Genomic DNA, 60,948 nt, shown 5'->3' with positions numbered 1-60,948 from the left:
GGCGTGGGAGGAGCGGCGTCAGGGCGTCAGGGCGCCCGAGGGCCGCGGCGCAGGCAGGCCCCGGTGCGCAGCCCCCGCGTGAGGGCCGCCGCCTTCTCACCGGGAGACGAAGAACCGGCCCGGGGCTCAGGGCGGGGCGACGGGGGGTGGAGCCGGCTGCCCCCCGCCCCGTCTCCGCCTCTGTCGGCGTCTCTCGTGAATAAGTAAAATCTTTTAAGAAAAACAAAACTGTGGAAGCTCTGGCCCCCTGTCGCTGAGCCGGCGACTCGGATTCCCCGGCCCCTGAGGTGGCGGCCGCCGCGGCCTCAGGTTCAGGGACGGGAGGCCCCGCGGGGCAGGGCGGGCGCGCGGCGGGAGGAGGGGAGGCCGGGCCGGGCCGGGCCGCGCAGCTCGTCAGGGGCCGCGGTGCGCGGCGGAGGAGACGGGGCCGGTGAGCCTCCAGCCACTGACCTTTCTTTTCCCGTTTGTTTCGGGAGGCCGCGGTCCGCGGCGACGGCCACGGTGCCCTGGTGTCGCCGACAAGGGCCCAGGCGTCCCCGGCCGTCCCGGCATCTCAGCACGGACACCCCGCTCGTGCTCGTGCTCGCGCTCGGGGGGCTCCGGGCGGACACCCCGCCTCCAGAGTCACACACGTTCGTAAAACGTGAAGCCCCCCGGCGGCGGCTGAATTGCGGGACGCGACCTTTTACCCCGCTGCACGCGCAAAATCTTTGGAAATGACAACGTGACCAATGTGCTCTGCTCCTTGTCTGCTCCGATCCCACCTCCTCCTCCTCCTAGGACCAAAGGCAAGGGCGGCCGACCCCACAAGGGGTCCTCCGACCCACGTTGCGACGGAAAGCGGGTCCAGCCCCGGCTTCTCCGGCTTCTCCGGGCCGCTCACCTGTCCCCAAGGTGGCCGCGGAAGCGCAAGCACAGCGAGGAGGCCCTCGTACCCGCCCGACACCCGCAAAGGGCTTACCCGGCAGGGCCCGCCCACCTCCACCCGCGACCGTCAGGTGAGAACGTCCTTCCACCCGAGCGTTGACAACATGCCCTTCAGTTAGTGCAGGGCAGGAGCGGGAACAAGAGTATTTTTATTGGGACATGGTCTGACCTGCAGACACCGGCCAGCGTACCCAGCCTCAGGGAGAGTGCCCCGGAGGCACGGCTGGGATTTGCCGTGTCTCTTCAGCGCTCCAGCAGCTCGCGGCCTCCAGGTCCCCGCCATCACTTCTGCCGCGTCCTGTGCTCAACTGGAGGGTCTGTCGGGTTATCAATACACACGGGAACTTCAGAGCATCACTTGTGTTAAACTACTAATTTTTATATGAAATTAATGTCCTTACAAAAATAGGTGACACGTACTGAAAACAGTCCTGTGCCAGTATTTCCTGCATAAATAGATTTCTAATGCAAACTAGCTGGAAACTAGAGAAGATACATCTAACACGGCAGATTATAGTTTTTTTGTTTGTTTCATTCATGGCCGGTCCACCTTATTTTTAAAGGAAAAGCTTTTTTGGCTACAATTTTTACATTATTAACAACAATGAATGGATTTCTGATGTTCAGAAGTCTCTATTTGGCAAGCAGGAGGCTCCAGGGACCAGAAAACATTTTGCAATTAAGAGAGTAATTCTGTGAAACTCATCACTTCATACTATAAAAAGACGAATGAAACCAAACAGATCTGTGCTGGCCACCGCACACTGCTGGCCTAATGTGGACAATGCACACTTAGAATGTGGCTCATTCAACCCAGTAAAATACACACTAGATTTCAACAAATTAGTATAGAAGGAGAGTATAAGCCATCTTAATCAGTTTTTACACTGATTACAAGATTAAATGGTAATATTTGGGATTACTGAGTTAAAACCTGTATCATTAACATTAACACCAGCTGCTTTTTATCTTTTTAATGTGGCAGATAGAAAATTTTAAATTACATTTATGGCTCATGTTATTTTTCTATTATCCAGCACTGCTACAGAAACAGCAGACTCAATTACATGTTATCATTAATCCCAACCCAGATCATTAAATTTTTGTATAATTACAGTGTTTGAGATAACATTTAATACATTACCATAAGGTGCCTGAGCTTAGGATCAAACACACCTCTCCTCTAACAAAACCAGATAAAGCCTACGCTAATCTTTTTCATCTTCTGTATAAGGGCAACTGCGCTCAACTTTGGTTAGATCTGAGTCTGCAGACAGGCAAAGGGGTCGTTTGGTTGCTAGAAATATTCTAAAGCTGGATTGTGGTGATGACCGCACAACTCTAAGTGCATGCGAGATGTAACTGGACTGTATTCTTAGAACCAGTAAGTCGTGCAGCATATAAATTATACCTCTATAAAGCTGTTTAAAAAAGAAAAGAAAAAAGTAGCATCTAGAGCCCAGCAAATCTCAAGTGCCATCTAGAAGCTGCATAGAAATTTCAGGTAATTCAAATACTATTTTTCAGTCTATCCTAGGACTCAATATTGCAACAAAAATTTTTCCTTTTATGTGCAAGGGACCCAGTGCAACAGTGGATTATGTAATCACTAATTGGAGGTGATTGGTATAAGCTGAGAAACACAAACAGCACATTAGACAGTTTATTCATGTTAGGGGTACCCAGCTCAGGCCATCTTGTCACAAATCCCTCACCCAGTCTGGGCCCCATAATTGGATGTCTGCTAGCATTTCACCATCCTAGACAGTATGCTGGAATAGAAGAAACCTCAGATTAATTTAAAAAAAGAAACAAAACATTTAGAAACAGTAAGTACCACGTAACTCCCACTGAACAGGAGACAGATTTCAAGATATAGGCCTGAATACAAGCATAAATACACCCGCAAGGATACAGCGAGTTGTCTCAAGGTCTCGTTTTGGAAGTCAACCAGGTGGCTATTCAAAAGCAACAGAATCACTTGGAATGTTCAGATCATTCGGGAATGTTCATTTAAGGCAGCCATGGAGTCACGGGGTCTATTACAGTCCAAGCCAGTTTTATAAAATGACTCATCTAGGCAAGTGGACAAATGTATGAACGCATGTACTAAACTTCCAGACTGGGATCCCTGGGTGGCGCAGCGGTTTAGCGCCTGCCTTTGGCCCAGGGCGCGATCCTGGAGACCCAGGATCGAATCCCATGTCGGGCTCCTGCTGCATGGAGCCTGCTTCTCCCTCTGCCTATGTCTCTGCCTCTCTTTCTCTCTCTCTCTCTCTCTCTCTGTGTGACTATCATAAATAAATAAAAAAAAAAAAAAAAAAAAAGTTCCAGACTGAGTCACGTTCACACTCGTGAACGTGTATGATGCAGTCAGTAACACTTTGAGGGGAGCGATACTTTGAAATGTGAACATGGATGAAATGAGAAAGACTAAAAATCTGATTATTTTCCTACAGAATATTGGATACTTCTCAGAATTAAAAGCTATTTCTCGAGGGCTTGTCTTAAAAAAAGAAAAAACTGAAATATGAAAACACTCATTGAATTTGATTTCTGGACGATTTGCTGTTGGTGAATGTAGGACATCACCACGCCCTTTACACAAGCCATCGGGTTGGTGGCTCCAGCACATACTTGGCAGTTCTTGGTCTCATCCGTGCATAAACACTTTGGAAGACTTCCAAAATAAATGGACAGAAAGATACAAATACATTTTTAAAAGATATCCAGAAAATAATGTTATCTAGGTATCAAAACAACTGTCTGAATTATATCTATACTATCTCTATTCTTCTATTTCTGATTTTTTCAATATTTGAAGTAGTACAAGTCAACTGACAAGTTCACCTTTTATAAAATATAAAGAACTCTTCTCTTTAGATATTGGCCAACTCATAGAGCGTACCAAAAGTAAAGCACTGATATTTAATTTCCTAAGATAGTTAAAACTTTTAAAGGTTCGTAAAGCTCTAAAACAGATGACTTTACCAGTATGAAGCTTGTGCTTTCATATTCACATCGAGGCAATGTTCAGTTTCGTAAGAGTTTCGGTCAAACAAGATGCGCCGCTGTACCAAACAGTGCGCAAACAACTGTCTAAGGAAACGGAGATGCCTTCTCTTAGATAACTAAGGAATAAGATAAACTGACAAATCATCTCATGTTTCTACAGCTACACAGAAGAGAGAAAAGGATGATTTTCACAGGCCACGCCACTGAGGGAAAAAGTTGATTTGGGGGAACGGCTGTCCTACGAGTTTAGACATCTTAGGCCTTCTGTAGGGCTTTTCGTAAATCCACATAGAAGCTGATTAAAGTGCTTGCCATGGCTGTATCGACCGCAGACTGCGGGATCATCCCACGCAGATCCGTCTGAATATAGCCCGTCAAGAGACTCTGCTGGGGATTGTCTTTACGTGGAACGCAGAACCAGCCACAGGGATGGTTAAACCCACGAATAAACTCTGGTCTCTGTTCACTCCAGTCAACACTTAGCCCTGTAAGGGAATTTTAAAATAACACCATGAATAGCAGTGACTGAGATTAGTCTAAAACTCTCATTCAAAGACCCTTACCAGATTTCCTGTTCAAATATTTCCCTTCTTACCATGTAGATGAGAAGTGAGCCCCAAGAGAGACCAGGAAAGAATTCCCAGGTGGAATTCTGATGGGGGCCTGGCGGGTAGGAATGGGGGACGGTTCGGATCCCATCAGAGTAGGTGACAAATGTCACTTCAGTAACTCCTTGTGAACTAGGCATCTTGGCGGGAGCATCCGAGACTCAAGGTGCCAACACTGAAACCGGCACCAGCGCTACTCCCTGGGGCACCAGCACGGCCGCCTGAGGCGCGTGCCTGCGCGGGTTTACCGACGGCTGCCAGCTGAGCACAGACTGTACTCGAAGACAACACGCCTACAGGTGGCTCTTAGAAAGCAGGAGACTTCTAAATGCAGGAAATGTCAGCTTTTAAAAGAAAGATACTACACAGCTCAAGGAAGGGAAGATATTCTAACACGCACCAAGCCTGTTTTTCTGTGTGTGACTACGAGGCAGTCTTCTGAGAAGGACAGAAGCTCCTTACTCCATCCCTGCCTCAGAGGCAGCCACGTGAGCCCTACTCGCTAGCTGTGACCTGGGGATACCAGGTAACTGAGAATCAAAGCTTACCGGAAAGATTTCAAAACCCTTCTTGATAGTGTGATTTTAATCCCTACGCTGTAGCGCTTGCAAAGCTTAGTGATTATTAGGTAAGTGTGGAGGCTGAAGTGTCTCTCACACAGAAACGTCCTGCCTAGAACACTCAACTATTTAAAACAGATGAGGGGATCTCTGGGTGGCACAGCGGTTTAGCGCTTGCCTTTGGCCCAGGGCGCGATCCTGGAGACCAGGGATCGAATCCCACGTCGGGCTCCCAGTGCATGGAGCCTGCTTCTCCCTCTGCCTGTGTCTCTGCCTCTCTCTCTCTCTCTCTGTGTGACTATCATAAATAAATAAAAATTAAAAAAAAAAAAAACAGATGAAAAAAGTATAAGGTCGTGAGATCATTACCACAGGACAAAAGCCCGTCTTCGTAGTCCACGGTGTAGGAGAAATCCACAAACTCTCGAGGGGAAATTATATTCCAAAGCTGACCAGCCGTAGTGTAGCGCATCACACAGCAATTCTGAAAGACAGACAACAGGTAACAGGTGTTGCTACTTAGGAAACATGGACTCAGATTTAAGGGCAAAGAGTATATTCCCCTAAAATTAACCCTTAGTAAAAAACGACTACTCCTATAAATGTATTATTACTAATAATTCTGACAGTGATTCTGATAGGTTTAGACCTCTATTCTAAATGTCACTGCTACATACGGACGTGAATAAGGTACATATAATCAAGGTACAAAGAGGTAAGCCACCCAGCCTCTAAATCTCTACCTCAGTACAGTGACCTTATATCCTATAGGACATTCAGCATGGGAGCAGGTGGCGTAGACTGTAGGCGTTTAAGATAAAATGCACAAATACTTAGACTAAAACACCCAATGTTTCAATAAAGAAATTCAAACATGGGAAGAATGAATTAATATAAATAGAGAAAGAAGACAACATGCCTCAGTTACATCATTCTCTAATGCCTAAGGTGGCATCGTTATCTCTGATCTTTGACTTTTGGCTTAATATTAATGGAAAAACCTACATCCGATTACTTAGAAACCTGAATACAATGGTGCTGTTTTCAGAATTTTAGATTTCGGAACCTCAACATAACTTTACAATTAAAGATGCTGATAATTTTCTCAAGCAGCAAGGGGAGAGCTACTGTGGAAAACAAACTCAGTTCTGACTAAACTCATTAGTTAGTATGAGGAAGCTCAAGGTTTTTAAAAGGCAGCTAGTATCGTATCCCCTGTGAGGTCTTTGCCATGACTACTCACTCTCAAAGCAAAGAATACGGCGAATATAAGTGGGTACATGCTCACGCTCACCTGCTCTCTCTCATGCGCGCGCGCGTGTACTCACACAACCTGAAGTGATGTTTCTAAATAAATACCTCTTCAAAGTGTTCCAGAATATCCATTGAAGTCATTAAGCTGTCCCAATCCAAGCGATAGGGACCCGGGCGTATATGGTCTATGACACTATTGACAATGTCATCTATAACACCCTGGGCTTTGAACCTGGAGAGAAAGATAGTAAGGTCAGATGCTATTCGGATGAAGAATTTCAGCATATGCCCTCATAGAGCTAACTTAAAAAAAGTAAAAGTTAATAAAGATGTTTTAAATGGAGTAAATCCCAGCAGTTTTTCTGGTAAGTTACATCAATTATTTTATGGAATGCACTCTTTGCCCTCAAAACCGATTAGTGACCTGAAGGCTACATCATGTTACCATGAATATAGTGAAGCACCCCCACGTTATAGTATAGCCCCAAACCGTCCATACAGCACTAGTGCTTTATTTACTCTGGATGCTATTCTTTTCTCAGTTATGCTCCAACGGGTTATTAATATACATATATTTTTACTCTTTCAAAAACTTTTTTTTACAGGGACAGAAAAATAGGTCACCCAGGAATAGCACACCGAGGATGGACTCAGGAATAATATCCAGACCTCGACGTATTTCGAAGGTGCAGTACCTGTCGGTGGGGAAAGGGTATACTATTCCTTGGGTGGCCCTTTGATTCCGTACTTATGCTAATAGGGAAACTAAACACTGAATCACTACTTGATACCATTCACAATGATTAATTCCAGATGGACTAAAAACCACTACATAAATTTTACACCTTTGAGAAAAATACATCTTTGTGACTTTGGGATTTCTTGAATATGTAAGACACAAAAACAAGTAACACTAGACAGTTAAAATTAAAAACTTGCATACCACGAACGACAAAATAAGTAATTTCTTTAAAAACCAGCCACAGACTGGAAGAAGGCATGTGCAACATATAAACAGACATCATTATAGAGAATATATAATTAATTCCTGTAAATCAAGGAGAAAAGACAATCCAAAGAAAATAAGGGCAAAAGATATGTTAAGATCTGAAATGTCAGTAAATTTAGAAAAGATGCTCAACCTCACTCATAATCAAGTAAATACTAACAAGATAGCATCTCACGCCTCTGAGTGTGGCAGAGTGAAACTGAGTGGAAGGGAAGAACTCTTCAGACTGCTCACTCCACTGCAGAGCAATGAATCCCACAGTCTCGCGTGTCCTTAAGACCCAGGTACACACCCAGAGAAATCACACATACCAGAGACGTTCACGGTAGCATTACACTTCATAAGGAGGAACTGTCAACGACCCAAAAATGGGCAAACACAGGCAAACATATCAGAGCATTTTCACATGAATGTAAAAGAACAGATCTGCATGGAAAACATGGCTAAACCTTGAAAAAACACTATATGGGAAAAAACCATAGCAAATTACTAATAGAAACACAGTACACACATATATGGCCAAGGCATACTACAGGGATAATGCACACTTACAGTAGCTAGCTCTGGGGAGGAGAGAAAAAAGAAGAAAAGAGAGATTGCTTTAACTCCAGCAGTAACATTAGGGGTGGGGCTTTTTAAAAGTTTTTTTTAAAAGCATCTGAAGCTGTTGCATCATTTTGTAAATATTTCCAGCTCAAACTAACATTATATCCCCCATCCTAAATCTGCCCTTCCCTTCTGTGTTCTCTAATTTGGGGTAGGGGTGGGAGTGGGGGCAATACAAATTAATCCAGTCACCCAAATTAGACATCTGGGATTCAACTTGGCTTCTTCTTTTTCTCTTAATTCCATTTCAGTAGTCAGAACGGAAGTCACCATGTTTTATCAAAAAGACATACTAAATGTAAAGTGCTTAGAACAATATTTGGCCCTCAATAAATTAGTTATCATCACCAGCACCACCAGCACCATCATTAGAGCTCTTTCATGTTCACGTGCCCTCCTCAAGTCCCATGCTACATCCTTAGTGTGTCCAACTCAACACTAACCGTTTCTAGCTCTTTGGACTACATACCTCTTAAAGTTTCTGAAAAACACCAAAGATCTCTTCTCAGGAATATAACATTGACATAAAGTTTTATGATCTTAAGGAAACTTTAAGAAGCTAGCCATCAGCTCCCAGAGTAAAACCTCTAAACTCTCCATGCTCACCTCCATTTTCACAGTGCTATGGGATTAAGTTCAAAGTCTCTGAGAACCTGGGAAGTGGAGGTAAAGGTTGAGCAAGGGTGAGCACAACACTGAATTCCTTACTTTAGAATTAAAAAATCCCTCAGACAGGGGCACCCAGCGGGCTCAGTGGTTGAGCACCTGCCTTGGACTCAGGTCATGATTCCAGGGTCCTGGGATCGAGTCCCACATTGGGCTCCCTAAGGGGGCCTGCTTCTCCCTCTGCCTGTGTCTCTGACTCTCTCTCTGTGTCTCATGAGTAAATAAATAAAAAATCTTAAAAAAAATAATTCCTTCAGACATATGTTCTCCCTACCCTCACACTTTATGCTCTAGCTATACAGACATCACTTGTACTTCCATCAACAAACTCCTCAGAGGGTTTCCCATCTGTGTTTATGTAGTAGATGCAATCCCCTCTGCCTGGAATATGAATCAGTCCTTCATTCCCTAAGAATTAACTCATTCTTTCTTTAAAGCTCAGCTCATACACTAGCTCTTCTGTGAAGTCCTCTCAAGCACCAAGTGTAATGCTGCCTTGGCACTTTTTTTTTTTTTTTTTTTTTTAATTTTTATTTATTTAGGATAGTCACACAGAGAGAGAGAGAGAGAGGCAGAGGGAGAAGCAGGCTCCATGCACCGGGAGCCCGACGTGGGATTCGATCCCGGATATCCAGGATCGCGCCCTGGGCCAAAGGCAGGCGCCAAACCACTGCGCCACCCAGGGATCCCTGCCTTGGCACTTTTTATGGTTTTCAACCCCCACTGGGAATCAGCGATGTAAGGGATTAACTTCACACTTGCTTACAGTGCTTGTCAGAAATCTTGTTCTGGAAATGCTGTCTTTGTATTACACTAGAAAATATAGTACGTGGGACCAACAGTTTCATTCTTAAAAGGGCTGATTCCCAACCCAAGGATATGAATATTCCACTCCCAATTACACGAGGCAATTGTCTCCACTGGCATTAAAAACCAATTTTTTTTTCTGATTAAAAGCATAATTCATGTTCAACTATATGCAAATACCAAAAAATGGAAATAGAAATCACCTACAGAACTGCCATCTAGAGGTGTATATTTGGTATTAAATAAAAACATTTTAATACAAAAAAATATATAAAGTCAACTCACAATTCTGCTACATGCAGTTTAGAATTCCGCTTTACTCACTTTATATTACATCTTGAGCATTTTCTGGTGTTTTAAAGTAATATTTGAAAATGTAGTTTTTAAAGACTGTAAAATATCATGTTTCAAAATTTAACCATTCTCTTTTGATTATTCAAATTTTTTGTAATTTTTAATATTATAAGTAATGCTGTGATGGAAGAGAGAAGTACTTAACTATTATCTTTCCTATGATTTAAGATAAATTCTTAGAATAAAGTATGCTACAGCACTGAGTAAATACAGAAGACTATTAGAAAGGTGTTACATACCATGCTGAGAAATTAAGATTTTATTGGCCATTTGATATCCTTATTTATGATTTCCTTTATCACTAACTCAGTCCACAAGGAATATGGACGTTGATAAAGACTTTGAATTTATAAGGTGCTATTCTTCTCAAAAAGTTTAAGTTCCTAAAAGCAATATTTTACTGGCAATGATGATTTAGTGATAATATATGTATATTATCACTAAATATATATATATAAAAAGTTTGGCAATGTCCTAAGAGCTACATAAAACTACAAGAATTTACTTACAGGTATCCATTAAATTCTTCTGAAGGTTTTCTCCAAATTGTTACATCTTTCTAGAAAAATAAAAACAGTATATGGGCATAAATCAACACCTAGGTAGAACTCTGTATATAAAACCAACAGTTTCAAAGTCTAGGGCATCAGTCTATCCTTGCATTAAAATAAAATGTAGGGATCCCTGGGTGGCTCAGCGGTTTAGTGCCTGCCTTTGGCCCAGGGCGTGATCCTGGAGTCCTGGGATGGAGTCCCACACCGGGCTCCCTGCATGGAGCCTGCTGCTTTCTCCCTCTGCCTGTGTCTCTGCCTCTCTGTCTCTCTGTCTCTCTGATGAATAAAAATCTTTAAAAATTTTTAAAAATTTAAAATAAAATAAAATTTAAGTAAATATTCAAAGAGTTACCTAGAAGTCACTTATACCATCAAATGATCCATATTTGAATTTCTTCTGTATCCTAAAGTTCTTCACATTTTATTTAAAGTACAGACCCCCCCAAAATAGATTATCCAGTAGCTTAATGAGGTGCAAACATTGTTAAGATCCTGGGTTGGCTCTAGCTCACCGACCATTATTATTTGCCTCACTCCAATCTTATTTAGCATTATGGACACATTTAGACTAAGATAATAGGAATGCTACATATTTCATTTTGAACTTGCTCCTATCTTTTTAAAAATCAAACCATTCACATCTATTATGGCAGTGACCATACCTTGAGTTGGTCCCTACCAATTCTTTCTGATCATTTCCCAAGAAATTTTGAATATCAGAGTAGCTGTAGTACTGAACTGGAAGAGTCCTGAGCTCTAGGTTTGGCTCGGTCAATACCTAGCCATGTGATGGTTTGGACAGGTCATACCTGTAGAAAAGAATGCTAACTGGCTACCCTCTTAGGCTTGCTGACATAGCTGAAACTATTTCAAACTACCCATACATGATATATTTTATATGTTGACTTTAGAAGCTACTATCGCCAAGAGCCTATTCTCACGTATAATATCTAAAGAAGTAATGAAAGCAGTGCAGGATTATTATGTGTTTGCCTTGGTTGAGATGTGAAACCACCAACTTTATTAGCTTAATTATCTACCCTGCACATCCAAAGTATGGTCCAAATTTTCCCTTATCATGTTGAAAGTCATCCACCAACTCATTAGATAGAAGATAAATGCCAAATACAGGTAATTTAAATAATTTACCACTTTCTTGGCAACTCGCCACTTATCATCTTCGATGCTATGATATTGGATGAGAGTGTTTTTAAGCCTACTTGCAAAAGCAGCAGCATCAGGCAGGCCTTCCATTTTTTTCTCCTGTTACAGAGACAAAGATTAGCATCCACAAATTCCACACTTTGAAGCAGTAGACTAGTGAGTCTCGAGGCTGGCTTCATAATAGAATCACCTGAGGAGCCATAAAAGATACCAATACCTGGATCCCATCCCAAATCAACTAATCAGAATCTCTGGGAGTAGGACCTGGGCATCAGTTTTTTTCCTGAAAGCTCCCAAGATGAGTAACACCTAGTCAAGGATGAGAATTCCACATTTTAAGTTATTAAAATCACTCATATAAAAATAATAATACAATCCTATTTTCCCTTTTTATATATTACAGAATTCTAGATAACTTAAAGAAAAAAATTGCTGTTTCCAAACTACAAAAGTAAATACATAAGGAATAAATTCTTTTAAAAAGTCTTTAGAGCTTTAGCCATTAAATGTTTAATTTAACATCCGACAAATTTAGGACTCATTCTAGAAAACTAATGACAAGCTCAACTAGAAACTTGTTCATACATCCTTTCAGGATAAGGTTACAAAACTTTGAATAATTTTAATAGTTTGAAGAACTGCATCATTTTCAGTATTTTACTTCATTTGATTAAGTGTTACAGGATTCAGTATCTGTGTAAGGAAGGAGATCACCTGTACAGCATAAGTAAGTGGTTTGTAATTTTAAGGCAATAATTTTGACCATATAAAAAAGTACTAAATCAATCAATTCCAAAGATAAGCTACCGTTCAATGTTGTTTTTAAAGAGAAATGATTACTAACCTTAAAGATAATAAATGATATAATGAAGCCTCCTGTAATGTGACAGTTTTAAAACATTGCTGCAAATTCTCTGATACAGTTCCCTTCAAGAGGTGGTCTGTGACTGCATGACTTCCTAGGCTGGGTTAGAAAAGTCCATGCAAGCTCTGCAGGTTTCTTTTAGAATAATTGCTCTGGGAGCCTCTGATCAACATGCAAACGTGCAAAAACTCTGGCTACCTTGAGGCTGAGAGGGGAAATGGGCAGAGAGATACAACTCTACAAAGTCCCAGATCCAGAAGCATAGTTAGAGCTCCATCCTATCACCTGAGACTTCCCTCAGTTTCACTTGGTCATCCTCATCTTAACAATTTACTTTTATTTTTACTTATTTATTCTTTAATGTAGGCTCCACACCCAGCATGGAGCCCAATGCAGGGCTTGAACTCAAGACCCTGAGATCAAGACCTGAGCTGAGATCAAGAGTCAGATGCTTCACTGGCTGAGCCACCCAGGGGCCTTAACAATATACACTTAAAATGGTAACTGAGTCAGTTGCTCAAAGTCAAAGCCTAGGAATCATCCTTAATAGAAATTAAGAGATTCCTATTCACACCACCACATCTTATCACCTATAATAGTCTAGTCCTACTGCTTTTCTTTCTGTCCCTCAAATAGGCCAAGCTTGTCACTGACTCTGGGCTTTGCACTTGCTATTTCTCTGCCTAGATATTATTATTATCTCAAATGTGGGCATGACCAGTAACAACTTGTAATGACAATTTCATTTTAAACCTCCTGTCTCAATATAGCCTTCTGCAAGTCACTATTATATCCTTTTATTTTCTTCAGAGTGCTTATCACTATCTGAAATTAACTTGTTTATTTATTGGTGTACTGTATTTGACGCTTTCACCATCATATCCCCAAATAATAGAGCACGGGCCTTATTTATCCCCATATCCCCACCAACTAGAACACTGCCTGGAACACAACAGGCCCTTAATATTTGTTGAAGTGTGTTTGCTTCAAAAGAAGAATCATTAGGTCTTTATTTTGTGTCCTTTTGGTGTCCTGGTGCACTCCAGTAAAAGGAAAAGGAGAAAAAGCTTCGGGGGGGAATAGCTGCACAATTTGCATAACTATCAAGTTACTACTAAAAAGAAAATCAAGAAAATATGTAAATGAAATGTCACACCCCAAACCTCCATGGGAATAAGGCTGCAATTCTCAACCACAGGTGCACACATCAGAATCCCCTTTGTCATATTTTATAGTAGTTGTTGCTGTTGACAAAGATTCCCTTCCTAGGCTCTCTGCGTCCTCTTTTTGACCAAGCATCATTCTTGGGCTTGTCCTTGGCCCCCTAAGTTCAGCTTTATCAAGAATCTCACTGAGCTAGTTTACTGAAAAACCCTCACCCTCAAAAATTCCTCATCCTACCCTTGATCTTATTGCATTGCTCTTCATTCAGCAAGAATCCTAAGTCAATTTAGCCAGAATCCTTCTTACCCCTAATGCTTCCTCTTAGCAATTTCCCATCCGTTGACACCTACCCTGCTCCTTGGCTACAAATCCACACCATCCTTACTGTAATGCAGAATGGAGTGCAATTCTTTTTTTTTCTTTTCTTTTTTTTTTAAGATTTTGTTTATTTATTTGAGAGAGTAGGGAGGGGCACAGGAGAAGGGAGCAAGAGCATCCATAGCAGGCTCCACACTGAGCACAGGGCAGGAGACAGGACTCTATCCCATGACTGCAGGATCATGACCTGAGCTGAAACCAAGAGTTGGAGGCTTAATCTTAATTCTGAGCCCCCAGAATGAGGTACAATCCTATACTGAGGTACTGTTTCCCCTCTTGTAATAGTTCTTGAATAAGATTGGCCTGTACCATTTTCACTTCTATTTGCCTCTGGTTTTCATTGACACTGTTTTTAAAAAATATTAGATTTCAGGGCCCACTGCCAGACAGTGTGATTCAGTGGGTCTGTTCTGGAGTAGGCCCCCAAAGTCTAGGTTCTATAAAAAGCCTCACTGACCATTCTGTTATCCAGCCAGGGTTGAGAACCACTGACCTAAAAACTAAAGGTAACAGAAATAAATCAATGTTGTAGTCAATATATAAAGAGCATAAAGCAAAGCATATAAGCCATTAAACATGATGAAGAGTAAGATGATAAAGAACTGTAGGGAGGAAAAAAACCTTTTTCTCTACTCTCTTAGGTTATGCCTCTGGGTCTGCAAATTAAACTGAAAGAAAAGTATACTAACAGGAGAAAAGGTACACAAATTTTATTTGCTATTAATAATTTAATTTTTATGTGCATAGAGGCCTACACAAAAAAAAAGAAATGGAGACCCAAAAAAGCATTTAGATCTAGGGCTTATATACTGTTCTAACAAAGGGTGATAAACTGTGGAAAAGTGACAAGACAAAGGAAAAGGGATTTGGGCTTTTAGGGGTAGTAAATCATGAGAAAGTAAATATATGATGGAAAACTAATAGAAAAGAAAGGTTATTATAGTAGAGTTTGTTTTTAGACAACCTTGGTGTCAACCCTATCTTCAGTGATGAGTTGTTCTCCTGCCATAGGAGAGAGGAGAGGGAAGACAAAGGGAAATTTATGTCCTACTTTTAGGCAGTAGAGGGAGAGAAAACAACTCTTTCTGCATTTGCTGCTGAATTGCCCTCAGCTCAAAATAATCCTTATTCCAAAGTGGCATTTTTGGGGGTGGTATATCCCAAAAATATGGGAAATGTGAGAAAGCATACATAGAAAATTCAATAACACAGAATTTAGGATCTATGTAAGTGATGTAAGTGAGGTAAAATATATAATAAATACAGATTCCACCCACAGAATAAAAGTGGATGAGCTCATTCAAAAAGTGTGCCAATCAGGAAAGTATTCCATTTCCCCTCCTGAGCCTGCCAACTTGATATATACAATAGATACAATACAATGAGCTTAATCAAGGATATGTTACAAACAAGCACAAATTCTTAGAGAAGACTTGAAAAACAAATTTATCTATTACTGGAATCATTACGACTAAACACTATTCTTGAACCACAAAGGTTGCTGGCCAGGTTCCTGTGGTTGCCAGGGAAGATATTTTTTTTCAAAACCCCGATAGAAATCAAAGATGAAATGTAGATATGCTATTATCACAGACGTCATCTTTGTACAAATCCATTATACAAATGTAAGCAATAAAAACTACCTATAAAGATGAGAATCTGCATGTTTAATTACTACCTGAGTAATCGTTCATTCTTACTGATCATATAGAGTCCATACTCCTAAATATGGCTTCTGGGCCCTCTTAGCATCTGGCTGAGCTTTACGGCCTAATTTCTTCTTTCTTGGACTCCCCTAAAGACTAGGTTCGCTTCCCTCAACACCACCAATGTTTCTCACAGCAACTCTGTGATTATTAATTTGTTAGCTTTTCCAATTCAACTATAAGCCTTTAGGGGGACAGGAAATGTGCCTTGTTCAATGTTATCGTCCTATGTCTAGCATACAGTAGGAACCCAGTAAATAAAAGTGGGAAAAAAAGGTAGACAGTGGGCTACTAGTGTCACTTATGGAAGACCTCAAGATGGGGAAGACAGGGCAGCCCGGGTGGCTCAGTGGTTTAGCGCAGCCTTCCGCCCAGGGTGTGATCCTGGAGACTGGAGACCTGGGATCGAGTCCCACGCCAAGCTCCCTGCATGGAGCCTGCTTCTCCCTCTGCTTGTGTCTCTGCCTCTCTGTTTCTCTCATGAATAAATAAAATCTTAAAAAAAAAAAAAAAAAAAAGCAAAGACGGGCCCACTTTTACCAATCATCCTGGAGCCTCCGAGTGACAACTTCATTGCCATAACTAACTACAGCAATTTCTCAAGGAAGTCTAATTTATTCACCAAGCGCTAGTACCTACCAGATCCTAGAACTACAGAAATGGATGTAATCCAGTGTTTGCTCTCAAAGTTGACTTATTCCACCCTTTAAATATTTAACTCTGAATTGCAATAACAACAAAAGCTAAAACATTAAAAATCACTAATGAGCCTCTTCTAACGGTAGTGGAGTTGTAGGCAGGAAAGAAGAACAAAGTAAGTATAAACTCAGAAGACTTTTTTTTTTTAGCCCAATGAAGTATGGAATCAGGCAGTTCATTCTTGCATGGATATTTTTCATCAAGATTAAGTCCAAAAGAGAATAATGGTTATTGTCTGAACCATCTGTGTGTGGGCAAGCACAATATATCTCTTGAAATATAGCCCAGACTTGAGGAGTGGGCAGTAATGATTGGGGTTACCATCGAGGTCTTGGGCTCTCCTAATAAAACAGAGAGTGCTCACACTGATCGACACTGATCGAAAGGAGAGCAAACAACATGCACCACTGCAACCTCCACTTCTGAAGAATGTGAGGCAGACGTTTTAAATACTACTCTGAACTCCGCCTTGCTGATCCTTTCATTCCCTTTCTTGACCCACATGGGGAACCTCTCAACTCAATCGCTTACATTTCAGAGAACAGGTACCGTTTCACTGTATCAGAATCTAGCAGCTCCTTCTGACGGTTCTGTTACTCACTACTCGGTAACGTCCACCTCCATTTTTTCCCTACTTTAACCTCTTATTCACGTTTTCTATGCCCACGTCTTTGCAGTGATCGCCAGTATAGACAATGGCTGCCACTGCGGAGCGGGCAGCCTGCCAAAGTCAGAAATGATCCTGGGGCCATCTATGGGCACCACACTCTGGCCACTACAACTCCAATTTTCATCACACTTACATCACAGGGAGCCGGCCAGAAGTTCTCTTTTATATACGAAACATAATAAACACTTTAATCCCTAATAAAAAGTGAGTGTCCTCACAGTGTCTGTACCTCCGTAGTATGAGGTCAGGATTCGCTCATTAAAGAAGCTGTTACCGGAGTTGTTTAAACTTCCATTTCCCAATGGATAAAGGCCTTACATAAACAGCTTAAATTTAACATGCCATAGATTTTCCCCAAGATGTCATGCAAACCCAGGCTCTGTAAAACAAATTGTACAAATACAAATTGTATTTGTACCTGACATAAAAATTCAGCAAATGCCGGATTTCCAACCCATCTTTGAGTTTGTAATTTGGCTTTTCCAACCCAGTCAAATACAGTAATTTCTCTTTTTTTTTTTTTGAGACTGGCTGTAGCAGGGACTCAACAAGGAAGCTCGCTTCGGCAACGTGACCACAGCACTTCCCTCTGTTTCAGGACTCACTTCAGCTCGTTCTAGTGTAAGCGTTACAACAATGCAGAGACTTTTTACAACAGTTAGGGCAACGTTAAATTCTGACGCTATCTGGGCTCTCAGTTTGAGTCCAAGCTGATGTCTGAGCTCCTACATGTCTAACAAGAACACTTATTGATCACTTACTATGTGATCAGTCTTTCTGGCCGCTTTGGGTTGTGTTCTTCCCTCTAACCCCCACAAACGACCTTCAAAGCTGATCCTATTATCCTTATTTTGCGGAGAAAGAGCCAGCAGAGAAATCCAGTCACTTGTCCCGGGTCTCGCTGCGGGTACGAGGTGGAGCCAGCCGGGCCCCCAGCCGGGCCTCCGCCTCAGGGTCTACAAGTCTATTTTCTGTCAAGCGCCGAAGTCGCCCACAAGCTGCAAGAGACATTACATAAAAAATGTGACCTCACACTGAACCTGTCCTTCCGCCCGGGCTCCTGACCGCAGGCGGGCTCGGGACGCTCCCTAAGCCGACGAGGGGCGGCCCGACGTGCGAGAACTGGCCCGGCTGCCCCGCGCCCTGGAGGGTCACGCCGCCCATTTCCCGGATGCAAAGACTGACGCCCGGGAGGCCGCCAAGAGGGAGGACGGGCGACACGCCGGCCCCGGGGTCCTTCCGGGGACCTCCTTCCTCTCACGCTGCGGGCTCCGGCCCCGACCTCCACGCCGGAGCCCCCCGCCCGGATCTCCCCTGCGGCCCCGGCGCCCCGCGTCCAGCCCGCCCGGCGCCGGCCCCCGAGATACCTGAGACGCGGCGGGGAGGGAACGCGGCGGCCTCCCGGCGGTCGGCGACCCTGACGCTGTGGGCTCCCGGACGCCCCGCCCACTGGGGGCCGGGCGGGGGCGGGGCCGGGCGGCGGCAGCCAATGAGCGACGGGACGCTGCCGCTCGCAGCCAATGGGAAGGCAGGCGGCTCTCGAGGGGAGGAGGGCCTAGTTCCTCCGCAGAGCGCACCCGAAGGGCCTGCGGCAGAAGTTGGCGGGGCAACGTGTGTTGGCTTGGATTGGCTGGCGCGGGGCGTGCGGGGCGCTGATTGGCGGGCGCGGGGCGTGCGGAGCGCTGATTGGCCGCTGGGGATGGAATGATTTATGGTGCGTGGGCCGGCGGGAGGCGGCGGGGCTGCGGCGTGCGGGCTGAGGGGCCGGGGCTCGGCGGCCCCCGGCTGCCCTCGAGGACGCAGCAGGGAGGGGAGGTCGGCGGTGACTGGCGACGCCGGCCTGACTGCGGAGGCGGCGGGGCCGGGCTCCAGGACCCGCGGTGCGGTAAAGAGGAGGCGCCGGGCCGGGACGACGGTGCCCCCGCCTCCCGCCGGTTCCCCCGCCGCCGCCGCCGCGTCACGAGGCACACAGTCGCGCTGCGAATCCGCCTTCGGCCGGACGGTAGTCCTCCCAGGAGGGAGACGAGGAGCCCCCGAGGAAACCGAGCCCGCGGGGCGGCAGGGGGCGGGGGAGCGACAGGTGGGGCGGCGGCAGGTTGGGGGAGCGGCAGGTGGGGGCGGGGGGGCGGTAGCAGGTAGAGGCGGGGGGCGGCGGCAGGTTGGGGGAGCGGCAGGTGGGGGCGGGGGCGGCAGCAGGTAGGGGCGAGGGGCGGGGGGAGGCGGCAGGTTGGGGGAGCGGCAGGTGGGGGCGGGGGCGGCAGCAGGTAGGGGCGAGGGGCGGGGGGAGGCGGCAGGTTGGGGGAGCGGCAGGTGGGGGCGGGGGGGCGGTAGCAGGTAGGGGCGGGGGGGCGGCGGCAGGTTGGGGGAGCGGCAGGTGGGGGCGGGGGCGGCAGCAGGTAGGGGCGAGGGGCGGGGGGAGGCGGCAGGTTGGGGGAGCGGCAGGTGGGGGCGGGGGCGGCAGCAGGTAGGGGCGGGGGGCGGGGGGAGGCGGCAGGTTGGGGGAGCGGCAGGTGGGGGCGGGGGCGGCAGCAGGTAGGGGCGAGGGGCGGGGGGAGGCGGCAGGTTGGGGGAGCGGCAGGTGGGGGCGGGGGCGGCAGCAGGTAGGGGCGAGGGGCGGGGGGAGGCGGCAGGTTGGGGGAGCGGCAGGTGGGGGCGGGGGGGCGGTAGCAGGTAGGGGCGGGGGGGCGGCGGCAGGTTGGGGGAGCGGCAGGTGGGGGCGGGGGCGGCAGCAGGTAGGGGCGAGGGGCGGGGGGAGGCGGCAGGTTGGGGGAGCGGCAGGTGGGGGCGGGGGGGCGGTAGCAGGTAGGGGCGGGGGGGCGGCGGCAGGTTGGGGGAGCGGCAGGTGGGGGCGGGGGCGGCAGCAGGTAGGGGCGAGGGGCGGGGGGAGGCGGCAGGTTGGGGGAGCGGCAGGTGGGGGCGGGGGGGCGGTAGCAGGTAGGGGCGGGGGGGCGGCGGCAGGTTGGGGGAGCGGCAGGTGGGGGCGGGGGCGGCAGCAGGTAGGGGCGAGGGGCGGGGGGAGGCGGCAGGTTGGGGGAGCGGCAGGTGGGGGCGGGGGGGCGGTAGCAGGTAGGGGCGGGGGGGCGGCGGCAGGTTGGGGGAGCGGCAGGTGGGGGCGGGGGCGGCAGCAGGTAGGGGCGAGGGGCGGGGGGAGGCGGCAGGTTGGGGGAGCGGCAGGTGGGGGCGGGGGGGCGGTAGCAGGTAGGGGCGGGGGGCGGCGGCAGGTTGGGGGAGCGGCAGGTGGGGCGGGGGGGGGCGGCAGCAGGTGGGGGGAGCAGCAGGGGTGGGAGCGGCACGTGGGGGCGAGGCGGGGCGGTGGCAGGTGGGGGGGGCGGTGGCAGGTGGGGGGGGCGGCAGGTGGCTGTCGGCTGCTCGCCTGACGGGTCCTGGCTTTTGAGTGCTACCCATGAAGAAAGAGTTCTGTTTTCTAGGATGTCCGGTTTGCGACCTAAGCGCCAGAGCATGCAGTGCCGCGCGGTGAGCCTTGCTGCTACGTGCAATGACAAGTAAGTACGCATAAATCGTTAGATTAATGTCACTAAAAGAATCACCAAACACCACTTGCTAGTTCTTATTGGCAGATTTTAAAATCTTACTGTCAAAGCTCACATCATCCATAAAAGGAATAATTTGGCTGGTGGTTACTTTTCCATTATTTCACATGTAGTCATCTGTAAGACTCAGCCACCTTGGGGGGAGGCTCTTAAGTAGACTGAGCGCTGCACATAGTGTGAGACCTTCTACAAAGCACTTTTCCACACCATCCGAGGTCATTACGCAGATATGTTTGCAAATAAGGCCACAATAATTAGTCAATCATAGCAAGCAGGTGAGGCCTGGGCACAGCTCCTAAGGCAGATTTACTTAATTTCTGAGTAGCTGAGCAGGTCTGCTGGGCTCCAACACCAGAACTCTTCACCCCCCTGCAAACCTTGGCATGTGTTTCACGACTTTCCAGTGGGCACGTGTGCGCGGCAGTGAGGACCAGAAAGAAAAGACGGAGAGACCTGATCCTTGCAAGCAAGGTGTACGCAGTGTCATGGGACAGAGGAGCAAGTTCTCAACAAATAGAAAATGAGAGTCTCTTGTTGTTAGGATTCAGCTGGGAACGTGTTGCTCAGCAGCTCTGCAGTCCTCTCACAGAACCTAATAGAACAACAACAACAACAACAACAAAAAACTAGTAGAACATGTTTAAAACAAAATTAACCTGGCTTTTGTTGTGATTTTCTTGCTTAGAAAGAAGCCAGAGGTCATTAAAAGCCATCCTATATAGCACAGAAAGCAGAACTGCAGGCTCAGGAAAAAGAACATAATATCATCTGTGGCTATTATGGATGGCTTACTGTGGACAAGGTAAGCATTTTACACATAGTAACTCGTTTAATCCTGATAACGGCCCTGTGGGGTTTGTACATTTATTACTGTACTCACGAGAGCACAGCCATATATAAGGCCACAGACAAGTCCCTCCTCCAAGTAGTTTGAAAATGGGGAAATAACCTATCTAGAGTTCAAGTATAAAAGAGACATAATGTATTTGACCAGCTTTATGGAAGGTCGCCCTAACGTAACAAAACAGCTTCCCTGCCAAGCCCTGATTGAAATCAGACTGAATATATATTTATATATATTTTATTCATAAGAAACAGGCAGAGACACGGAGGGAGGGAGGCGAGGGAGAAGGAGATGCCCTGTGGGGAGCCCAATGCGGAACTCGATCCTGGGACCCCGGGGTCATGCCCTGAGCCCCAAGCAGACACTCAGCTCAACCACTGAGCCACCCAGGTGTCCCCAGACTGAATATATTAATGTATCCAAAGAAAGAATTTTCAAAAAGAAAAAAAAGTGCAAAAACACCGAAATACATTCACAATTTCTTACCAAGAGGCAGTAAATCTAGAAGTAAAACAAAAGACACAAAAACATACATGCACAAATACCCCTAACTACTTGAAAATTAAAAGAAATTCTGCCTTCCAAATTCTTCAATTAAAATTAAATCAAATATTAAATACTGTAGAATATTAATACTTAAAATATTAATAAATGTTAATAGAAATAAAACCCTGATACATCAAAGCCAGGAAAATATGACAAATTCTATGCTTAGACAACTTGACTCTGGAAAATTCATAGCCTTAATTCAATTCAAATATTTATTAAATGCCTGCTGCAGGAAAACTGTTGAAACTGGGGCAGTTTATAAAGTGACCCTCAGCGAATTCCAGAGCTGGATTTAATCCTGAACCTTTTATTTATATAATCGAGTAACTTTGTTTTTCTTTTTAAGTCAGTTTGAGTTGACTTCTTTCATTTAGAATGAAAGAGCCTTACTGAAACTAATATTACACTTATATATTAACTAGCTGGAATTTAAAAGCTTTTAAAAAAAATGGAATGAAAGAGACTTTAGAGACTTGAGGGCACCTTTTCCCCTGCAACACTTTCTTCCTTTGTTTTATCCAGCCATGGCCCTGAGCCTGGTGAAAACAGGGAGGAGACACCCTAGTGGCAGCTGTTCAGGAAGGAGGGACGTGCAATGTTGCAGCTCTGGGGAGGTAAACAGCAGCTCCTGCCCTTCGCTGGAGAAACGTATGCTGTAAGCCACTTATATGTAGGTTGGGAAAATAAACATCTGACAATGAAATCTATTTTCTCTGATATCGCAAGTATCTCAAACACCCAAGCCTGTGTTTAATCCAATTTCCTTCAGGCCAAGCTGTATTTTCTACCTTCAGTTTCCATGAAATTCTCCTACATCCTTTCCCTAAGCTGCCTTTACGTCTTTTGAGTGGGTTTCTGTTTCTTGTAATCAATCCCTGACTCTCATCAAAGGGCAAGGCTTGGCCCATCCCCTCATGGAGACTTTTACATGCTGGAACAAATGAATTCACATCAACCATGGTGCCAACTGCACGCTCTTGTCAAGGAAAGAGGCAGAAGACTTTGGACAAATTACCAAACATAACCCAGTCTTGGTTTCCTCACCTATAATATGGGATTGAGAATATGTCCCTGGCAGGGTACTTATAGGTGTTTGAGCCAGTGGCTGTGAGGCTGGCACGGCCTGTGGCCCTGCATGGGCAGCGGGGGCTGGGAGGAAATCCTGGGTGAAAGTACGAGTGCAGGCTCGGAGCAGAGGTCCCTGAGACTCTCCTGCACTTGCAACATGGGAGGCAACTTGAAAATACAGACATCATGCCCTCTCCTGAAACCACTAAATCTGTCTTTGAGGGACTAGTTAGGAGTGTGACCTGAATGAGCCCCGCCTGGATGACGTCACTTAGCTAATCTAAGAACAGTCTCGCTGGAGTTCAAGAATTAGAACTCCAGAAAAGAAAAAGAATCAAGGTTTGTGGGTGAAGATAGCAGGCCCGAGGGATAGCCAGCTGGTCAGAATCAGTGGGCCAAATACTGAAGTATCCATGCTATTTATTTTTGTTGCTTAGATTTTGGGCTCCACTGTTTTGTGCTTCTGCTCTATTCGTTCAAGCTTTATGCTCTCGTTTGTTTTCAAAAATACGTGCACTGGGGCGCTTGGGTAGCTCAGCTGGTTAGGCATCTGACCCACGATTTCAGCTCAGGTTACGATCTCAGGATTGTGAAATTGAGCCCCCTAGCAGGCTCCGGGATGGGCGCGGAACCTGCTTAGGATTCTCTCTCCCTTTTGCTCTGCCCTTCCACCCCCGCTCTAAAACAAAAACCAAAACAACAAACACCCCGTGCACTTAAAAAAAAATTTTTTTTTTTTTTTAAGCTCTAGGCTCAATGTGGGGCTTGAACTCAGGACCCTGAGATCAAGAGTCATATACTCTTCTGACTGAGCCCACCAGGTAGCGCCAAAATACATACACTTTTAAGTAAGTTTAGGGCAACTGAATGGTAAAACTCACTAGCCCAATGTAGGTAAAATATGCATGTTAGGAGACCATAGTTAAAAGAAAAACAAATAAGCAAAACTTGGAATTTTCCCTGAATATATCAACATTTTACCTGAACATATCAAAATATTCAGATGAAAATGAAAACCAGTTAATAATGTTGTGATGAGCACTGGGGGTAGTAAGTGATGACTCATTAAATACAACATCCGAAAGCAGTTTTACCCCATATATTAACTATTTAGAATTTAAATAAAACCTTGAAACAAACAAACCCCCCTCAACATTGTGATGATCATAAAGTGTGTGAGTAGCTGATACCAATTTCTCTGTTGCAGGGAGCGTCTCTGGAAGGCTTGTTACAGCCCAGGCACTGCTCTGAGAGCCTCTTACCATGAACCCCATCTTGCGTGTTAGGAAACTGTAGCGTAGAAAGGTGAAGTAATCGTCCTGAGGTCACACAGCTGATGAGTGACACAAGTCAGATGTGCTTGCTGTGCTCCTTGTCACTGTGCTGAGTGCCACTCCCCCTTAGTACAAAAGCTACAAAGGGCAGGTCAGCAGTAGAATCTCCATCCGGGTGTGGGAGGCCGTGGTAGGTAGGTCACAGGAACCCGTGCTTCAGGTGTGACCAAGTACATATAGTAACTTTGTTTTTCTTTTTTAAGTCAGTTTGAGTTGACTTCTTTCATTTAGAATGAAAGAGCCTTACTGAAACTAATATTACACTTATATATTAACTAGCTGGAATTTAAAAGCTTTTAAAAAAATGACACAGCAGGCTGTCATGAGGATGGTTACTGAAGTTAAATAGTGTGTTTGCGTCGGTTCAGGAGAACACTGACACACGACCAGACAGTGAAACCACGCAGAGGGAAGCGCTGTCGCAAACACCAGCAGTTGGGCTGAGTGTGTGTAGTGTGTGAAGGAAAGGACTCCCCACCCACGGGGAGGAGAGGATTGCCAGCTAGCTCCACAGCTGAAGTGATCAACAAGGTACTTCTGATGAACTCTCTCTTAATAATTTTTTTTAATTTAATTAAAAAAAGTTTTTTATTTATCATTTATGTAAACTCTACCTTCAACATGGGGTTTGAACTCACAACCCCAAGATCAAGAGTTGTGTGTTCTGCCGACAAGCCAGCTGGGCGCCCCTGAATTTGTTTTCATTTATTTCATGCAATTCTCTAACACACAAGGGTTGGCAAATGACGGTCCGTGTGCCAAATTAGGTCCCCCGTCTTTTTTTGTAAATATAGTTTTTTGTCAGAACCGATGCACTCTCATCATCAGTGTGCTGTCTGTGGCTCCCTTCACACTATAGTGTCCAGATTGAGAAACCTCAACAGACACGATGTGGCCCCCAAAGCTGACTATACTATCTGACCTTTCAGAGAAAAAATTTACTGACCTCTGCCCTAAAACATATTTCACAAATCTAGATTTAAAACTCAATTTTGTAAAAAGATAGCAATGAAGCTCGAAACACGTCCGAGAGCGCTTATTTCCTTGGATCATGGGTGTCCGAAGACATGGGGAGGTCAGACCACCTGAAAAAGAACAAAGTGTAAGAGACGTGGATTGATCCAGAACTGGATTCCCAGTTACAAGGTCAATTACTTCCGCAGAGAATGAATTGTGTTAACCAGAAGGTTACGGGTGAAGGTATTCAGAGAACACTATATTGCGCTTGAACCAATAGAAGTACAAAATAATTGTGCCAGTGTTTGCCTTTTACAAACCTGATCTGATATTTCTTATTGCCTGCACATTTTCTCTAAGAGGGAGCTTGTTTTCACATACTTGTCAACTATGAAGAGCCCCGTCTATGTCAGAAGGAACTCTAAAATATTTATATGCATGGTCTGATGACCTGTGCTTTGTCTCCTTCCCCCTTTTCTTGCGCAGGAATGGAGCCCTTGATATTTAGCCGGGTGCATCACAGCCCAGAACAAGAGTCATTTCTGAGCCACTCCGAGAACCAGAGCTCTGAACTACTTGGATCCTGCCCATCCATGTAGTTGGCAGAGATTCGTAAGGTGGAAGTCGTGCTTGCACTGCCTCCGCGATGCTACCGCGGGTTTCTGTTTCCCAGTCCCCTGCCCCAGAACAAAACTGCTTTATGATTTCGGTGGCTTTCCAGTGGCTATAGGACCATCTGCATGGGCGGCCTCAGTCTGTTGGGCTGTTCTCAAAGGAGTCCTTGACTGTTTCTTCAGTCCTCCCACTGGTCCTCGAAGCCATAACCAAACCTGTGCTAAATCCCGTTCTGATTTAACTAGCTAAAGTGAATTCTGTTTCCAGCAAGTGAGCTCTGACCATACAAAGTTTGGAATTTAGACGTGGGCTGCTGCCCTAAAAGATATTAACGGACACTTCCTTGATTTAGCAGTCCAAGCAGCTGGTGACAAGAGCAGGTCTAACAGTGTGGGAGGCTGGAGACCCTCGTCGTTGGGCGTCCGAGTATTTGATAGATGGTCACCTACAGGGCCCTGCGGGGCAGATTGCATATTGCGGGAGCCTCTAGTGGCAGGTTCAAGGGTGGACAACTTCATAATGCTGTAGGCTGGTTGCTTCTGCTACTTTCAGCGAAGTTTTACCAGAGAAAGATGAACTACATGTACATCTGCAAAAATAAATGAAAAGAATGTGTCTATTAAGGAAAGGACAGCAATCTAAAGCTCCAGCAGAGTATCTCACCTGCGGCAGGGAAGCCAAAATATTTGTGACCCTAATAATTTGGTGCCTTGCAGTGTTGAAAAAGCCAGTTGTGTCTGTACTTTCTCACTTAAGAATTATAAGAGTTTGCTCTGGGCAGCCATGGTGGCACAGCGGTTTGGTGCCGCCTGCAGCCTGGGGTGTGATCCTGGAGACCTGGGATCGAGTCCCAATCCGGCTCCCTGCATGGAGCCTGCTTCTCCCCCTCCCTCTGCCTGTGTCTCTGCCTCTCTCTGTGTGTCTATGAATAAATAAATAAAATCTTTAAAAAAAAAAAAAGTTTGCTCTGAAGGAGTGAGCACTGTCGCCCCAACTATTTACAAGCACCTCCCAAAAAAGCATTGGGAGCTGGACGTGAGAACCGGCCCAGCAGCGGAGAGGAGGCTGGGGTGTTGCCCTCCCCCGCAGGAGCCTCGTTTCAGCACATGGTGGTGGCCACCTGCACTAATTTGCTAGGGCTGCTCTCACAAAGTAGTGCAAACGGAGTGGCTTGATCAGAATTTGTTGTCTTACATTTTAGAGGCTAGAAGTTCAAGGTCAAGGCATCAGCCGGGTTGGTTTCTTCTGAGAGCAGTAAGGAAAAATCTGTTCCATGGCTCTCCCCTAGCTTCTGGTGCTTTACTGGCAACCTCTGGCATTCCCTGGCTTGTGGATGCATCACCGAGATCTCTACCTTCCTCTTCACGTGACCTTCTCCATGTATCCACGTCTGTGTCCAAATGTCCCCTTTTTACCAGACCAGTCATCCTGAACCAGGGCTCACACCCTAATGATGTCCTTTTAACTTGTCTCCAAATTGATTGTCTCCAAATAAGGTCACATTCTGACGTACTGGGGGGTCAAGAATCAAGCATGTCTTTTTTGGGAGGGACATAATTCAACCGTAAACACCATTAAGTCAAAAAGAGGCTGTGCACATCATAGCAGCTCATAATTAAAACTAGGTCTTCAGATTTTAATATCTATTTAAATTTAATATAATTTAGATAATATATAATTAACTTTAATATCTTGTATATTTGTATATACTGCCTAGATTAGTTCTTTGGGTTCTTGATGAGTTCTAGATGTCCCTATAGCTATTGGAGATATTCTCACACTGGAAGCCTATCGAGTTGAGGAGGAAGCTCTTTGCCGCAGAAACGGTCACCCTGGCTTGCCAGAGCTTGGCTGTCAGCACAAAGCAAACCTAAGTAGCCATACCTGCTACCTAGCCTCCTGCCGCAGAAAAAAAAGCAGGATGTGGAAGTTTTACAGCCTCCAGAAAGGAAGCCTCTCCAATGGTCAGTTCAGATGCGGTCACAGAGTCTCCCGGGTAAGGAGGAGCCTCCAAGAGAACAAAGCCAGGGGTCATGGACACGAGAGAGGAGCCAGAGGCCAACCTGGAAAATTGCAGCTAAGTCTAGCCAGGGCCGAGGGCCCGGAGACTCCCACCGGGCACTATTTTTCTGCACTTTCTGTTATAGCCGTCCTGTTCCTACTCTGCCTCTGGGTGGTGCGCACCTCTGTGCCTGTGTGTGGCTGTCGTTGGACACACGGGGTAACTCACCTGGCACTTCCTGGGTCACTTGTGCACCGATGGCCGCATCTGGACCTGTTGGGGAGGACTTGGAATCGCTCAGAGGCCCTGGCCTTGAACAGGTGCAGTCTCCAATGGGACTTGGAGGTCTTCCCTCGTAGATAAGCCACGAATTACTCTGGGGAAAAGGGCGTTTGCGGGTCTCAGAGATAAAAACAGATGGCCCACGGCAGATGCTAGCCGTCCTCCAGTGCTGCTCTCCCCCTTTCTCTTAATCTTTGGCGGTGGAACCTGTGATTTTTTACTGGCGCACAAGAGCCTCCAAATAAAGGCTATGTCCAAGCCTCCCGCGCAGCTGTGGCTCAGCTATGAGGCAGTTCTCGCCAGTCAGGTCTGTGTTGAGCTATCGGATGGCGGGAGGCCGTGGAGGAGGCCGTGGAGGAGGCTGAGGAGGCCGGACACAGCGCTGCCTGTGGTAGCACCCGGGGGGAGGCGGCCTTGGCGAGCCTGGTGGAGGCCAAGGGCTTTTACAGCCACAGCCTCCCAAAAGGCAGGTACGTCCCATTTTCCAGTGTGAGGCGCGAATCTGTGTTCCGGAGCAAATTCCTTTTGTATGTAAACGAGCAGAGAGATCGTGTTTACTGCAGCTGAACGTGTTCAATACTGATTGAAATTTTATTTTTCTCATTTTGTGGATGAACAGACTAAGGCTTAGGGCCGGGAATAAGCCAGCAAACCTGCTCTCTGTGGGGAAGGAAGGGCCCCGTTTGTGGCATTTGCAGCATCTGTGCTACCGTGGCGAGTGTGAGGCTCGAAGGGTTTAAACACTTGTAGGCAAAAGTCCTGAACATTGAACAACTGGCTCCCATTAGCTGCCTCCTGCTCCAAGCCGACGCTACTTGGAGAACGTAACTGTCCCCAGGAACCACATCAGCAAGTATTCAATAAAAAGATTAAAAATATGTGGTACTTATTCTGCCTGAAAAATCATTATGCCTTGTTGAGAGCATTTGGGGCTGCACCTCAGTATTGAACAGAATTTACAGCACATGGTAGGTTCCGCGTCTTCAGAGACTTCGCTAGGGAGCTTTGCGGCGGTAGTGGAGAAGGACAGAGTATCTAAAAGCTTTTGGTAGAATTTGGATGGGCAGTCATTGCCATTATTGTTACATGCACGGGACAAAAGGGATTTAAACAGCCTGAAACTGTCAAAGTGGCAGATGGGACTTAAGAAGGGAGGGAAATAATTCATAAATTGGTATGTGGAAAGTTGATGCTCCTTAATCAAAACTGCAGTTTGGTCTCACGTCACACCTGTCAGAAAGGCTAGACTCAGCAACACAAGAAACACAGGTGTTGGAGACGATGTGAGAAAGGGGAGCCCTCCTGCACTGTTGGTGGGAACGCAAACGGGCGCAGCCACTCTGGAGAACGGTGTGGAGGCTCCTCAAGAAGTTGCAAATAGAGCCACTGTAGGGTACAGAAATCACACTACTGGGTGTTTACCCAAAGGATACAAAAACAGTAATTCAAAGGGATACATGGACCCCTGTGTTCACTGCAGCATGATTTACAATGGCCAAGATACAGAAGCAGCCCAAGTGTCCATCGATTGATGAATGGATGAAGATGAACATAATGGAACACACACACACACTGGATTATTATTCAGCCATTTAAAAAAAGAATGAAATCTTGCCATTTGCAATGACACAAATGGACCTGAAGAGTATTATGCTAAGTGAAATAAGTCCAAAAGACAAACACCATATGATTTTACTCATATGTGGAATTTAAGAAACAAAACAAATGAGCAAAGGGTGAAAAAAGATGCAAAGCAAGAAATAGACTCCTAAATGCCCCTGCTGGTTACCAGAGTGGGGTGGGGGTGGGATGGGAGTGAAACAGGTGGTGAGGATGAGGAGAGAGCAGTTGCTGTGATGAGCACCGGGTGATGTGGGGAAGTGTAGAATCACTGTACTGTATGTGTGAAACTAATATTACACTGAATGTTAAGTAACTGGAATTTAAATAAAAACTTAAAAAAAATAAAGTTTGTGCTTCTTGACTCCTATGGGATTGAGTTGGTGGATGAGGTATTAATACAACTGACCTACTCAAAAACTCCAGGAGACCACATGGTGAATGGAAATGGGTTTTCTTCAAGCACATTTTGACAATCGTGTTGCTTTTTGACCTTAAGTGAGCACCAAAAAAACTGATAATGTACTTGTTTTTCAGGAGGTTGGTGAGGAAGTTTGGTGCTTAGCCATGAGATCAAGCCTCTAAAGCTGTGACTGACAACCTGGTTAAAGCCAAGGCTTTTAGGGGAATGATCAGGAGAACTTTAAACTAGATGAGCATTTCATTTTTAAAAAATCTGAGCAAAAAATGGAGTCATCTGCTAACATAAGAGGTAAACTGCCCAATGTGCACAATAATGAACATTTCACGGAGCATTCGAAAATTGTCAGGTGAGAGTGGTAGGAAAGAGAAGTGGAAAGGAAAGGTGATGGGATAAAGAAAGATGTGAGTGTGAAGCTGAGACCCAGCCCTTGTCCGCTCCGAAACATGGCCAGCAAGGCCTGGCCCGCTCGGGGCCCTCACAGGTGAGCAGACAAATGAGCGCCACAGCAGGTGCTGCTCCTGGGGGCGTCTGGACAGGAAGGCGACTCCCTCTCTAGGTCAAGTGACCACACATGTTTTGCTTTAACACTGTGCAAGATAACACAAGTACAAGGTGATAGGACAGTTCTCAAGTGTGGTGTTTCTCTATATGGTGAGGATATGATGCAAAGGGCAAAACATTTTGAGAGCAAGAGCATTCCTTACAGAATAATGGGGACTTAGATGAATCCTGTTCCCTTGGGTATAATTGCTCTAGAAAATAGTTTCCCTAGTTTCCTTCTATTATCTATGAAGAATCCATTACCGAGTGATGAGAAGACGTTACTGCTTGACAGGTGAGAACAAATGCTAGGAAAATGGATATTTTAAAGATAAAATGTGAAGACAATTTTATCTAAAAATGCCACTGCTTTAAAGATAAGGATTAATTTTAATTCTCACAGAATCAGTCGCTAAGTGTGATAGATTCTCCTCTTTTAGTATCTCTTCGACCCATCCTGGTCTCTCTAGTCCTTTCTCACCACCAGAGCCCCATGTGTGTAGTATTACACTGCAGTCCTACTGGGATGGAACACACTTTCCTACTTCCAGACCTTCTCAGCCCAAATCTATCCTCTAAGCTGCTTCCTAACTTTCCTAAATCACTGCTTTTGTGAGCTCAATCCTCTTCTATAAACCAATGGTCCACAACGTGATTTATTAAAGCATTATGGAAACTTGTCCCAGATTAGACAGAGCTGAGATGTCCAACACTAGAGGATTGTTAGACATAATTTTGTATATCAATGAAATACCATGCAGTGGTTAAGAGCATGCCATAGAAAACAATTATTGTTCTGAAGAAAATATTTGCACCTTATTGAATATAGAGCAAAGCATGAAACAAGTCACCTACTAGTACATACGAATTCTACAAAAAGAAGTAAATACTCTCTGACTCAAAATTTTTGTTTCTTGTAATTTACCTAAGAAAATGAGAGTGGGTGCAAAGATTCCAAGTTCGTCTTCATCCAAGAATTGTTTTCAATAATACAAAAAATTAGAGAAAACCTACAAGTGCAAAAGCATGAGCTTGAATTTCTGTTCGCAATCAAGACAGAGGTTAACAAAAGACATACAAAGCATGTTCTCTGTAGTCGAATAAAATTAGAAATCAGCAGTTACCTGGACAAACCTCAAATATATAAATTACCTATGTTTACATATCCCATAGGTCAAAAGAGAAATTAAGAAAAATTTTAACTAAATAAAAATAAAAACGTAGCATTTGAAAACTTATGGGATACAGGCAAGGCAGTAATAAGGAACATTTTTTCCTCTAAATACCTGTTTAAAAAAGGTCTCAAGTCAATGATATCAAGTGTTCACCTTAAGAAACAAGAAAACCTTCAAATTCCTTAAAAGATAAAAACTACCAAGCTTATTTAAGAAGAAACAAATCACCTGAAGAGCCTTATGTCTTTTAAAGACATTGCTTTTTGAGTTTTAAATCTTCCCACAAAGGAAATTCTGGTCTCAGATGCCTTCACAGGTGAATCCTACCAAACATTTAAAGAAGAAAAAATATTTCAACATGAACTCTTCCAGGAAAATTGAGTACTTCTCTGCTCAATCTATGAGGCCAGCATGACTATGACACCAAAACCTGAATAATATAAGAAAACTACAGAACGATATCCCTTGTGAATATGGAGATAACATTTCTTGCTGAATTTTAACAAATCACATCTAATGCTATATTAAAATGATTATTCATCATGATCGAGTGGGTTTACCTCGGGGATGCAAGGTTAGATTGACATTTGAAAACCAATCAAGGTAATTCATGTTATTAGACTAAAAAACAATATGATCATCTCAAAAGATGGAGAGAAATCCTCAGCCTGATAAAGAGCAGTCACAAAAACTGTTGTGTTAACATCATCCTTAGAGGACAACGTTCTTTCCCCTAAGATGGGGCAACAGGCAAGGATGTCTACTTTCACCACTTCTGTGCAATATTGTGCTGGAGGTTTTAGCCAATCCACCTAGGCAAGAAAGAGAAACAAAAGACATCCAAATCGGAGATGAAGAGGTAAAATGGTCTTTATTCACAAATGGTGTGATCACCGGTGTAGACGATCCTGTGGCATCAACATAGCTCTGTATTTACTAGACCTCCTAATAAGTAAGTTAGGCAAGGTTGGGAAAAGTGAGGTCAATAGACTAGCAACAAGCAATTGGAAATAACACTACCATTTATGAAGGCATGAAAATATGTAGTACCCAGAGATATCTATGAGAAGAAATATGCAGATCCTATACACCGCAGACTGCAAACCATCCTGAAAGGAATTAAAGAACTCCTAAATAAACAGATGCCATGGTTGGGGGTAAACATGGATAAAACAGCAATTCTCCCTAATTTGATTTCAAAGGTATAAGACAATCCCAATGAAAAGCTCAACAGGATTATTTGTATATTTTAATAGTGAACTCTAAAATGCATAAGGAAATGCAGAGGGCATGGAATTGCCATAGAAGAACCAAATCTGGCTAACTTCTACTTCCCGACTTCTACTCTTCTGACGTAGTTTAAAGTTACACTGACCGAGATTGTGGTACCAGAATTAAGAGAGACAGAAAGATCAATAGAGCAGACAGCCTAACGATAGACACCCACATATGAGATTGATCGATTTTCAACACAGATGCAAAAGCAATTCAAAAATATGAGATTGGGTAAGTTATCCTGTAGAGGATGCAGCCATTCAATTTGGATATAGAGGTGCATGTGTCAGTATAGCAAGATGTTCCCGATATGCTAAGACAAAACGTTAGGTCCAAAACGCTTTGTAAATCAATATTCTATTTTTTAATGGGATCTGTCTTTTCCTAAGGCGATACCTATGCACATGGACATAAAAATAGACACACGTAACAAAAGTGATTTTTAATGGTAGGAGCTTGGAATTGATGATTTTACTTGTGCTTTTAATGTTTATGCTTCTACTTTATTCGTAATAGACAAACCTGAAACATTAGGATACTGTATATTTATTACGTAAAGTCCAATCTCTTTTTGGGGGGTTAAAAACTATACGTGATATGAAGACTGGAAGGTGTATTACAAATATCACAAAGAGAACAGGAGCTATAAATCGTGTTTGCCTGTTTGGTTTCCAAATTTTCCACCTTGAGCGCATCTTGCTTTTGAATAATCCCACGGTCCTAATGCTGTATAGACTTCAGATTCTGGAGCTGGACTGTTTGGCTTTACGTCTTGGCTTTGCCAGTTAATAGGTGGTTGGTCTTGGGGCAAATTATTCACTTGTCTTTATTACCCACTCTCTTCTAGAAATTGGGTACAGGAGAACTTACCACATAGCTATTGTGGAGTCAAAAAGTTGTCCTGAAAAGCATTGCAATCTTCTCTGGAACATGGTGAGCACTCAGCAGATATTAGCTATATTATAATGATTGTTGTTTTGGCATCACAGCCTCAGAACCAAGTCTTCGTTACACGTGTCCTCTTGGTAAACCCAGCGATTGAAGGACCTAGAGAGCATTAGGAAAGGGCCCCTGTATTTGACTTTCTAAATTGAGTCTCCTTAGCTAATCGAAGATTCCTCATATGCTGTGCTAAGCAGGATTTAGATAGAAAATAAAGTTAGAATTTAGAGCTGATGCTTTGGGATTAAAATTCTCACTGCAATGCCCACCGTTGGCCACTAAGTGGGGATAAAACACTAGCTGTGATTTTTTTTTTTTTTTAAAGCTAAACTCCAAGAAATTTCAATGATTTAAAGAAATGTTCCATAGTTCACACTTGCTTTGCATAATTTCTAATTTCCCCCTCCTCACTAGGGAGGAAGGAGGAAAGGGAAGCAGGAGACAGAGCTTGTCCTGTCAGGCCTGGGCCTGGGTCTCAGGAGAGGCTCAGTATTTGGGTTGGTCTCTAGTAGGCCGCACACCCACTCAGGAAGCCTGGCAAGGGCCATTACCTGCCCTAAGGGGCACTGCTTACCTAGGCCGTGCACTCTGGGTGCAGGGGACCCATTTCTTCCCCACCCCATGGCTACCACGCAAGTGGAAGGCTTCTCTACCTGCAGCCTTACCCTGGGTGGGTGGCTGCAGTGCTGTGGCCTGCACTCCAAGGCTCGGGCTGCCCCAGGAAGACGGAGGCAGGAGTGGGGTAGATGCTGGCTGCTGGGAGGTCACCAGTGACTCACTGGAGCAGCCTGTGCAAATGCAAGGGGAGGCCTACGGGCCTGGGGCTCAGGCCTCTGATGTACAAATACAAAATATTCTTAGTCTCTATATCTGCAGGCCCTGAATTTTCAGATTTCAAGGTCAGGGATCATCCTCTGTATTTAAAGCTCTGGATATATGCTTCCCAGTGTGGCTGCCGCCAGCCGCCTCTCACGGCTCCTCTTTGCACTTACAGGAAGAATGTCTCTGTGGCTCTTGCTGCTGCCTCGGCACAGGTCTGGAGCTACATACAGAATCACATCCTTTTTTTTATTTTTTTAAGATTTTATTTATTTATTCATCAGAGACAGAGAGAGGCAGAGACACAGGCAGAGGGAGAAGCAGGCTCCACGCGGGGAGACAAATGTGGGACTTGATCCCTGGACCCCGGGGTCATGCCCTGGCTGAAGGCAGATGAGCACCCAGGAGCCCCAGAGAATCCCATTCTGTTCTCCTCTTGATAGTGGAGACTGGGGCAAAGGAGAGTAACTTCCAGCTGGAGGTCAGGCCTCCCAACTGGTCTAACCATGGATTCCATTCTTTGGTCACACCATCGATGCTCTCCAGGGATGCAACTTCTTAGGAGGATTCCTTTTGTTTCTTTAATTGTGGTAAAACATACAAAACATCAAATATGCCATTTTAGCCATTTTTAGACCTACAATCCAGTGGCATTAAGTAAGTCTCTTCCAGGCTGGGTGGGGGAGAGTAGAGGACGATGGGTGGGATTCTCAGAAGTGCACCCCAGAGCATCCTGGCATGGCTGATGCTGAGGTGGAGGTGCGAGATGCCGACACAAGTGCACACAGTGTGGGGTGTAGGCAGACGACAGCGTCACATACATTGCAAATATGGGTAGATCTCCTCAAATACATAGTGGAATAGGATGCTTCCAGAGTGTTGCCGGTGCTGTGTCCTCTGACCGAGGAGGTCCTCCCTTCGTGTCTATGCCTTTCTATCGTTAGCGTAGAATCACACCTGACAAAGTGAAACAGGCAAGGAAGACTTTATTCACGACTTTGACAGTGTATTCAGGGCAAGGGGAGAGGGAAACCAAATCTGAACTCTACTCCACTGGAATACAGGGCAGGAGGGTTTTGAGCATGAGAGCAACTACGGGGAAGTACTGGGGGATGTTAGGGACTGGTCCATCCTGGACGTGTCCAGCACCGTGAGTTCCTGACTTTGTGTTTTCCTCTGTGATTACACCACCTGTGTTTGCCAACTGGCACCAGGGAAGTCAGGGTCCTACCCTCACAAAGAGACTGGGAGATAGGGGCATTATCTTCCTTCTTTTCTTTTTCTTTTTTCTTTTTCTTTTTCTTTCTTTTCTTTTTCTTTTTCTTTTTCTTCTTTTTCTTTCTTTCTTTTCTTTCTTTTTTCTTTTTTAAAGATTTATTTATTTGTTTTAGTGAAAGAAAGAGTGCACACAAGTGGAGGGAGGGACAGAAAAAGAGAAAGAGAATGTCAAGCAGACTTCCTGCTGCGTATGGAGCCTGCCTCTGGAATCGCCTGGGGTGGAGCTCGATCCTAGGAGCCTGAGATCCTGACCTGAGCTGAAATCAAGTCAGGCGCTTAACCAACTGAGCCACTGAGGCGCCCCGGGAATTATCTCTCTGGATGAGTACATTTCAAGGAGGTGGCTCCCAAGGCTTTGAGAAAAATAGTCTTGGCTAAAAACCTGGCAGGGGGATTTGAAAGAGATTTTCATCTTAAAGGGATAAAGAAAGAAATGACAAGTTTTCTAAGGCAAATGCTCTAAGAAAAGGAAGGTCAGGGCCTACAAAGTCAGAAGCAAACCTACCTAAAGTCTAGCCAAACTGAGAGGACTTCAGGCCATCTTGGTTACTATTTATCTTTAAATTCCAGTCTCGGTCACTGAAAATGACACACATTTCCTGCTTGTCTCTCTTTCCGCCACCCCAGTTTTACTCCCACAACTGGCTGCAGTAAACCATACTTTCTAGCTCCACACCAATCGTGGGTATATGGAACTAAACTGCAAGTATTGATTTATAGGTTTGAAGCATTTGAGACAGGGATAAAGTCGTATTTCATCAGTCACATGGCGATAAGCACATGGTTGGGGGGGGACACAGAATAAATGTGATTAAATTGAACTAAATCTTACCACCCAGCACAGGCTATTCCAGCTATTTTCGCTGATTTGACCTTTCCATCAAGGTGGCGAATTGCACGAGCCAATGCACTTACTCCCCTCCCTCCCCCCCCCCCCCCCCCCGTTTTTTGTTTGTTTTATTTTGCTTTTTGTTCATTTGAATAGTTTGCAGGTGTCCTTAGGTTAAATGACCAGAATTCTGATGTTATACATTACCACTCAGTTTGAGCCCAGTTCAAAGGCTGGATAATTTTTAGCTAAACTCACAATTTGGGCAGTTAAGTTTTCTACTTTCTCTATTAGCAACACTCAAGCAGGGGAAAAATCAAAGGAGAATCTTTGTAGGCATTTTGATGATAAACAAAAGGAAAAAGAAAAGGAATTTGAGTAGCCAAAAAATGGCTCTCAATTGCCCATCAGCTTAAAAACTGCCCCTCAGGTAGTTCCAACCCTGGTTCTCTGCAGTCTAAGATTTTGTCTTCACACCGTGAAGGGAGGCCTTAAAGAAATGGTTTTTACATTGGTTTCAAATTCCCTCTTAAAATGATTTTCTAGTTAGAGGAAACATCGGTCTTTTGGTCTGAATTATCCAGAACTAGTGTCTGTTTTGATAAAATCTACCAGACAGTTTCTAGTTAGCTCTTAGCAGTAATCTTATTTAGCCATCCAGATGGCTAGAAATGCCATGCCAACGTCCTCTTACTTATTGTGTTGTTGACCAGACACAGCCTAATGATTACCTTGGATTTCTGTTGGCACACACACACACACACACACACACACACACACACAAATATGGAATATTATATATGTGTTGTTACATTTGCCAAGGGGTTGGTTTTACTCTTGAGACTTAAGTTAGACACCTGCCGGTGTCTGGCGGCCCCTAGAGCAGCACTTTGTATACATACAGCACCGGTAAGTTACCATGAGGAGCCCATTCACATGGAAGAGTTAATATGTCTCTAAAAATTCTTAGTTGCTGCTTCACAGAAAGTGAATGACATTCAAACCACCAGAAGACGGGGAAACAAGAGCACGTGCAAGTCTAATGATGAAGTGCATCCACATTTACTTTGCTCTGGCTACAGCATAAAAATTATCTCTGAATTAAAAGAGGATCAGGTCTTTTGAGATAAACCATCATTCTTACAATATGGGCCACTATTTTGCAGCTCTCTCTCCCTCACATCTCTCCATTCCTCCACTGCCTCATTTCTTTCCATGTATTTTTCCTATGACTATCTGATTTGCTCACGTGGATCTCGATATAACATATATGCTAAGTTGAAAATCAGCTGCATGAGAAATACAAAGGAGAAGATGGATTCCCAATGAGAGGATATGTAAGATGATTTTTCAGCACTTTTAAGTCTGAGACTGGTGTAGTGTTTGTAGGAGGAATGTTATTTATATTGATTTTTAAAATATTTCCTCTTAGGGACACCTGGGTGGCTCCATCAGTTGAGCGTTGAACTCTTGATTTCAGCTCAGGTCATGATCTCAGGGGCCTGAAATCCAGTCCTGCACCTTTCTCTCCCCACTTCCTCTGCCCTCCACCCTGCTCTCTCTTTCTCTCTAAAAAAAAATATATAATAAAAAAATAAATAAATACAAATATTTCCTCTTCAATATCTTTTTTAAAAATTTTTATTTACTTATGATAGGCACACAGTGAGAGAGAGAGGCAGAGACACAGGCAGAGGGAGAAGCAGGCTTCATGCACCGGGACCCCGACGTGGGATTCGATCCCGGATCTCCAGGATTGCGCCCTGGGCCAAAGGCAAGCGCTAAACTGCTGAGCCACCCAGGGATCCCTTCAATATCTTTGATAAAAGAAAGGTACACATTCAGATGCTAAAAACCCCTCTGTCCTTATGCAGTTGCCATTTTATTAATTTTGTGTGATCTTGGGCTCTGATAATCAGCAAAGCATTGCCACTAATACATTCAACTAAGTTTGATTCATGGTGTCTCATATCTTCGGGTGTCCTTCATGTTCAAGAGTTTTGTTTATATATGTAGAAGTTGGGAATATGTCATTAATAAACTGTAGCTCTAGTTCTCTCATGGAAAAGGTCATGTCTCTACAAGGCCATTGAATTAATTGATTGCATTAGCTTTCTTTGCATTGTATTGAACTCAGATAAGGTTGCTCAAACCGCCACACTTAACCATTTCTCAATCTGTGCATCTGCTGTGAAGGAGAAAAGAATTATCTGATAGAGATCATCATTACACTCTAGTTTTTCTCAAGGACAAAGGTCATGTTATGCACATGGCAATCATTAAATAAAGGAGACAGCATCTAATACATTTAATATCAATCATACACTAATTGTCTCACCATAAAAAAATCTACCATGACAACAAAGCCTTTATTCACAGGTAAGAGAGCTAGTCTGGGTAAGAGATGTCACTTTTCTTTATGTCTGATTCTAGACAGATCTATGAGCAAATCATTCCTCTATCTGTGCTGGCATGGAAAGTTATTTCAGGACATTTGACCCACATCCATCAGTGACCTCATCTATGAAATGGGAATAAAACCACCTCCCTCCTAAGGTTGATGTGACAATTAAATGAGATATTATATCAAGCACTTAAAAAAATGATTGCTGCATATTCTCAGTAAATGCTAACCATTAGGAATTTTGTTATTTTTATTTTTTAGAAAGGAGGGAAGAGCAGAGGGAGAAAGAGAGAATCTTAAGCAGACTCCACACCAGTGTGGAGCCTGATGCAGGGCTCAATCTCACAACCTTGAGATCATAACCCTGAGCTGAAATCAAGAGTCAGACACCTAGCCAATGGAGCCACCCAGATGCCTCTAATTTTGTTATTAATTAGGAGCATGAGAAGAGAAGTGAAATGTCCTTACGTGATGCCTACTGGAGAACGATGGGAATTAGGAAATCAGGAAGGATTCACGGCTCTCTTAGCTCTCAAGTTGTCTATGAGTAATGGAATTTTTTCTTTCTTCTCCAGAACTTCCCCTGGATTTTCCTCTTCCTGGAGAAACCCACAAAGGTGTTCCAACTTATAAACCTCATTCTTACTCTCTTGTCAAACACAAATCTCTAGCCCCAGCCTTCTTTCCTCTCCTCTTGGTAGTTTCCCACATTATCCTTGGATGTCTTATTCCTCCAATCTGCTAGCGGCAGATATGGAATCCCCATCTCCTTCCTTCATTTTTGGCCTGAAAGTATGAGACATCTGCATTGGTATTGGAGGACAGCATATGCAGGAAAATAAAAGTAGGTCAGAATGGCTTGTATTGGAGCACAAGGCAAAGGGAGAAGCTAGAGAGAGAAGGAATCAGATCATGGAAAGCCTTGAGGTTCTGCTGAGAAGCTGGATTTTATCTTGAGAATAACAGTGAACCAATCAGTATGATTTAATCCAGGAGGAACTTGATCATATTTCCCTTTTACAATGAGGACTTGGGCTATAGCATTGAGAATGGGGTGGGAGGCCACATTACTTAAGAGAATTATAGGAGCCTCTATAAAAGCTGTAGTAATGAGGATGAAGAAAAGAGACCATTCTGAGAAGATTCTAAGGAGGCAGATTCACCGGGGCATCATGGCTCCTAGAAGGTAGGAAATGAGGGGCAGAGGGAATCAAGGACTTCAGGGTTTCTGGCTTGGTTAGACTATGGGAATGAGGGGCATGATAAGAAGGGCCAGCTGTGGAGAGAAAGAGATTAAGTTCAGCTTGAGGTGTAGTTCACAGGTCAACCAGCAGTCACATCCTTTCAATGACCCCCTCCAGCAACACCTGGCTCGAATTTGCGTCAGGAAATCTGCTCTAAGACATTCACAGTCTAGAAGGGCCTTAGTAAGCTTTGTCACACTCTGGAATATTGAAACTCCATTTATTTTCCCCAAATGTATTTGATTTTATTCCAGGAAGAGTTGAAAGGACAGGTTTTCAAAGCTGCAGGTCACCTTAGAGGCCCTGTATTACCACCTGCACAGGTGAGGGGAGGGAGGTGGAGGGCATCCCAGCAGCCTTGTCAGAATGGCATCTGCCAGGAGTCAGGGCTTGAGGGCTCCCCGCCCCCAGGCCCCCAAAGTGGAGACATTTTCCTTACGGGCTGGGAGGGACTTCTGCTACGTCAGATGATCTGGTTACATTGCCTGAAATCAAATAGCATATGCGCTCTAAATTTTCAGAGCACCAAATCTGGAGGGACAAGTAATACCTGAGTGACATGTGAAGCCAGTCAGTGGCAGCTAGATCTATAGGCCTAGAATGCAACTAAGTTATGAGCTGCAGGGGCGCCTGGGTGGCTGAGTCAGTTAAGCTTCTGACCCTTAACCTCAGCTGTTGATGTCAGGGTTGTGAGTTCAAGCCCTGCGTTGGGCCCCATGCTGGTGGTGGAAGCTTCTTTAAAAAAAAAAAAATTACGAGCTACAGATACACATTTGGGAATTATTAGTATAGGAAGACAGGGATGATGTGGCAAGAGGAACAGAAGCAAGTAGAAAGGAGGACCCTGGGAAGCACCAACATTCAAGGGAAAGGAGGATCTGGAAACCAGGAGAGCCATGGTTCCCAAGCCATGGGATGAGATGATCTTAGGAGAGGAGTGGTGGTCCACATTGAAGGAAATGGTTTTCATTTTGTTGAGAAACTAAAACAGCTGTGAAAAATTACCAACGATCATAGAGAAGGATATTGTGGAGACTCATCTATTTGATGTTTTATTAAATTCAATACACATTTATTATTAGACCATTCCTCTGTTCCTAACAGGGTGTTGGAGACAAATATAAACTAGATATAATTTCAGAGCTTAAAAAGCTTAAGATCTAAGAGCAGATCCTGAAGTCAAATGTAAAAAATAACTAATAAAAGATTTGTGTAAGAAAAAAACAGATATATTGGACTGAGTTTTTTTTATTTTCATTTGAGTATTTATGTTTCTTTAGATAAAAGGCTTAGCTCTGCTATGTCAAAACTATGGCCAAAAAGTGGAAAAATTAAATAGACTCTGCAATATAAATTTAGAAAAAAAAAAACCAGTAATTTTGGAGTCATATAGATATAGGCATGATATATTCCTATCTGGGATTATAGCACAATTTGATTTTTCATTTCATTTTATTGTAGCAGACCCTGTGAACATATAAATGCATCCTAATTATCTTTATTAAAAAGTTATATGTCACTGCTACACTTTTTAAAGGGATTTTGAAAAAATTCGAGAAATCAAACAATCTGTTTCTGCAGGGACTATTTCTCTAGTACTTACACTCATCACATTTGTACAATTTACATTAAAGAGCATTCAGAAAAATCAAAGAACCCTATTATTAACTCAATGCTGAGGACATTTATCAATTATTAGGACGGTGGAGAAAGAATGTTGAATCAAAAATTAGAAAACTATGTTAAAAAAAAGAAAACTAGGCTTTGTGGTTTGTTTTTAAAGAAGATTTTATTTATTTATTTGACAGAGAGCACAAACAGGTGGCGGGAGAGGGAGAGGGAGAGGCAGGCACTCCCATGGAGTGGGGAGCCCGATGCGGGGCTCAATCCTAGGACCCTGGGATCATGACCTGAGCCAAAGGCAGATGCTCAGCTGACTGAGTTACCCAGGTGCCAAAAACTAGGTTTTTAGTCTCAACTCAATCGCTTACTATTTGGGTAATTTTGGGCAAGTCACTCAATTGTTTTGAATGTAAGTGTTCTTATCTATAAAATGGTAGATGCAGTATTGTTTTGAGGCATTCAGATATAAAAAGCTCTATATCAAATAAATATATGGAACTGCTTTTCAAATGATAAATTCCTATACAAATATTTATATTATCATTACTATTTCCTTGAGAGAAAGGCAACTGTGAAAAAAAGTTTTAAATTCCTGCTTGAGGCTTAGAGATGCATATTGTTTCGATGGTATCTCAGTGATGTGTAAAATCATTGCCAAGTTGACAGAAGCATCAAATAACCAATCCCTTATGGTCGTAAATGGAATAGAAGTGGTCAGTTGGAGCATGGTGCCGATCTTAATGACAAGATAGCACACTTTGGCACTTGACATTCATGATAGATAAATTATCTGGTACCCAAATAAATCAGTTACATAACTGAAGTCTCAATTTAAAAATAAAAATTTCATATATAGGAATACATAAATATATGTGCTATGTATATGAATATATGTCCTGGCTTGGGCTTATCGATAGATAGATAGATAGATAGATAGATAGATAGATAGATAGATAGATAGATAGAGATGATATAGATAGTATACATTAATATAGCATAATCACATCAATTTTCATCAATATTATTTACCAAAAATATTTTTGATTTAAGAAAGATAGCAATTCTGGGCACCTGGGTAGCACAGTCGGTTAAGCGCCCGACTCTTGGTTTGGCTCAGGTCCTGACCTCAAGATCATGATATTAGGGTCATGAGATTGAGCCCCCATTTGGGCTCTGTGCTCAATGCAGAGTCTGCTTGAGACTCTCTCTCCCTCTGCCCCCCCTTTCAAATAAATTAATTAATTTAAAAAAAGATAGCAATTGAAGAAAGAAAAATGTGGGTGAGAGAATAACATTTTGAATAATTTGGATTTACGGGCCTCTAATTTACCACAGAATCACTGAATCTTAGAGTTGGAAGGAATCTTTTTTTTAAATTTTTTTTATTTATTTATGATAGTCACAGAGAGAGAGAGAGAGGCAGAGACACAGGCAGAGGGAGAAGCAGGCTCCATGCACCGGGAGCCCGATGTGGGATTCGATCCCAGGTCTCCAGGATCGCACCCTGGGCCAAAGGCAGGCGCCAAACCGCTGCGCCACCCAGGGATCCCTGGAAGGAATCTTGTACATTTTGTACATTCATGCCCTCCCCTATATTCCTTAGCAGTGGTTTTTTGGCATCTGCTTGCACATAGGAGAATAAATATTTGGCCAGGTAACCTGTTCTTTTTTTGAAAAAAAGATTCTTTTCCATTTTTAAACAGAGTTAGAGAGAAAATTATATTGAGCTGAAATATCACAAAACCTCTTTAAATTTTTGTAGCCATAGACAACATTTTATGGGGCAGGAATATCATTCATTTATTCATTAGACATTTACTGCCATTTACCTGCTGGTATTCATTTTTTTTTTAAAGTTTTATTTATTTATTTTTATTTATGATAGTCACAGAGAGAGAGAGAGAGAGAGGCAGAGACATAGGCAGAGGGAGAAGCAGGCTCCATGCACCGGGAGCCCGATGTGGGATTCGATCCCGGGTCTCCAGGATCGCGCCCTGGGCCAAAGGCAGGCGCCAAACCGCTGCGCCACCCAGGGATCCCCTACCTGCTGGTATTCATAAACGTAGGCCCCACTCTCAGGCCAGATACAGTCAAATTTGAGATAAATGCAACTCAATTGTGATTGTTTTCTTCCAACACCAAATCCCCAACTTCCTAGGAAAACCTACAAAAAGAATCTAATTGCCTCTCCTGGAATAGTCTGAGTTGATTTTGCAATGGAGTCATTATCACATTTTCCTGTTACTTCCCCAAACCAAATATTGAAATAATACAGGCATATGCAGGGGGTAGCAGGCAAACAAAATTTGTTATCCTTTCCCTTGGAGAGTTTTCTCTAAGTCTGTGTATACACAATAAAAAGTAAGATGGACGAAACTGTGAAAATTTTACTTGTCCCCCCAAATTTGGTGCTCTGAAAATTTAGGACATTTATGCTCTGTTTGATTTCAGGCAATGGAACCAGATCACCTGATGTAGCAGAAGTCCCTCCCAGCCCGTCAGGAAATGTCTCCACTTTGGGGTACCGGAGATGAGTGGGGGTAGGTGGGGGGGCCGGAGGTGGGTGGGGGTGGGGGGAGCCAGCCAGCAGATGCGGGAGCCCGTGGCCCAGACTCCTGGCAGATGCCGGGTCCCCTCCCTCCGCCTTCCCCCCTCACCTGTGCAGGTGGTAATACGGGGCCTCTAAGGTTACCTGCAGCTTTGAAAATCTGTCCTTTCAATTCTTCCTGGATAAAATCAAATACATTTGGGGAAAATAAGTGGAGTTTCCATATTCCAGAGTGTGCGAAGCTCTCAGAGCGGATTTCCTAATGCAGCGGGTGGTGGGGAGGGCTGGTCCCCGGCCTCAGGCCCCTCCTGCTCTCTGGCCTGCGGGTGTAGACGGCATCCTCCCTGCGGTGCCCGCTGTGGGCCACCTTGGGGGTGCGGGCCTGGGAGACGCCGGTGCAGCGTGGAACCACGTGGAACCAAGTCAGGGCTTCTCCTCCAGACACCAAGCTGGTTTCCCAGGCTCAGACCTGCCACCTGGTGCCTGGCGCCCTGCAGGTCGTGTGCGGCTGGAGCCATGGGCTGCCGTGGGCTGCAGGGCCCTCACCACCACCTGCAGCAGGCCATAACCTATCCGCAAATTGATTTCTCAGTCGATTTAGTCAGAACTGCGTTTGTTTTACTTGTTAGCCTATCCATCCTGAAGCTCCCAGCCACTTTGAGGCTATATGAAAATTTACGGAAAATATGGGAAAATGAGACATTTTGAATATACATATGTGTATGTGTTCTCCATATTTAAGTGCATATATTTTCCCATCACCAGGAAATAATTCACTGACGTGAAAGACTGAATTACTTCAATTGTCTTCATTTGGGGAGCACAATCCTACAATTCTTTGAGGTGTTCAGGTCTTTACTCTTGTTACAATGCATTAGCTTCTCTTCTATATGTGGGTGCTTTCACCAGCCGTCCCTGGACCAACTTTCTGACCACCTCCTCCTCCTGACAGCTGGATGGGAAGTCCTGCACAGGTGTGCCCTGCAAGCTCACTGGCAGGAGGGCACCTGGTCCGAGACTCATTGGACCAAGATTTTTTGTTGAATGGGGCTGATTTTCCAAAATGCAGCGATGCAGTTCCCCTCTGCTCCTCCTCCCGCTGTAGCCTCTCCGGCCAGATTCGCGAGAAGAAAATTATTGCACAAGTTCTCACAGCCCCTCTTGAAGAGATCTGGGCACTTATGGAGACGGCACTGAGGCGGCTGGGTGTAATTTTTCCTACTCAGGCTTGCCAGTGGCCTTGGGCAGGTCTCACCACGTCTTAGCCTCCATGTGGTTGAGCTTAACAGTTAATGAAGCTCCTCACGGCTGCTTCATCTGATGACTGCCCTATTTAGTGAACTTTTGGTGATTTTCCCTAAAAATTAAGTCTCTTTTTAAATTTAACTCAGTTTCCAAAAATAATCCTACAATTTGACTGTTTTTTTTCCTTTTGAGGTAGAATTTTATGAGATTTAACATATGTGTAGATTCTTAAACCACCACAATCAGGAAGCTGTACTGTCCCATCATCTAAAAAATTCCCTTGAGCTGTCCCTTTATTGTCACACCCCCTACCTTAGCCCCTATGATTTTGTCTTCAAGAATGTCAGATAAGTGGAATCATACAATATTCAACCTTTGAGACTGGCAACTTTGACTCAGCAAAATGTTTTCAAAATTTATCCAAGTTGTTTAGCATATCAGTAGTTTGGTCCTTTTTACTACTTGGTAGTATTTCATTGTATGGACGTGCCACAGTTGGCTTATGCCCCTGCTCATTGAAAAACATTGAGTAATTTCCAATTATTAGCAGTTACAAACAAATCTATGGATGATGTGTACAGGCTTTTGTGTGAATCTAAGTTTTTATTTCTCTAGTAAATAGCAAGAAGTGAGGTTGCAGGGTCAGTGGTCAGGAAATTTTAACTTTATATGTGACTACAAAACCATTTTTCAGAGTAGCTATACCACTTTGCATTCCTTCCAGCAATATATGAGAGTCTAGTTCTTCATCGGCACTGTGTGATCAGTATTTTTTTATTTTAGCTATTCTGATAGGTTGTTGTGATATCTAATTGTAGTTTGTATTTGCATTTATCTAATGGCTAATGATGTTGAACATCTTTTCATGTACTTATTTGCCATCCCTATATCCTCTTTACTAGAGATTCTGCTCATGATCTTTGCACATTTTGTAACTGGGTTGTTTTCTTGTTGAGTTTTTATAGTTTTTTTGTTAATGTATTCTGGACAGTCTGTCCAATACTACATGATTTGCAAATATTTTGTCATATCTATGACTTGTCTCTTCATTTGCTTGGCAGTGTCTTAAGCAGAGAAAAGTTCTTGATTTGATGAGGTCCAAATCATCAGTCTTTTTCTTTATGGGTCTACTTTGGTATCATTCTTAAGGCTTTATCTAACACTAGGTCATACAATTTTCCCTAAGAAAATAATTTTAGATAAAATACTATATTCAGATGGATATTCCTCATGGCACATTGGAGAATCATGAACAATTAGAAATAATATCATTTTGCTATCATAGAGCAAAGGGTACATAAATTATGCTGTCATCCTATGGCCATTAAAAACATTTATGAAAAATGTATAATATCATTACAGGAAAATAAGTATGGCTTAAGTCAGAGTAAAATACAAATGATATGCTATGAACTATGTGCCCATAGTTATAGAAAAAAAATATTACTTAGAAGAAGAGATAAGAAGGAAATACACTTAAAATATCAAAGCTAGGCCATAGTGACTCTGGGTAACTTTTCCATTTGTTCTTCTTTTCTATATTTCCCTGGTTTTCTTTAAATAGGTTTATGAAATAAAACTAAAAACCAAACAAAATTAAAAAAAAAAAAAAAAGAAAAGAAAATTCAGCCTTGACATTTTTGTCTCTGGTATGAGACCAAGCACTGTCCTTTGCTGAATCTGACTGCTGGGCTCTGGAGGATTGGCCAGCTGGCCAGGGGATAGAAGCCTGGGGAGAAAGGTCTTCTGGCCTGGGCTAGGGGCAGTGGCCCCAGGTCAGGGGAGGGGATGACAAGGGGAGGAGGGAAGGGAAGAGCAGAAGTAGGTTGGACACCACATAGGGACAGGGATGGAAGCCTGCATGCTAACAAACTCCATTCTTCTCTCTACTGTCTGCCGCCTAAATTTGCTATAAGCCAAGAGCTCTGGAAACTGTTGATTTTTATATGGATCTTGTTCATTCAGTCAGTATTGAGATCACTCCGTGTGTCAGGTCCTGTGCTCTGTGACAGCAGAAGGACTGATGGCCAGCCTCTGTGTAGGATTGACGACGTGCCCTGTAGGCCCTCACAATCCCGTGATTCCACCTGCTGTCCAACACAGGCTAGACACTTGTCACTATAACTGTTAAATAAGCTCTTCTCTGCTGGAAATGGCCTGCAGTTTTCAAAATCACCTTTCACTTAATATCTCTCCAAATAGCCACACGATTCACCATTTTCTGGTCGTCTGCCCTGAACTGTAAAACTGTGGTGTGCTTTGTCTCTTAAGCACAGTTGCTTCATTTCACACTAGGCCATGGATGGTTCCTGAAGAGGTAGGTAGTCACCATGGTGTTCTCCAGCACAGGGGAAATCCTCACTGTGGACCCGGAGCAGAGCTCAGATGCTTTGTAGACCTCTTTATCCCAATTTTCCCCTTTCTCCATGGCATTTGAAGCAAACTGAAAAGCCTCCATCCACCAGGCCTAATGAAGGTAACTTGCTCAGAGGTGATCTTAACAAGTCCTTAGGACTCTCTTGAATACTTCACATGGGAAATGCAGAAGCCACCTGCGGCGGCTGAGCAGGAAACAAAGCACAAAGGCACAGAATCTGCTGGGAGCCAACAGGCGACCAAGGCTGTCAGGGTGCATCACAAGGTGGTGCCCTCCCGCCAGAGGGAGGTGCTCCCCGCATGACCTGTTGCCCCCACACCTTGGTCCCTTTGACCTCGGAGCGGGGCTGTGCTAATAAAAACCGGAGGGGCTCATTAGCTTTCTTCTCCATTCATGCTTGTTTTGAAAACATTACATGCCTTGCAGATTACATGATAATTATACCTAAGGGCTGGCAGGCGCTTCAGGAGTGATTATCATACGATCTGCAGGTTTGGGAGCTCATGGCAACACTTCAGTGCTGGGACAGCTTCTTCAGTCATTCACAGCAATTGCCCTTCTGGAAAGTGCGCTCCCGCGGTCTCACGTCGTTCCTCGGGCCAGAGGAGAAGCCAGAGAGGCGGAGTGAGATGTGCTGGGAGGGCGCAGGGGCTTCGGGGTGCGATCTCTGCCCCCGGCCTGCCTGGGAGGCCGGCCCAACCCGGGCCTTTACTGGGTCCACACGAAGGTCACGGTTCACTAAGAGCAAACACCTGCTTGGGGAGCTCCCCGCAGTGGACACGGGAGTGCCGACCCCTTCCTTCCTCTTCAGGGAAGCATTGAAATGTGATTCAAGGTAGCAGGACAGCGCTCTCACCACTGTGCTGGAGTGGCTCCCATGGCGTCTCTAACAGTGACCCCTGAGCGGTCAAGGCCTTGGGGATTTTGTCCTCCCAGCAGGTGAAGCGTTAGCTCACCCTTCCTGTCGTGTGTGGAACCTCCCCGCTTTGGCACCGCGGCCACATTCTTCCTCACTGCCGCTCCTGCTTGGCCTTAATGTCTGTGCCAGCACCGTCGAGGCTGTGCCGGCTCCTGGGGCCTGCAGCGGGTGGCGGGCAGCTGTTTATAATAAGCTGGTGGCCACGCGGGCTGCCAGGAATTGTGCCCAATGGTGAGCCTCACGCTCAAGAAGAGTGTGTGCAGTGTTGGTGGGGTCTGGGCATGGGTCGCTCAGCCGTTTGCTTGTCGTCTGATACCTGCTTAACCTGTATGAAGTGACGAGCAGCAGGATGGGAACAAAGCAGGTAGGGGCGGCCGGGGTTTCTGCCTTTGGGGGCCTGGTCCAATGGGAGGCGCCAGGAAGTGCACGGCAATCCCACGGGGCCGACTGAGCTGTTAGGGCCGTGGAGGCCGGGCCGGGCCAGACGCAGCAAGGCCCTGGCTGGGCGTGGGTGGCCACCCTGACCGCTAGGCCGACCTGAAGGGGAAGGAGGCTGCGAGCGGGTGGTGGGGAGGCAGGCCCGGGGAGCAGCAGCCCCGGAGCGTGGCGTGGATGTGCATGGAGGGCTGTGAGGGCTGCGGGCTCAGGGCGTCGTGCCCAGAGGGGTCCAGGCTGGAGCCAGCAGGCTGTGCCAGGGACATGGCCGCAGGACCTGCGGGGACAGGAGAGTGTTTCTGGGGGACGCCTGCTCGCCAGGCTTATTTTTTTAATCAATAGTTTTGAAAGATGAATTTCTCTATTTTGAGCCTCAAAGAATTTCTGGAAGCTTTGGTGACGTCATAGACCCCTGTGTATCAGCATGTAGAGGATTTGAGGCAACCTCTTGTCTTCTTTCATGTTTGCACCACTTGCGTCGCCATCAGATCTGCTACACGACCAAGAAACCGCGTCTGATTCTGGGCAAAATCCTGCAGCCGTTCAGGCACCCCCAGAAGTAAACGCCTGGGGCCTTAGAGCCACTTGGCTCCTTAATGATGTTATCTTGGAATTTCAGCCTGTTTCCTCAGGAAGTGCTGTTAGCAGCACAGGATGCCGAGCTCGGTCTAATGAGTAGACAATAATGTGGGCGTTTTAAACCCGGGCTGTGCCTTGGCCGGCTGCTTACATGTAAAAAAGCCCCCGGACCCTGTTTGTCGTGGCCCAAGGACCCCCTGTGGCGAGGGCTCCCCTGCCCCCAAAGGCCTGGGCTGCAGGTCCATCCATCAGCCACCGGCCTCAGGCCCCTCTGCAGCCCCAGGAGGGCTCCAGCAACCTTGGGTCATTCTCTCTCCAGGGGGGTCCCCAGATTACTCACAGCTCAGGCTGCCCCCCGAACCCCCGCTCCCCCAGGTGGTGCTGGCAGGAAGCCTGTGCACCGTCCTAGAAGCCAGCACCTGGCAGGCCCTGGCGGCTGGACACACCTGGGCGCGTGGACACACCTGGGCCGAGGGCCACGGCGCGGGCACGCCCTTCCGCCAGCTGGTGTGTCGGCCGCTGTCTGCGGGCTCCCGTGGCAGAGAGAAGGAAGGAAGCGACTAAGAGGAAGTCGTGCCCAGGTCAGCTCAAAAGTGTGTTTTCCAAGTGACTCAAGTTTTTCCCGAAGTGGGGATTCGGGCGGCTGCGGGAGAGGCCGAGCCCCCACGGGCTGCTCCCGCCTTGGCCCTGCCGGCTCCTCACCAGCGCTCCCGGCTGCCGGGGCCCCTGCGCGGCGGCGAGGGGCGCGTGGGGCGCTGGTGCCCGCGGCTCCCTCGTTCCTGGGGGCCCCTGCGCGTGGGGCGAGGCGCGTGGGGCGCTGGTGCCCGCGGCACCCCTGTTCCCGGGGTTCACCTGCGCGGGCGGCGAGGGGCGCGAGGGGCGCTGGTGCCCGGGGCTCCCTTGTTCCCGGGGGGCCCTGCGCGTGGGGCGCACACGGCCCTGGTTCCCGGGGGGCGCCCTGGCCGCCCTTGCAGGCGCTGCCTCTCGCGTGGCCGCGTCCGGGCGGTGGGCGCGCAGGGCCACGAGGCGCGGGACGGCGGGAGCCGGGGGGGGGGGGGGGGGTGGGGGAGCGCGGATGGAGGCCCTGCGCGCGGGCTGGGGCGCGGAGCGAGCAGGACGCGCCCCCCGAGGCGCTGGCACCCGCCGGGAGCCCCGTGCGCCCTCTCCCAAGTGGGACGCGGGCCCGGAGGAGCCCATTTCCGCGCGTCCACGCGCAGGTGAGCTGCAGGCGCGGCCCCGGGAGCCGTTCCCCACGCCCTGTCCCCGCCCCGGGGCCACCGCAGAGCCCGGCCACGCGGCCCTCGGGCATCAGGTGAGCGCTCCTGGCCCCCCGCGGCCCGCACCTGGTGTGTTCGCGCCTCCTCCACAAGGAGTGCCCCGGGCGCTGCTGACCCGAGTCAGAGGTTTCCCTTCTCTTCAAAAAACAAGAATCTGAAGCGCCTATGAGAAGCGTTCCAACAATCAAGAGAGTTAAGGAGGCAGATTATTTCGAAATTCAGTGGCTTGGAAGTTCTGAGGACGCTCAGCAACCAGTGAGCCAAGTAGAACTTGGACACCCCCAGCGGGGGCCAGGGGAGGGTTTAAACTGCTGCTGAAATCCGAACACCGCAAAACAGGAGTTAAACTGTGCTTCAAAACAGCTTAGCGAAGAGCGACCCTACAAGGCCACGGCTGCTGGGGCCACACCACACGGGCGCGTGCCAGCGGCGCCTGGGGGTGCGGGGGGCCTGGGCGCCCAGGGTCAGCTCCAGAGAGACAGTACAGCCCTGGGGCTGGAGCAGCCGGGGGCCGGTCCCAAGTGACAGCGTGCTCCTGTGGGTGAGCCCGACCCGCTGCTCCCAAATCTCTAGGTAGCCGAAGAAAAGTTAGAAATATGTATTTTTGACAAAATTTCCCAACGTAAAAATATGAAGCCTATAATAATTTGTCTAAAATACCAGGCAACGTAATAGGGTGTGGGGCAGGAAAACACTCCTTGTGTTGAATATGCTCTGTGACCTGCCAGGGGGCCACCTGATTTAGAGGGAAGCCGTTTTTAATCCTAGAACCAGGATATTATTAAAATAGTATGTTCAGATCACTGACTAAGGAAACCGGTTCCGAGGGAAGCCGAGCCAGGTGAGGGCCTGTGTGCCTCCGAATTCCGCAGGCGCAGGCGGGTCTCCCGCAGCCTCAGTCGAGGCTCCTCAAATGCAGCAACTTGGGAGGGCAGCACGGAGGTGGTGGGGACAGGCAAGGACATGAGGCAGACACAGTTGGCATTCGGGTCACAGAGGACACTTGGAGGGGCCGGGTCTGTCCTTTGGGGGTGCTCAGGGTGCGGGAACACAGAGGGGCCCAGACGTTTCTCTGGGGAGAGGGCACAATGGGAGCCCCGGTCCAAAGGCCAAGGCCTTGAGGTGCTCTGTAGGAGCCAGCAACCAAGCCAGGCAAGCGGGAAGGTGGTGTGAGTCCGTCTGTCCATCAGCTCCAGGACGGCTGCTTGGGGCCTCCCAGGCGGAGAGAAGCGCACACCCGGTGTGCGGGCCAGGCACCCGAGAGCCCAGGGCCTGGAGGCCGATGCGCCCACACTCAGAGTGCTTGCTCTGGTTATGTTCACATGGATACACTTCCTCCTGATTTTTTCCAAAGACTTGTATTTCTTCAGGGTTTTTTGTTGTTGTTTTGTTGATCGTGCATACGGTGCCACTGGGTCAACGGGTTGGAAGTGCACTCCCTGCCTGCCCGCACAGCCACCCGCGGTCGCACAGGCCTTGGTGGCTTCAGCAGCAGCCGGGCCTCTTGCGTCCCTTGGGTTCGCGTGGCTGTGTGGGGGCTCCCTGGCGGCCCTGGGGCACTTGGCATGAGCGGCAGGGCGGCCGGGACCCGAGGCTGTGGGGCGGGGGGGCATCCTGGAGGCCCGGCAGAGGCTCTTTTAACGTTCATTAAAAGTCCACTTGAGTTGACTCAAAACATGAGTAAATCAGAAAGTTCATTAGGCTGGAGGAGCTGAAAAGGGACATGACCCGAGACTCGAGGTGAGGGTCAGAGCAGGAGGCCTGTGGTGGAAGCGGCCCAGAGGCGGGGACAGGCAGGTTGGCAGGTGTCCGGCCCAGAGTGTCATGGCTCCGGTGAGATGCATGCCAGATGCATGCCCGCCAGCGTGTGGCAAGGCAGTGTGGGGCCCCAGGATCCGGAGTGCCCCCCGTGAGAACCAGAGGCCCAGGCAGGTCACAGGGGCCGTGGGGCCAGGGGGCCTGTGCTCCCTGCAGGCAGCGCGGGGCTCTCATGGGCAAGGCCGGGGGCTGGCTCGCATGGCCCCTGGCCCCCCACTACCTCCAGATCATGGAAGCGTGTGGTGCAGGCCCCGCCGTACTCCCAGGACCTCCTGTCCCTCCTTTCCCAAGCTCCTGGCTTCTCGCAGGCCCCACGTGACCCACCGTGTGCAGCCCGTGCTGGATCCAAACACCGTGGAATGTCCTCCCTGAGCTGGGGTCCCTGGTGGTGAAGTCTGTGGCCTGTCCTCCAAGGTGACCTCTCAAACACTGCAAGCTTGGGGCTCCTTTCTGCACAGCAGGCTCTGGGGCCCTTGGATATGACTTCCCAGCGACCCCAGAACTCAGGGAAGACAACACCCAGGGCCCCGTCCCAGGAACTCCGGCCATAGGCCTGCGCCCCGGGAGCTTGCTGGGTGGAAGTGCGGTGGCTGCAGGAGGCTTGGCTCTGTATGCAGGACCTTCACCGGGCTCATGCCCACCGTATGTGGGTGCATCACTGGGGTTTTCCTTCACTTCTGCAATATTCACAAGCCCACAGTCCACCAGGACTTAGTGAGCAGCTGCAATACAACCATGCTGAGTTACCTGCTTTAGTGAAGGCTGCCGATCCCGGGAAGCTCCTCACTGAAGTGAAATGATAAAAATAATTCTTGTAAAGGGATATTGAGTAACACAGGGCAGTGTGTCATAAAGGCCCAAACTGTGAGTGGCAGACGGGTTCTGTGAACGCAGTACCGAAGGGAGGGCAGTGGGTCTGCCTCCAGAGAGATTTATGACAGGCTTGGTCGGAGGGGCAGGAAGTGAGTAGTGGATGGATAATGAAGACTTTGACGCAAGAAAAAGATCTGAACTCATTCAAGATAGAAATAGTGAACTACACAAGGCTTTGAATAGTCTCGGTTTACACATTATGTTGCCTCCTCATCGTTATTACCTTATATTACCTATATTACCATATAGAAATATGGTGTAAGACAAGGAATTTGATTTCTCTTTGATACAGATTCGAATAATCTGCAAGTCCCTATTTACCTCTGCCATTTGGCTTCAAGGGTGACACTCCCGGATTGTGAACTTTAGCCAGCACGCACCATATGCTCCTCGATCTCACACCATTTTCTTTCAACTAATAATTTTATATTATTTTGCTGGATGTTGTCTATGCATGGTGAGATCCACTTTGCCCTTGGCTTTGCCTAGTCCCTGACATACCGCTTTCCCACAGTGTCTGCCCCTCTTGCCTCGTGAATGGGCACATCAGCTAAGATCCAGTTCACATTCATGTGTGTAATTCATATTCATCCTGGGTTTCAGAAAGTCTTGGTGGCCTTATATTAATTGTTGTATTTCAAACTGAGAAACAATAAGCAGCCAAAAATTGATATTCAAAGTAAGTATATCAGCAGCTTTAAGAGCTGCTCAGGCCAGAAATTGGGGTCTCCCTGAGGGACCGGCGCCGGGGGCCTAGGGGCCAGTGCCGTTTCAGTGCTGAAGCCAGGTAACAAGAAAGCTCTCCGTAATGGGAACCATGTGAATATTAAAACCAGACGGTGCTTCTCGTGGGTGCCCATGTGCTTCAGCAGAACTTGAGGGACAACGCAGTTGGTCACAAGGAAGTTGATACCTGCAGACCTTTGCCCGTGGACAGCCTAACCTCCAAATGTGTTTTGGGTCGTACCAGATGGCTCTCAGGTATGACCAAGCCTCTATCTCATGCAGGTGCGGGCAAGTGCACGAGAAGACTAACAGGCTGAACTATGGGAGGAAGGAAGAGCAATTATGTAAGTAAGCAACTGTAGCTTCACCACGCCCAGTGGGACTGGCTTTGTAAAAAATAGAGGGGGATTTATTGGAAGGTGTTCAGAACTCCATTGTAGAGACCAGTGAATGTGCATAGTGGAACAGGATTTGGAGTTTGGAGTATATACGAAAGCCAGATATTCTGGCCAAAAAGTGAGCAGTTTTGTTTCTCACAAGCAAAACAAATCCCATTGGGTACCATTTGTTTGTGCTTTGGCTACATTAGAAAATACTCCTAAAAATAACAACACCTGAATTATTGAGACATTTCTAGTGTCCTTATTTTCACAAAGGGGAACCATGATCCTGCGATAAATGTACACAAGTTTTATTGGGTAAAATTTTAAAATGCTGGACCGGATTCCAGGAATGAGCTATAGACATCCCTTCAGTGTGTATCCTGTTTTATTGAATTAAGTGTTATGTAAGGTCTCGAACAAATACACCCCTAAAGTGACACATGTGAACTCCTTAGGTGAGTGTCCTTTTGAGATGCAGCTTAGAGACGGAAGGCTTTGGGAGAACACCATGGGGCAGAGTCCTACCTGGATAAATAATACTGCTTTCATCCATTTGACTGCCAGGCACACCATAGAATGAGCAGAGGAGAGCATAGGAAGCGAGGTGTTCTTGACTGACCATGGTGGCAAGTTTGCTTTGAGTCCTGCTCCACGGCAGTTACTGTGATAGGTATTCAAGATATGGGGACGAGTGGCCCTTGGTCTCAGCTTACAGATCAATGGAGGGGAAAATAATAACTTCAGAAAAGTATTTGTTTTGATACATGTGATGAAACGGAAACAGATAGGAATGACTGTTCTAGAATTTGTATGGATAGTGTGCGGGGCTGGTTGGATTACATCACAGACCTTTTCCCATAGCTAACTTGGGAATTGAGGGATGATTTAGGATTAGCTAAGGAATATTTAGGTGGGGGCTACATTGCTCTCCACTGCCTCATACAAGTTACAAATTAATTTTTTTTCTTATATAAAAATTCCAGCCTAGGAAGGTAGTATAGGGTTGTAGGAAACTCTGCTCTGTTGGATCATTTCGGGTCCTAAGTTCCAAGTCAAGGACTGTGAAGAGTCGAGACATTATCCTACTTGAAAGCAGTCAGTTTAGCAGGCCGCAGGGTCGTGGATGGAAATAGCCGCGGGACTCTTGGGTCAGAGACAAATTACTTTATTACTCATGGCAACAGCAGCAGCCAAAAAGTATCAGCATTTGTTCTGGTTATCTAATCCCCAAATCTCAGAGGGCACACCAAGAGGGGCGGGAGATACGTGCACCGGGAGTGGGGCACTTAATGAGAGGGGAACCCCATACTTGGGAAACCAGATTGTTCATAAGCGGCAGAAAGTCTGCCTGATTTCTGCCCCAAAGGAAGACATTTATTATCCTGAATAGTGAACAGACTTGCCCTTTGATCTGGATGGAAGTACTGTCTCTGTCTTCTAAAACTATTTGCTACCCAATATCCTTGAAAAGAAAAAAATACCAACAACAGTCTGGAACAAAGGTAGTTAGTGCCTGTGCTCAGCAGATGGGCCAGAAAAGTTAAATCCATGGAGAGTTCTGCCTCAGCATCTTCTGTTTCTGTCCTCTGGGGTAGGGATTGGCAAATTATGACCCGCAGGCAAAATCTGACCCATCCTCTGTTTTTATAAATAAAGTTTTACTGGCACATAGCTAAGTACACTCATTTACGTATTATCTGTTGTTACTTTAATGCTACCTTGGGGGAGATAATTAGTCTCAGCAGAGACTGTATGGCCAATCTCTGCTCTAGGGCATGGCCATTTCCACCTGACTGAAGCTGGCTGCTGCTGACCATATCCACAGTCCAGCTGTAGCTGGAGGGGAAAGAGGAAAAAGAGCCAACAATTCATTTAAAGGACGTGACCCAGAAGTTGACTTCTGTTCACATCTCATCAGCCAGAGGGTAGTGACACATGACCTAGTGACACTTCTTCTAGTTTCAGTGATTCACTAGAAGTGCTCACAGGTCTCAGCATTTAGTCTTACTCAGGGTCAAGATTTATTAAAGGCAAAGCAGGTGTTCAGCATGAATTGTATATGTTTATACAATTTAGGGCTAATGATCCACTCTCAACAGGGACTGGTGGGAACTCTCCTGACATCTGAGTTCCCAGATGCCATCCAAGAGTTAACGTTGCAGAGGCGGCCTTTCCAAGAGCAGGAGACCTGGGTCTGCACCAATGCCCACACTTGGCTATGGTGGAAGCTGGGGAAGATGGCCCAGCTAGGAGACTGCGTGCCCAGCCAAAACTTGGGAGGTTTGATTATTAAAGAGGAAGAACAGATACCATGAATAATTAGTTGTCTCTGTCACACAGTGGAAGAGAGACCAGATTAGGGTTCCCAGCCAGAGAACTACTGACATTTTGGGCTGGATAATTCTTTACTGCGGGAGGCTGTCCTGTATGTGTTGGTGGCACTCCTCTCAATCCTGACAAGTAAATGTCTTCAGACATTGCCAAATGTGCTCTGGGGTCGCACAGATCCCAGTTCAGACCCAAGCCAGTGTGTGAAGGCCTGAGAGACCAGGCCAGGTTACAGCTTGAGAATGAATGAGAAATAGAGTGTGGCAAGAAATAAGGCTGAAGGTGTAGGCTGGGGTCAGGTAATAAGGCAGTTTGTGGGACACCTGGGTGGTTCAGTTGGTTGAGCCTCTGACTTGATTTCAGCTCAGGTCATGATCTCAGAGCCTGAGAGGGAGAGCTCAGCGGGGAGTCTGCATCTCTCCCTCTCCCTCTGCTCTTGCTTATATCTATACTTTCTCTCAAATAAATAAATCTTAAGAAAGATAAAAAAAAAATAAAGCAGTTTATGTGCCATAATAAGGGGCTTGGAGTTTTGAGGAATCGCTTGAAGATTATGAGGAGCTACTAGAAAAGATTTAAGTGGAAAATCGTATTTGTATTTTCAAGCCAGTTTGACTTACATACGGAGAATTAACAGAAAAGCAAATAGTCTGCAGTCAGAAAGACTAACGAGAAGGATATTTCAGTCATTCAGATAAGAAATGTTGAGGAACAAAATGAAGACATTGGCCATTGAGAAGAATAAAATGGGAGGGATTTGAGAGGAGTGTTACTAATAGAAAAAGAGGCCTTGGTGGTTGGTTGTACATGAGAGTGTCACCCAGAGTTTTTTTGGGGCATCTGGGTAAATAGGTTACCATTCATGGAGCTAACAGTGAAGACAAAAAGAATAATCTAAGGGGAAGAGTGATCAGGTCAGTTCTTGCTGGGTTTGCAGTAACTGGGATTTCCAACAGATTGATGGGGTGTGATGAACAATCTGAGATGATGGTCACCTGGTGTATTGTGGGTAGGAGAAGATACCTGCACATCCAAACAACTCTTGTCAATATTTCTTTCCTACTGATTTTTAAAACCCAAGGTTTACTTTCAAATGTATATAAAGTAACTAAGTAACTGTAAGTAACTGTTCTTTTTTTTTTTTTTTTTTTTTTGGAGAGGGTGTGTCCCTTATTCACAATTTATCAATTTATTCAGATGGGTTTCAAACTATTGCAAATTACTGGCTAACCAAACATTTTCATTTCTTCATGGACTAGGTGTCCTTTCTTGGGCACAACGAGTATTTTGGCTTCAGTCACTTCCTGCTTTAAGAACTTGAATCTCCTGGCATTCAGGGCCCTCAAGTGGAAATAATTCCTGCATAGACAAATGTATAAAAACTTAGGTACAGATACAGAAATTACTATTCTGAGGTTAAAATGATTTAAGACATTTCGTACTAGTGACTACAGTTTCCTCCTCTTCAGTAGAAGGTGTAGTGTGTTAGCAGAGTAGCTAAATTTGCATTCTCAGGCAAGACATGCATCATGTGATTGAAGAATTAGCTGGAGATTAGTTACTTTAATTAGTAATCACGACACAAGATAGTGAACATGAGAGCACTGATTCGGAGCCCTGGCATACCTCAATCCATAATAATTAGGGAAACTTCTTTTTTTTTATAATATATTTTTTATTGGTGTTCAATTTGCCAACATACAGAATAACACCCAGTGCTCATCCCGTCAAGTGCCCCCCTAGTGCCCGTCACCCATTCACCCCCACCCTTCTTGCATACATTCCTTGTGGAGTTTGATATGAGAGTAAACAGTGGGATGAAATTCAGGTTCTAGTCTTTAATGACTCGAACACAGATGTTGCCGTTGACAGGAAGAGATATGTTGAGTGTTGTTTTCTCCATTTGCTTAGCAGGATTTGACATGTGGTGAGCCAGAATAGAAATTTGAAGAGTTGAATCAAGATGTGTTGAGGGAAGGTTGGGTGAAAGCAGTGATGAAAGAAGCAGGTCCTGATATACAACATTATGCTGCAGATGGAAACTTTGCCAAAAAAAAAACAAAACAAAACAAAACAAAAAAAAAACTTCCCAGGATGGCCTGGGATAAGCTTATTGGTAAATTCAGTTGGTCTTAGAAAAGAATTTTAAAAATACATTGGATACATAGCCGGGATATCCTAACTGTAAGCAGCATCCTTTACACATTTCTTTGTGTTTGTTTATTTGGTGATAAGTGCTTACAGATGGCCCCGGATGCTCGAGCTGGGAAAATAAATTAAGGCGATGGCGCAGGGGAGGGGTTGTGTTCGGGTCCCAAACTGCTAAGTCTTCCAGGGCCTTCCAGTTCACAATCACTGTGCTTTCCTTTCCAGCTCTGGCGAAGGCTGGAGGGTGTTGCATCGACTGGTTAACAAGAGGGATGAGTGGATTCTATCGAGATGGGGACAGTGATATTTGTAGATCCCTTCTTTGATAGAAGAAAATGGTCTGCTGGATAATACTACAGACGTGGCAACATGGCAAGCGCTAGAGCTTTGTCCCTGATTGGCCACGTCTCGAGCACGAGCCAGTTGGGGGTCTTTGACCTCCCATGAGAGCCAGGATTTAATCTATCGCCGTAGATTCTCTTTTCCTGCCCGCCGTCCTTGCTAGTTCCTAAAGGTTTATTTGTTACTTCTGAATTAACTGCCATGTCTTTCCCTCCTTTGTGGTGTGTTCACCGATTTTACTTTTGAATCTAAAGAAAGGTGAGGGCAGTGGATTTTGATGCTCTTTGAGAGTAGGCACCTGCCACTTAGTGCCCTAGGGTGGTATTGAGGCTTGACCTTCCCAAAGCCAGTGCTCTAGGCCTCATGCCTGTCAAAGTCCATATCCCCTTCTCAGATTCACCTGTCGGTTGGCATTTAAAAGACCTTACAAAGTCACTAAGCTACTAATGACTGATGCTCATGAGGAAGGCTACTCCTTTTCATGTATATTTTCCTTTATTTATTGCTTCTATAAATATTTATTCACCCATATGCTAGGCTTTGGGAACATTTGGATTTTGTCAGTCAAG

At 45.7% G+C, this 60,948-nt stretch overlaps 1 protein-coding gene and 2 long non-coding RNA genes across 11 annotated transcripts; 2 read left to right on the top strand and 1 right to left on the bottom strand.

The window, feature by feature from the left end:
* Positions 1–1,886: 1,886 nt before the first annotated feature.
* Positions 1,887–18,506, bottom strand: STARD4 (StAR related lipid transfer domain containing 4). 5 transcript variants are annotated; one of them, XM_072788018.1, is made up of 8 exons: positions 18,374–18,506; positions 17,768–18,004; positions 11,510–11,623; positions 10,316–10,365; positions 6,470–6,596; positions 5,480–5,594; positions 4,255–4,427; positions 1,887–2,699 (listed from the first exon to the last, which is right to left on the bottom strand). In XM_072788018.1, exons 3-8 carry the CDS (start codon positions 11,612–11,614, stop codon positions 2,688–2,690), a joined length of 582 nt encoding a protein of 193 aa, XP_072644119.1. In that variant the 5' UTR covers positions 11,615–11,623; positions 17,768–18,004; positions 18,374–18,506; the 3' UTR covers positions 1,887–2,687. The 5 variants fall into 5 exon arrangements, with proteins under 5 accessions (XP_072644119.1, XP_072644108.1, XP_072644134.1 ...); XM_072788007.1 differs by having other exon boundaries at positions 1,887–4,427; positions 18,374–18,505; XM_072788033.1 differs by lacking the exon at positions 11,510–11,623 and having other exon boundaries at positions 1,887–4,427.
* LOC140611237 (uncharacterized) lies at positions 5,437–15,083 on the top strand. Its single transcript, XR_012012522.1, has 2 exons — positions 5,437–7,050; positions 14,573–15,083. It is a non-coding gene; the product is annotated as an uncharacterized lncRNA (long non-coding RNA).
* A 232-nt stretch (positions 18,507–18,738) lies between the features above and the next one.
* Positions 18,739–26,884, top strand: LOC140611215 (uncharacterized). 5 transcript variants are annotated; one of them, XR_012012513.1, is made up of 8 exons: positions 18,739–19,086; positions 20,435–20,509; positions 21,243–21,359; positions 22,473–22,605; positions 23,764–23,839; positions 24,226–24,323; positions 24,721–24,883; positions 25,796–26,884. It is a non-coding gene; the product is annotated as an uncharacterized lncRNA (long non-coding RNA). The 5 variants fall into 5 exon arrangements; XR_012012514.1 differs by lacking the exon at positions 23,764–23,839 and having other exon boundaries at positions 18,741–19,086; XR_012012516.1 differs by lacking the exon at positions 24,226–24,323 and having other exon boundaries at positions 18,742–19,086.
* Positions 26,885–60,948: the final 34,064 nt, after the last annotated feature.

This window comes from Canis lupus, chromosome 2, assembly GCF_048164855.1.
Source record: "Canis lupus baileyi chromosome 2, mCanLup2.hap1, whole genome shotgun sequence".
NCBI lineage: Eukaryota > Metazoa > Chordata > Mammalia > Carnivora > Canidae > Canis > Canis lupus.
Note: the sequence above shows the minus strand (reverse complement) of the source record. Positions and strands in the feature narration are given on the sequence as shown.

Coding starts and splice junctions, on each gene's coding strand:
- STARD4 (XM_072788007.1), bottom strand. CDS start 11,614: ATGGAAGGCCTGCCTGATGCTGCTGCTTTTGCAAGTAGGCTTAAAAAC. Junction 6,597..10,315: donor GAAGAATTTAATGGATACCT/GTAAGTAAATTC, acceptor CTTTCTCTCCAG/GTTCAAAGCCCAGGGTGTTA. Junction 4,428..5,479: donor AGACGGGCTTTTGTCCTGTG/GTAATGATCTCA, acceptor ATTCCCTTACAG/GGCTAAGTGTTGACTGGAGT.